Source organism: Cygnus atratus, chromosome 1, assembly GCF_013377495.2.
Source record: "Cygnus atratus isolate AKBS03 ecotype Queensland, Australia chromosome 1, CAtr_DNAZoo_HiC_assembly, whole genome shotgun sequence".
Classification (NCBI taxonomy): domain Eukaryota; kingdom Metazoa; phylum Chordata; class Aves; order Anseriformes; family Anatidae; genus Cygnus; species Cygnus atratus.
The window spans coordinates 176,356,630-176,417,577 of NC_066362.1; the positions used below are offsets into that span (position 1 = coordinate 176,356,630).

Consider the following 60,948-nt stretch of genomic DNA (forward strand, 5'->3'; position numbering starts at 1 on the left):
TTAGCCACTCTGGGTATACGCATGCATGGTGACCCATGTACACTGCTCCAAAATGCTCACTGGTTGATGTTGGAAAACTATTCCCATTTTTATACCGAACACACAAGCACACACTGTGTTAATAATTTTTTAAGTCACAGAAACATCCAATATCATTTCTAATTCTGATTTAGCAATAAATCCCAACAGAATCATAGAGCGACTTAGGCTGGACAGGACCTCTGGGGTCACCTCATCCAACCACCAGCTCAAAGCTTAATGCTGGAAATGAGCACCAGCTTCATGCCTCATTGCAGCTACCCTGTTCCACTTGACCTTGTGATGAAGAGTCACTAACTGCATTTCAGCTGCGAGGGTATGTTCTAACTCCACCACCCACAAATATGTAGCAATACTCAGCTATCTATTCTGAAGGAAAAAAAAAATCTTTTATTTTTTTCTTGTTGTCTTGAATTATCTGTAGAACCTCTCTTTGCTGTCTTTGCTTTACTAGCCAAAGAGTTGGGAACCATGACCTCAGAAATGGTTTGTTCTACAGTAGTGACACCAAATTCAACAGCAACACGCAAGGCTTATATCTGTGTTGGACCATCACTGACCACGACGTTGTCTTTTCAAGCTGCAGAAGGGAAATGTTGCAAACAACATAAAATAAAGTCGAAGATTTAGAATAGTCAGTTCAGAAAGTAAGAAATCGTTTTTAAAGAAGTGTGCATAGTACATAATGTAGTACATTATAATGAATTAAAAAATAGGGAAGAATAAAGATGAATAACAAACCCCATATGTACCAAGGAAAAAATTTACATATCCAATTATGACTGCTGTTGTCCTTGACCCTGAAAATTTAAATTCACTGCTGCAGTCCTTTGTCATGTTAGTCATTTGACTACCTTCTTGGGAAATATTTATGTGACTAAGGGTTTGCAGGATCAGGCCCAATATAAATAATAATAGGATCACTTAGGCAGAGTTTTACATCTGTGCAAACACTGTCTAATGAATTCCTGATGGAGTTCTGCTGTTGACTAAGGAAATCATGTGAGAACCTCCACAATAAATGAAGCAGCAACACATTTTGGATCAAAGGAAATCATACAGAAAAGCAAACTAATATACAAAGGGCTACAGTCTTTCTTGGCATAATTCCTCTCAAGTCTTTTAGACCCTCTTTAGGCACTGGCACTATTTATTTTACAGCAAAACCTCCTGGCCTTTGAGTTGAAAGGCCTTCAGTCTTTGTTATCAGAGCCTTCATATTTAACCAAGAGGACAGTCTTCAGGGGGAAGAGGCTGATATGTACAAACCTCAGGTTCATCCATTGTGAACTCTTTAATGCAGGGGTGACCTTTTCATTCTGCAATTGTATGGTGTGAGCACAGCAAGGTCCAAATCCATGCCAAAGACTGCGAGGCACTCAGGAACACAAACAAATAGCAACAGTCCAAATTTAACTGGGGTATGACCACACTGAAACTGACACCACATGCTGTAGCTGTGTACTCTTCTTGAAGAGAGTCTCTTTAGAAAGTCAACTCTTTTCTAGATGGTTTTAGCAATTGCAGCACTCCCTGCAATTGCAGAAGCTGTATGCTTTGGTAATCTCTTTAACCCAAGACATCACCAGACCTCCTTCTGTCTGTCTTCTCCCTCAAGCCACATGCACAAGGCCAGACAAAGACAGAAACAGTATTTTGAGACTCAGACCATAGAGGATGACTGTCATGGCCTTGTTCTATTGAACTGCCAGAGGTCACCAGAGGTTCCTCTTGATTTTTTACACCATCTCATGTTCTCTTACTCCAAAAGAGTAAGAGGTTGTTCAAACAACAACCTATTCATACTCTAAAAAAAAATAAAATAAAATAAAATAAAAAAATTACAAAAATGACCCATACTGTCCTCCTTTTTAATTTAGAAAAGATATCAGTCATCCCTGCTCTGCATGTGTGTGGTGTCTGTAGTGCCAGGATAAGGGACCACTGCTCATGTTAAAGAGCTTCCTAACTACACTACTTTCCAGAACTTTTTCTGTATTTATGAGATAGCTGTTGAATGTAAAGCACTTTTTTCAGAAGGTCTGTAGCCAGCACTCCTTGCTCCCCACTCTACACCTCTAAGTCATGCCTCATCCTCATGCTTTTTGCTGCACACCTTAGTAGGATGCAAAGAGACTGGGATAAGGATAAGGATCTGCAGAACAGTACACTGCAGAAAGTGGTAAGAAGGAAGAATGGAGATCTGTACAGCTTGATTCAACCTACACCAGAAGGCAGGTGAGACTAGAGAAGTGAGGGAGAAGTACTGTAGCTAAAGGAATCCAGCACCTCCAGTGATACAAAAATGTTGAGTGGTGAGATCCACACAGTAGAGACCATCTGATGCCAATCTTAGTCCATAAGGATATAAATATATGGATGAACTGTCAGCCTTGGATCAAGGAAAAGGAAAGGAGTGGATGTTGCAGTTACAGATCAAAGCAGCAGCAAACTTCTAACATTTTTTTAACAGAGAACTTGAACTGCTGTCCAGTAAACTGGTCAAACTGCCTGTGGGAAGAAAATTTTGAGAAATAATTTCTCGCCACTTTAATGCTCTAGAATTAGTGTTTCCAAGAAATAAGTGTGCAAAGAGATGAGATTACTCTTGGTACAGGGTTAAAAAGCAGCAGATAACATTAGGAAGTAATATTACCTGAATCATTTCTACTGACTGCAAAATAACTAAAATATGTCCGAGGGGTTAGCTGAGTACCTAAAAGGGACCTGCTAACACCACATTTGAAAAACAAAGGAGACGCCAACAAATGAGAGGGAAAATATCCTGAAGGTTTAAAGGAAGGAAATGAAATCCTGAGAGGTGGCAAGAATCCATCTATTCATGGAGTTGATAAGAAAATCTCCAAGGCATGTATACTGCTGAACATAAAAATACAATTACAAAAAAAAAAAATGAAACACGAAAGCAAAAACTAATGAACACACCTGCCTGCCTTGGCTCAAGGGCCTCTTTGAACCAGGTAGAAACCCTTCAGCATTTGGAAATCTGACCAAACCGATGCGAATAGTGAGAAGCATAAAATTCAGCAGGCAATAGGTAAAGGGGTGAATAAGAAGAGGCTGAAAGGCTCTCACAGGGAAGCAATACTTAAAAGTCACAGATGCTGCATATAAACAAGATGCTGGTCTGTGAGAGCACAATGTCCATTGGATTGTCAGGGATTAAAAGAAGTGGGTGCTGGGCAGAGTCAGAGAGAGCAGGAGCCATTCAGGGGATCTCTGAGTTATCACATGGCTGATTTCCTTCATGGGTGGAACATTTCAGGCAATGGTCTTTTATTATCACTTTTCCATCATGTTTTAAATGGTTTTATGGAATACGTGTCCACCTCCAAATTCTTGGGAAAAGTTTACAGAATCCAGTTATTAGTTATTATTGTTGATGTTGTTGTTACATGCAAATATTTCCAAGCCACTAAATAATTACCGTCATGTTTCAATGCCGAATATTTCTTTACAATCTGAAAACATAATGGCACCAGGCACACTGAATAGAGAAATGCATTTTTGATTATGTCATGGCAATAATTGCCTTCACTGCTTCATATGAATTGAATATTTAAAATATCATTGTAAAAATAGCAATCCTTTAATAGGCATTATCCTCTCTCATAATGGAAGCACAGGTCACAGAACACCTTCCCTTCCTCGTTATTGATGCCGCTAGAAACTAGGCTAATAACTTCATTGTCAATGCCGCATTTCTGCAAGGTTTTGCATGTGTCTAAAATGCAGATATTAACCCCTGTTTTAAACATTTGTTCACCAGCACACAACCATAAGCCCTCTCTAAGAACTCCAGATAAGGTGTCTGCCCCCAAATAAAAGAGCTTTTCCAGTTTCCTGGCAAGAGAGAAAAAAGGAGTTCTTTATCGAAAGCATATTAGCATATTTTGCCTCATTAATAACTTCACTGCAGCATTAATTTGCTTAATCATTGCACTTTGAATTCAGCATAGCAGCTAATTAATTCAAAGACTGAAAAAAAAATTGAAATTATAACACACATAAACATAACCCTGCTTGGTGAGCATGCTTTTTTTGGAAAATCATTCTTTTTTTATTCTATTCCATGAAACACAAAGTCTGTGGACACAGTAGGTCTAAAGTTATCTATTTAATGATTTATATTAATACATTTTCCCAGATTTCCCTTTTAGGTTTCTCTCCTGATGAATCTTCTTAGAATAAGTGGGGTTAATGCATCCCAACAGCCTGCTATCAGAACTTCCAGCTCCATTACCCACTATTAAGATCTTATTCTCTTTCCCGGCAAATCTTTCTCTCTATTTTACTGGCAATGGCCAACAGGCACACTAAATCCTTATCAGGTCATTTGAAAACAGGAGTTCACTTTTCTCAAAACAGCCCTGAAATTACCTCCTCATAGCTAAAAAAAAAAAAAAAAAAAACCACTCCATTTCATAAAGTCTTTCATTTTAACTGAGAAAGAAAATCTTGAGGTATTTTGGTCACCCCTAAAATTCTCACTGTCAGAATTGGGAATGATATTCTAACAAAGCATATTCTTATCTGCTTTCATACCTTCTTTACATCTTAACAAGACAAAACCATCATAAAATAATTAATGCTACAGGGCTACTCTGAGCTGACTCTCCCTCAAGCTGTACTACAAAGGCTGCCCAATATGGCAGGGGATGCCCACAGTGATGCTCCAGTGATGCTAAAAGAGCTCCATAGCTGTGTCAACAAAAAACTTTAACTGAATGCAGGCACAGCAACAAAACAAATATTTCTGCCCTGCTACTCCAGCTGAAAAAATAGTTACCATCGAGTTAAGAAGCCAGTATAGCTGGTACTGGTCACCACACTGGTACTTACTCACTTACCACTACAAGCACTTTGCTGGTTTAGTCTCTTGGTGTCCTCATCCATTTACACTTCAGTGTGTACCAGGCTGGTGAGACAAAGGACAATGGAGACTTCAGAGGTATTAGCCTCAGCTGTTCACAAATTTATTCTCTTGGGTGGTTTCCATTTACACAATGAGCTTAGATATCCTCAGCTGCACTGTTCAAAGAGAGATACCAGGAACAGGGATTGCCAGAATATGGTGCAGATAGCTTTAACATTTTAAAGCTCAGTGTTATTGTTCACATTAATTTGCAAGAGAGTTGTGTTTAATGTCTTTCTACTTGCACTGGTAATGTTTACACAAGGACCAGAGAAATCTATCAATGAAGTAGTCATTTTCTTTGGGTTCTGGGTATCTAAAATGGGACTTCAGTGAATCTGAAGGACCTAAATCCAAACCTCTTCACTGAACACCTATTTAGCCCTGGAAATACCTAAATTCAGTTGAAAACATTAGAAAACATTTTAAAGCACTAGAGTTCTGCTCTCTGGCAAGCCTAGATCTGCTCTAGTTTGGGAGCTCAGCCTTATATGCAATCAGAATCCAGAAAAAAATATGTACCAACAACAAACTTGTCTCAAGCCCTCTCCAAGAAGTATTCTCAGAGCAAAGCTGACACACTTCAAGTCTTCACAAAATGCACCCTGAGACCTCTTAGTTCTAAAACAGACTTGGAAAACAAGATGCTGGAGGGTGCCCTTCTGTTACGTCACAGCCTGAGGAGGCTGTTACAGAGGTTCACACACCCATCTTTCCTCTTCTGTTCCCTCTTCTGTCCCTTCTCCCTGAACTCATGAACAAGGCATTTTTTTCCTGCACAAGGTCTCTCCCCACCTCATAGCCCAATCACCTGGTAGCTGTGTCTTTTGTGACCTGCAGATTCAAACAGCAGAGCACAGAACAAACCTGAGTTTTTAACTTCTTGAGTAAATGCTCTAACCAGGAGGCTACAATGTAAGAGTCTTCCTCCCTTTCCAAATGTTTCTTGTAGCAACAGAATGAGTCTTGTTCCATTCTTTAAGAAAAATTAAGACTAACCCATGGAAAAGCCCATCCCAGGTGCAGAAAAGTCAAGCCCATAGGAGTGTCTGAGAGCTCCAGGTGGACAAGTGAAAGATGGGCCTTGAAGCTCCTGAATTTGAGAACTTCTAGGTCTTGCCTCTGGGTTTGGTGCACTGCAGTGCCACAGTCTGGAAGTTGTGTGGCAGCACCACATTCATTACAAAAATAAAGTATGTTTTTAAACTAACCATGAGGACAAACTATGAGAGCAATCCCTCTGTTATTTATCTGACTTTTAAAATCATTTTAGTGATTTTATATATCAGACCATTTCCAGAACAAGACATATATTTTTGTGCAGCTAACTCAGTGTCCACATCACCAGCACTGCCAGTGCACCTTGCTGTGGGATATCCTGGTATCCAGGAAAGAGTGGGGTAAATTTGGTACCGTATGGCTGTCTCTGCTAAGAAAACATCAAAAATAGACAATTTTGCCACATGAAATGTTAATTTCCACTTGCTATGTTAATCCACTCTGTGAATGAAGATGTTCAAATCCCTTTAAATGAAAGCCACGGCTTTAGGCTGTCTTCAATCTTGAGAAGACTTTACTCACCTAAAAGCAGTTCACTTTTTGGGGGCCTTTCCATTTTGGTTGTTTATAAGGAAAGCTAAAATCCTTGGACACCATTCTGGGCCATGTTGTAGCATCCCCAGCAAATTCTTTAGCAGGGGAGTTGCAGACTGAACATGCAGAACAAGCTTAGATACAACACTGAACTGAATTAGCAAAAGATCTATTTAAGGGAATATGTTAAGCATCTGTTTGATCAACCATATGTACCCTACCCATCGCTGTGCACCATTAAGATGAACACATTATTCATGCGGAGATCATAAGACACACACAAGCATTGCAGGAGCTAGGAGACTTTGATTTTTTTCCTTCTTTACTTTGCCTCATCAAGCCTTCATTAAAGACCACACTGTTGTCTAAAATCACACCAATAGTAACAACAACAACAACAACAACAACAAAAATAGAAGCAATCCCCATGTCAATGATCTGAAGGCCAAAAGGGCATCAAATACAGAGGGAATTTTCACAGTAATTAACAGACATCAGGGAAATGACCTTATTTCAGCCCTCTGCCCCATTCTCTTGATCCCATGCTCCCCAAGCCCTACTTTCCATGCCAAGGAGATAAAGGTGGCTTCAGATGGAAGGGAGGACCTGGTGAGGAGCCCCTCTCCAGGCCTTCTCCTGGTCCAAACCATCCCAGCTGCGGTATGTGGAGTCTGAACCAGGTGAAGATGCTGGGTAGGTGAATGTGCTGTGAGGGGAAAAATAACTGCTCAAACACCAGGCAGCCTCGCTGCCCACAGCCTCATTTCTGGTCTGCAGACCCCCAGAGGCACATGGGCCGGGAGGTTAATCTAAAATAACTAAAATATTCAGTAGCCATTGGCTGCATGTCTTCAGGGCTCACAAGGGACAGATCAGCTTCTCGTTGCTTTCATTATCTGGATTTTAATGAAAAGAAAGGATAGAGGGTAGAGACAGATGCTTCTCTGCAGACTCCTTGCCCAGATGTTAAACCAGCTGGCCACGAACCCCACACAGAGGCTTCACTGCCAAAGCCAGGGCTGATGGGAGGAGGAGATGGAGACAGAGACATGGCTTCTACCTTTCTCTGCCAAAATGGACTGAACGATCTGTAGGACGGCCCAGATTTCCCACAGCAAACATTGCCTGGGGTTCCACTCTGCAGCATCCTGTGCCCCTGTGTCCCTCGGGGTTTGAAGATCTTTTCCACCTGTGCTCGGCTCTTGCCAGCACCTTCTCTCAGATCAGCAGCTGGCATTTTCTATTGTTCCCCCATGTCCAAGAGTGAGTGAGGATACATCACCCCTGTGGCTCTTTACTCTTCTCCTCCTTCCTGGGTGCTGTCGGCTTTTTCCAGCCATTTCTACATTCACTGCAACCAGCCCTACGTTGGTTTGGTCCCCAGGTGAAAGACATGCATGGACCAAGAGGGGCAGCCCCATGGCCTGGCTGGAAGATCTCCCATGGGCCCACAAACCATGGGGCCATGGTGCCCATACCTGGCATCACCTCTGCCCTGAACCACTACAGCATCTTGCCCTGCCTGTCTCAATCCCCATCCTGATCTGCCCTGCACCATCCCCACATATGTCCCACAACTTCTGACTCCCCATGCTGCTGCTCCAAGCTGTGGCAGTAACCCTTCTCCAAATATTTTTCAACTTTATTCTGTGAAATCTTCTACAGCACTCACTTGTATTTCAAGATACACATCTCATCAGAAATGCCCTTAGTCCACCAGGCAGGGCAGGAGAGAGAGCTCAAATGGTCACCTGCTCTGTCTTCTGGCAATCCATCCTATTCCCGGCCACATTCAGTGAATTCAGGAAATTCTCCTTAGGAGAAGTCCCTAAATCCCTAAGGGAGAAGTCCCTTGTGTCTCTGAAGGGATAGCATTGCCCTAAGGTCTGCATTGCTGTCTGCACCCTGCTCATACACAACATATTGGCACTTTCAACAGGTAAATAGAAAGCATTGCGACCAAACACTTTTTCCTTCTTGTCTCCAAAAAAATATCAGTCTGGTGACAGAAAATTTGAATTGACATAACCAGCAACAAGCACAAGATAATAGGGAGCAGCCAAAGTTGATAAGCAGAAATGAGGACATTTACCCTGCTCCAGCATGCTTGAAATGCTGTGTTCTCTCTTTAAAAACAATGAAAAACCATTCTGGAAGTATTTCAGAATGTTTTATTTCCTCGAGAGAATGGATCTCTTTTCTTAATAAAAAAAAACTTGCTAATATTAAAATATACTCAACCTGATAGAACAGAATGTCTCCTTTGAAGTTGTTTCAATCTTTTTAAATATCTAAAGGACCTAAACCACACAGGGCTTGCACGTTTTCAGCTTGAAAAAAAAATCAAAGCCTTCTCCCCTTTTTTCCCCCATGTACAGCCGTTTGCCAATTATGGGAATTACAAAAAAATCAGTGTCTGAAAGAGGTAGTTTTTTTTTTTTTTAACACGTGTAATTATGCACAGGATTTAATCGTTTGGGGAGAGGGACTGCTTGGGGGAAGAAGAGAGCTTTCTTCCAAGAGTTACATGCGCACTTTAATCCCGGATCAAGTGTCAACCACCAGGTGATTTTTACCATGGACTGCAACACTCCTCAGCTAAACAGCGCACCTCCAGTTTGCTCAAACGACCAACAGATCCTCGCCTCCTTTATTAGTCTCTCTGTTTATCTGCCCAGCAATGAGCTCCAGCTCCTGCAGCCAGAGAACAAGCCAAGAACAACCCGATCCAGGGCCGGGAAAGATATTCTTCCAGCATCATCTGGCTCCTTGGCAGGGTCTGTGGGCAGCTGCACTAACAGCCCCCTGGCTGCCGCTGGGGATGTCATGTGGCCACGCTGTGGTGGTACTGGCGGAGCATCCCCGTCCTCCTGGATGAGATTTTCCTTTGATTCACCTTGAATCTGAGAAGCCCATTACATGACCATTTCCTCAGATTTGTTAAATAAGGGCTTTTGTTAATGACTGCCCATAAAAGGTAGCCAATGAGCCCTATTTCTGCTGTCATCATTTATAAATCTAGGTACTGCTGTTAAGGACTACTCGCTTTACTGTGAACTTTTCCACAACACAGGAGCAGGATCTCTCCTAGCTGATTTGTAGCACAAGGGCTGGGCTTCTTGATTGATGGATAAACAAAAAAAAAAAAAAAAAAAGGAAAAAAAAAAAAGGTATGGAGCAAAGGACTGGATGACTGCGTCAGTACTGCTCTGTATATTAGTCAGCTCTGTACATTAGTCAGTCCATAATTTCCAAAATATATGTCTTTTTTTTTCCTTAAAATACACACACACACACAATTAAATAGTCTCTGAGCAAAATATTATTATCGATTTAAGGATGCAATCATACATGGGCATTACCTTGTACTTTTGCCTTCTTTTTTTCTTTCTTTCTTCCTCCTTTCCTTTTTGTCACAGGAAAGACCAGTAAAATCTGTGTATATTCACTACAAGTGTAATCTATAAAAATCCTGCCTTGAAGTATTACTCATATCACCCTGTTGCACGGTCAAATTTCATAGGAAACAAAGCACTCAATGCAACATAAATTATATCAGCATTACATCGCGGGCATAAATTATCTGAACAAAACAAAATCTGACTTTGCTTCTTACTAGTTTGGCTACTGTTTCCATTTTAGATGCTGCAGGTCATCCTGAAATATAACTTTGTCCCTTCAGTTGTTTTTTACATTTACATTGGTTTAATAATTCCTGACATAAGAAGCATTAAAATACAAGCATTTTCTACCTAAGGAACTACCAGTTTGTCAGCTTCAGCGGGAGATGTGACACAGCTGAACAACTGAATCAGAAAAGAGAATATTTCTATGTACTGTGACTGATGTGGTTGTATACAGGCACTTATTTGTCTGCTCAAAGTTTTAACCCCCAAAATTTTTTCTTTCTTATTGTATTTGTCTAAACCCAACAGCAAGTTCTTCAGGGCAGCAACCTGTCCCCTCGCATGTTTGTAAAGTACCATGTGCACCTATGGCACTCTGTAATAAGTAATTTCCTATCTGCTTATGATTAAAGAGGGCTTTCAGATGAAATGTGAAAGGAAATGGACAAGCTAGGAGGGCAGCTTGCATTACCAGCATCATTACGTTGGACATAGTGCTTTGACACAGTACGTCAGCCAGCATGCTATGCACAGTCTGAGTCTGCCTAAAAATATTTTTGAGGGCCATCTTACAAATATTCCTTACGTCCTGACACCATGCCCCTAAATAACGCCTTGTGCAGCATAGCAGATCCCTCCATTAAATGCTCTGTACTGCAATATGCCCTTGCTTGTGAGAGTATCTGTTTCTTTTTTCAGGGTTATTCTCCATGAGCAAGCTAGACACACTGTGGGGAGACTGGAACAACACGAGTTCACAGACTCAACAGAAGGTGGAAAGAGAATGGGATAAGCCACAGAAGGGGGATCAGAGAGGAGGCAAGGATGTTATATTAATAGGATCGCCTGATGACTCGCTTGAGGCATGCACACATCAAGACAGGTCTGCTCCCTACTTAACAGACAATTTGTGGACAATTTACAATTACTGACAATTTGTGGAGGTGATATAGCAAACATGAGAGTCCAGCTGAATGATGGATAAAACTCCCCACATGCTTAGGATTAGCATATTTATGACAGCAAAAAGGCATGTAATATCCTTCTGGAAGTGGTCCCCAGCTCATGCTTTGCCTGCACCCCAGGAGATCCTACTGATCTACTGATCCTACTGGATCCTACTGATGGTCATCCAATCCTTGCTCTTCCAGCAACTCAGCAACTCAGCCTACACGTGCCCTTGCTGCCACCCAGAAAGCAAAGTGCCTTTCCCTCAGCCCTTCCAGGTGCCTCAGCTTCCCACAGAGGGACCTATTTCAGCTGTAAGACAAGGAGATGTCTGGCCTGCGAACATACAGAGAAGCCATGGCACAGTGGTACATACCTAGATCTTCAAACTCACAAGACACATGTTAACCAAATTGTGCCTGAGTATCATTTTTGGTTGTCTAAAATGAGTTCGTCATAGTTTCAGCTCAAGGTGAAAGCTGAACTGGGTCTTTGGCTTTTGATCACTTTAGAAGCCTGTTTTCCTTCTCCAAAAGCTGCAGTCCCCCTTTAATATAGAAGACTTCAGTGTTATTTATTCTCAAACACCACTTTACTGAGGCAGCCTGGTGAAGAGGTTTCTTCCTCATCAGGCAAAGAGCTGAGAAGTTTATGGCTGTGGGGAAAAGGAAGCCAAGAAGGTCACAGAGCACTTGGAGAACAACGAATGAAGCCGTCACCATCTGGGCAGCCCAAGTTTGTTGCTTAACAAGCAATCACAGCTCTAAACCCTCGCCACACCACAGGCAACACGGATGTTTACAGGGCATGCAGGAGAGGTTCTTTCCTCCACAGACATACATATTTCGATAGCTATGGCACCCAAGAGAACTTCCTTGGAAGCACGATGTTAAGACTGTAAAGTCAAGCACTTAACTGGGAAATATGGGGCCTAAGGTGGTGTTTGTAGCCCCAGTCATGCTGTGGTATGATCCTCGTTTCCACAGTGAAGTGTTATTTCTCCACTGGACTCCTGTGATGCTCTGTAGGCCTGAGAGCCTTCATCTCCTTTAGTATTTGTTCTGTTTCCTTGCCTCACGTCACAGTTTCCCAATACCACTCAAGTCCTGCTTGGGATAAAAGTAATAGTTTTTTCACAGCCTGTTCTTTGGCCTTCTCCACTCCTAAATTAGTGTGATTCACAGATGTTAATTATCTTATTTCCATAATGAACCTGTGAAAGAAGGGTGTATCATTAGCTCCATATTACAGCTGGTGAGCTGAAACACACAGAGATTCAGATTAATATCCACTAATTTTGCACACTTAAGCTGAAATACTCCAGGCCTGCTTTCTCCTCACTCTTTTTCTCCTGACATCACCATCTCAGTGACACTCTATGCATGTCCCCCGAGACTTTAAGGTACAATACGCTGGAAAAACAGAACTTCACCACCAGCTCTCCAGCAGTCGTCCCCAGGTGGCAAGCTTTAGACCCATCACACCATGGACCAAGACTTGTTAGTGGAGACACAGAGCCAAGACCAGCATCAGGTTATTACGTCCAACCTTTCTTGAAGCCAGTAGGAGACATTTGCTATTGGGTTTTGACATCTTTTTCCCCATAGCAGAGGAATTCATGCTTTTTCACAAATATCTGGAATAACAATCCAAGTTTCTGGCAGACCAAGAAGAAAGGCACTGTGACAGGAACAGTCTTCCGACTTCTCTTTCCCCAGACTCTAATCTCTGCTTCATTCATACCCAGAAGCTTCTTTGTCCACCTGGCTGAGGCCACAGAAAGATGATGACTGCTTTCAGGCCTCTGGATCTGCCCAGCCTGTGCTTAAAACAAAAGCCAGTCCCAGCTAAGCTCGCAATGCACTCACTACAGGTAAAATCTGGGGGTATTTATCTGCTAAATCTCTGTTTAACATCCACAGGACATAATGTTGGTTGAATGTTTGGTTGAATGTTCACAAAAATGAAACTCACGTGCTTTAGCGGGGAATCTTCTTGCAAAATTTCAAGTCCTCAAACCAAACCATGAAAATTGTATGGTTTAAAAGAAAAAAAAAAAAAAAGAAAAGAAAAATAGGACAGCTTGGATATTTATTCCACAAGCAAAACAACCATTAAAAGAGCCTAGGATAAACTTATCCTGGTGTCCTTTCCAGAGATAACCGAACAGCTTCAGCTGAAACTTTCTCTCAAAAAAGAACCAGCAGCCTGAAGCAGATATCCAGCACAGAAAATTTCAGCTTAAACAGTTAATACTTGGTGAAGTATAAGCTCCTGGAGACAGTCTTCCATACAAGATGAGTGTGGTTATTACAGGACTCCCTATAGGACATGCAGAACCTGGAGTGCCTTTCCCAGCACTCCCAGTACTGCTGCCCATTGCCAGACTGGCTCTACTGGAACCAGGCTCACGTTGCAACCATACATCCAGCCCAATATCAATTTCTCACCTGCTTTTTAGTGAAATACAGAATAGTAAACACAATACTGGAGAGCCACTAATCCAACACCTTGAATACAAGCTACCTCTCTCCTGTGCATACTTGCAGCCAGTGCCTTATGCCTTGTCCTTTAGCCCCTGTGGGTCTGCCACGAATTTTTTAACTGGTTCATGACTTTATCCTGGAGCTAAGTGCACAATCTCCAGTCATTAGTGAGCATCATGTCTTCATGTTGTCTTGTTTATATCTTCCTCTTTGCAATGCCAGGTGTGTCTTACACAAGCCTCCCTTACTCTTTTTGATGGACTGCAGACAGCTTGCTCATTAGTCTAGTATCTAATTGCTTATCAGTCACACTCTCAAGCTCCTTATTACTTCACTAACACAGCTACAGTAATTAGATTTCACATTGCTTTAGACTTTCATGGCATTGTTTAGCCTACTGAGGAGGCACTCGTATATGATACACACATATTATAAATTACCTCCTGTAATTATCATATTCATTATAATATATAACACATACATACACACACGTCTCAAACCTCTGCAGTTATAAGTGTTCAGCATGCTCCGCCAGCGTCTCTGAATGTTTATTTGTCGATTTTAACCTGCGCGAGGCTTCACCCGTCTGTGACCCTTGGCTCACAAACCATGCCCGATCGCATCATTTTCTGCCTCTCACACACCACCACCACTTGCCTCCACCGCAAAACAAACATCTCAGATCTGCTTGCTGCAGGGATGAAAATCCTTTTAGGCAGAAACGTGAATTTGATGTTCAGTACAGCAGCAAGCAGTAGAGTCGCTTGAGCAGTCAGCCCTTATTTTTGGGGATAACTTGGGTTTTATGCCTATTTTGTCTAATTTGATACATTTCTTTAACACCTATCCTCTAAGTCTTGAGCTTTTTTTTTAGGGAGATCATTCCCCACGTTTATTACTGCACTTAAAAAGTAACGACAATTCACTTAACATTTCAAAACAGAATTCTGTGGGTATTTGGGACAGATGACTTTTTTCCTGGGGATCACATGTGAAATGTTTGCTGGTTTCTGTATTTCTATTCAGTTCCAGAGGCAAAAAGCTGCATGCAAGGGTGGCATGCAAAATTGGCCACCTCTTTTTCAAGCAAATGAAATAAGTGATTGCACCAGACAGTTAAACTTAGCAAGACAAACAGGTAATTCCCACCAAATTGGAAGAGGGCCATATCACCACAGGCTCCATCTATGGAAGTAAACTAAGCAGAGCCAGGGGACAGAGCATTTTGTTCAGTGTTATGGATGTAGCCATAGAGACTGCATGTGGTTTCCAGATTGTGTCATCGCCCTGCTGTGGCGCACACTTACAGTTGCAGGTGGAGCTGGTGACATCTGGGGACTGACAAGCTATCTCCTAAAGGTGGGTGAGCACACCTGGGCTATGGCACAGATGCGTTCCTCAGCCATGAGAAACATGTCCTCTGTCCCAGGTCATCCCTGGGCTGCCACCAGCTCCTGGTCCAGGTCATGCCACCCAGATCCAGCATTGTGCTTTCTCAGCTGGACGTATTCAGCAAAGTGTACGTGGAGATGGAACAAATGGCACACATGAAAGAAGAGCAGTGAGTACAGGAACATTTTGTAGCTCTGGAGGTCAAAGTACTGCTGAGGTCAAAGAAGAGATATTAGGACAAAAAAAAAAAAAGTTTTCTCTTGGCCTCTACACCAAACTCATGAAGTAGAGCTACATGTGGTTACAGAAACCCTTAAAGCAGAAGTCCTGTGCAAAACACTCAAGAGTACCGCAATGACTTAAGAACCCAAACTTCTAAGTTGCCTTCTCATTCACCCTGTATGAATATTAATTCTTTCCAAATTTCTTATAAGAGGATGTGCTTGCTCTTTGACCAAAACAACCTCTTTGCTGTCGTGTGCCATTTCCCCACCTTGCTCTGCCTTACAGCGGGCTGCATTTTGGGCAGCAAGATGCTGGTAGTTCTCAAAGCTAAAAACCATCCCAATGAGAATGCCAGTGCATCAAAGGTAGAGACAGAGAGATGGGTCTCAGACCTATCTGCAGATAGACTGAAATCTTCACTGCTCCCGTCTTAACTGCCAGGCAGAGAATACTCCTTATCATGCAGAAATAAAGCCTCGGGCTTGGCAGCAGGGAAGAGGATCCATGCGTGAGGAGGCCAGCAAACCAAGCCAGCCTACGGGCTCCAGCATCTCCCAAGGGGACTGGGGGGCTCCTGGCAGCACCTAGGAGAGCCAGATGGCAGAAAACCACAGCTCCCTCATCTCCCTCAGCTTGGAGCGGGCAAACAGTGTCCTTCGCCCCGTGGTCCTACGTCGGCACTCAGTGTTGGACAGCATGAAGCACCAAGAGGCCTGTGTGGCGTGTCAGCCCCCAGGCAGGATGCTCAAGCCCCCAGAAAGCGTCCGGCAGAGCGAGGATGCTTGGTGTGAATAGAGACCATTCCCTGGCAGGCGGCCAAACGCAGCAGCCGCCGGCGCCCGGGCTCATCCCCCACGCTCGCGGGCTCTTGAAGAGAAGTGACACGCGGCACGTTCTTGCTCACAGCCTGCTGCCGCTCAGGAGGCTGGGAGAAGGAGAGACTTAGTCCTTCACAGCTGGGGGCTCTGACTTTGCAAGCCGATTGAGATGGAGGACAGGGGGGGGAGAAGGGGGAGAAGGAGAGGTGAGATGGAGGCAGAGATTTTCCTACAGCTTTCAGCACAAAGGCTGATCTCCTGCCTCCCCCTTGCATTTTTCCCCCCTCTCAGAAACAACCAGAAGTTCAGGGTACAAATGGGCAAAGCTGTGAAAAACAGCCCAAAAATCAGAAGCTATGGCACTGCACCCAAGCTCCTTAACCCTGCTGTGACAAGGGGCTAATTAGCTCAAACATACACAATGCTACTGTGATTTCTCCATCTCCAAGACCCCAAAGAAGAACACTTCACAGAGGCTCCCCCTGCCACATCTATCAGCAAAGGGGCCAAGGAATCAAGTGTGGGGGAATTTGAGAAATGTTGGGAAGGAGGCAGAGGGATGAGGATGTGCTTATTTGGTGTGGTACGGGGCAAGTGCAGCTGTCTGGCCAGGGGCAGAGGAAGGACATCCAGCAAGGGATTTTGCTCACAAAACAGCGAGTGAACTGCTTTCCTGAGAAGTCAATGGAGTCCATCCCAACAGCCACACGTAACTATTCACAGAGGGCTGTACATCTTCGTGGTAGCTGAAAGGTGGATTTCTTCCTCCCATTCATCATTCGTAAGAGTCTAAAATCCCAAACAGTCCTTCAAGGAGGAGAGCATGAATGAGGCCCAGGAGGAAACAAGAAGCTGCTGGAGGAAAGCCAAGTATACCAGCCTGGACACCTTCAAAGTGGTATGAAAGGCATCCCAGCCAGGTGTATGGGAGCAGCCATGGAGAGGGAGCTCCCATTCACAACATCCAGGGAGAGAAATTTTCTGGTTCCCCTATTTAATGTCCTACTGCTTTGACCCCTAAAATAAAGAGCAGCAAGGTAAAATAGACAGAAAGGACCTGTGTAATAAAGGTTGTTCCTCCTAAGGACGCCTCTGATCTAGTAACAGGCCTGGTGCTGGGCGAGTAGCAGGATTTGGGCTGTCATCACCTGGCATACCCACAGGTTGCAGTGTGCTGTCATTACAACTGCTCTGCGTGGTACCCAAGTGCTCTGTGGACATGAGGGGCTGAGTCTGAGAGAGCCTGAAGCCCTCATCTGTGCTAAAAGATGTCAAATCCCCATTGGACTCAATGACAGCTGAGTACCTAAATGCCCCAGACCTTGGTGGAGCTGGGCTTCATTAACTTGCTCCAGATCACAGAGCTGAGAACTGAGCCTGGGCACCTGTCTCGTGATTTAACAGTTGCGAAGCCTCATCTATTTCTTCTCGTGCAGAAAAAGTAGAGAGAGTGGGAAAAGAGGGGGGCAGAAGAGAGGAGGGACCAAAGTGCCAGCAGGTGCTTGACTCCTTTGCACCACGAGGTTAAGGATATGGGGGACCACAGCCTGGGTGCTGGGGTAGGAGGGAAAAACTCAGGCCTAGCTACCTCGAGGATTTTCCCAGTCCCCTGTCTTAACCTCAAAGGCAAGACAGACCAGGAAATACCCCAAAAATCCCCCAGAGGACCCTGGCTGCAGACCTCAAGGAATGCACTGCTCCAAGGATACCTCCAGGCAGCACACATGAGGCCCATGCTGTGTGGGGAATGCGAAGAACTGGTCTTTTGTTTCCCTCCCCTTTGTTTTAACCTCTCGAATCAAAGACCCCAGCTGCTACTCTGAGAGAGGCTAGAAATTAATCCAATTAAAAAATAAATTCCTTGTGGAATCAGAACTGCTTGCCAGGTGGGGGGTACGGGCACGCGATTTCTTTATTCTGGAAAACAAACTCTCATTTTATAGCTCACGTTTCACAGAAGGGAGACAGAGGCAGGGAAGCATTTGAAGCAAATATAACAAGCAGATGATCGGGGTGATTTATAACCCCGGTACCCAACTGCGGCTCACGGGAAGGATGGCAGCTCTCTCTTCTATAGCCTACAAGGCCAGAGACAATGCCGCGTGCTCCCCTCAAACACAAACAGCCATGGAGCAACAAAACCCTTTGCCACTTCGTTCCACTCCTTTGTTTTCCAGAGTTTTGGTCAGCCTGGGCTTGTGGAGCTTGACAGGTTAACCCACACTTCCTTGGTTGTGGCAGAAGTGATTAAACAGGGGGGGATTGTTTAGGCTGGGAAGCAGAAGGAGCTCCTTTGTTTTTGTAGATCACTCAAAGGCAGCCGAAGCATGGTGCTGGAGAAGAAAGAGGCAGGGGCTGAGAGAAAAGGGAGATGGGTTTCCAAGGAGGGACTTTGTGCCACCAGCTCTGCAGGCTCAGAGATGAGGGGTGGGGGGAAACACTGTGTCCCAGCTTTGGGGTTGGAGAGAAGTTGGACGGAACCTCACCCAAATACCAGACTCACACATATTCCTTTCCAGGCTCAGCAAAGCCTGGACAAAGTCAAGACATCCGTGGCATGCCCTTGTAGCATCCCAGCCCACCACCCTGAGGGCATGCAGTCATCGTGCAGCTTGTGTTGAGGGGGATTGGGGCCAAGGAGAGAGAGGGGTTTTCATACCCAGAGCCTGGTGCACCAAAGATCTCATGGGAAAGCACATGTAACACAGTCACCTCTATATAAAGCCTGGCTTGCTTCCATGGTCCCATGCATTAAGTTGCTCCCTCAAGGTGTATGTTGTGCTGAGGTACATGGTGGGCTCTATGGGAGTCCTGCCTTCCCTCACAGCCCCCAAATTCAACATCTTCTAGCTTATTGCCGTCATCAGAGATTGCTAGAGAGGAAATCCAGGCACCTGCTGCACTGGGAACACGTGCAGACTCACCGTGCTGTAGGTGCTGGTGGAAAAGGACTGGGCCCTAAGTGTCCATCTTCAGGTGGAGGTGTGGAGGGAAGAAGAGGAGGAGATCTTGACTTTTTGTCACCCTCTGTAAGGCCATGACTGTTTGGAGAGAGGAGCAGAGCACCCACAAGCTTTACTGGATCAGAACTGAGGGGAAAGCAAAATTAAAACTAGAAAAAGGAACCTACAGTTGGCCATTGCTCCAACTTGGTTGCTGTTGGCATTGGGCTGGTGGGCTGGGAATGCTTTCAGTCCTCGGGAGCAATGCATTACCCTGAGATTCAGGCTCGCATGGATGGGTGGGGAGTCTTTTGCTTTTTCCTTGGCCTGACACCCACCTCTCAGAGCAGCTTTGCTTTCTGCGTCAAAGAGGTACAGGAAGGAGCTTGGCAGTGGAGATCAGAACTCCGGACACCACAAAATGCCTCCTTCTTAGCAGGCTCCAAGTCTCCGCAACAACACTAAGTGCAAGAGGGCTGGTGAATTATTAAAACAACCTCTCAACAACTCCGGATAAACCTCCAGTGCCTCCGATTCAAAAGAAGGCTGTGGTGTGAGAATCCCCATTAGTAACAATACACACAGTTTGCAAGAACATATGTCCCTGCATGGAGCAATCAACCAATCTGGGCTGTTTAACCATAATATTTCAAAGAAGCGCTTTTAACGCAGCTGATCCGTATGTTTATTTTTTGAGCTGTAAAACAGGATTCTTCACTAATCTTTCTGAACATTTCTGTAATGGACTTTATCCAAACTATTGGGGAGAAGGCTTTGCTCCAGCAGAGCGACTGATGTGCACTTTTTTTTTTTTTTAAACTCAGAGTCACGATTGTGGAAAAATAATAACCCAAGCAGACAGAAAGTGCATTTTGCCCTCTGAAAAAAGGCAGGAGGAGCAAGACCCCACTGGGACCCTTTTAAGAAAGGGTTTGGATCGAGAGAGTCTGTGAGATGGGAAATGAGTAGATGGGAAGGGGGAAGGCTTTCTAAGCCCATCCTGATGCAGATATTTGAGTACACATGGAAGATACATTTCTTTGCACTCTTTTCTCCTGCAAAATGAAGTGAGGTGAATGCGAGCCTTGTTGTATTGATTGATTGATTTTATATAAAGAATACGAGCTCCTCTTGGAATAGCCATGCCTTTACGGGGACGGGGGGTGGAGGGGTGGGGTGAAGGGGGGGATAGGGGGCACGGTCTGGTCTCCTTCCCTGCTCGATCTAATCCTAATTAAAAATAAATTACATGCTGTATGGAACTTGAAATGGCAAAGATAATCCTGTTACACACGAGGGGCCGCCCCGCTGCCGCTGCCTGCTCCCGGCCAGCGGCCCCGTTCCCAGGCGCGCAGCCCCCGGCCCAACACGACCCGGTCCAATACATCCCGGTCCAACACAACCCCGTCCCACGCATCCCGTTCCAACATGACCCGGTCCAACACGACCCGGTCCAACACTACCCGGCACCGCGTCTCCCCTCCCTCCCGCGGAGCTCCTAGGGGCAGGAGAAAAGAGCTCGGCGGAGCCTTTTGGTATGGAAAGAAGGCGTTTGGGGAGCTTTTGTCGGCGGCGGTGCGTGTCCCCCCATCCCTGCTCCCCCCTCGTCCCCGCAGCGAGCGCTGCTGCGCTCCTTAAATCCCATTTCCATAAGCCGGCGCTGCGGGCCCGCCGCGCTCGCGTGCCGCCCCGCGCAACCCCCGCGCAACCCCCGCGCAGCGCAACGCCGCGGCCAGAGGGGACCCCGGGGAGCCCCCTGGGGCGGGGAGGGAGCCGGGAGGGGGGAAGGAACCGGGGCTGGAGACCCCCATCCGTCCCCCGGCCCCGCTGGTCCGTCCCGTTCGAGGAAGAGGAGAGGATGGAGGGGAGGAGGAGGAAGAGGAGGAGGAGGAGGATGGAGGAAGGACACGCGGCTTTCGGGGACCCCGGTGCAGCGGCGGGCAGATGGCTTCGTTCCCCCGGTCCGTGCCAGGTTTCAGCCTCATGCTGTTATTTTGTTCTGCTGGAACGAGGCTGGTGTTGCTTCCCAGAGAGGCCCTATTAGGACAAAAAAGAAAATCCCGTGAATAGGCGTAACAGGGCACCAGGAGGGATAGGTCTTAAATGTATTTTAATATGAGCTGGGCATTGTGTGTAATTCAGCGCTCATCATCGTTTAGTCAAAGAGTTATGGCAGTGATTGGGAATGAATAGGGGGACATAATGGATACATGTGGCGTTTGCTCATTATATTCAACTTAGTCCAACTCCTCTGTGGAAACTGTTCAACTTTCTCTCCCTTTAGCCTGTCATAGTGAAATAATACAGACGTTGGTTCCTCAAATGGGATAGCCTGCCATGCTATTATATTTCTGCAGCTAACGAGGGCTTCATAAGCCTTTGATACAGCCTGATCTTTGAAACCTTTCCAAATCTCCTCAAGCTTATGCTAAATCCTATTTGGAACTTTTTTTCTGTCTTTCTTTCTCTCTTTCTTTCTTTTTTTTTTTTTTTTTTCCCCTTTCGCCTGCTAGTGCCCCAGGCTTAAGAAACGCGGGCGGTGACATGCATACTAAAGCATGCGGGGACATCTCCTGAAAGGCGACTTACAGCGCGGATCACAGGCTCTCACGCGAGGAACACACCACCGCGGGCGCGGATGAGAAAACGACCGAAACCCCCCCGGCCGCGCCCCGCTGAGCCGGCCGGCGCCCGCCCGCACCCTCCCGCGGACCGGCACGGCACGGCACGGCACGGGATGGGATGGGATGTCACGGGATGCCACGGCACGGGATGTCACGGCACGGGATGCCATGGCACGGTATGGGACGGGATGTCACGGCACGGGATGAGATGTGACGGCACGGGATGTTACGGCACGGCACGGCACAGCCCACGGCAGCACCTGTCCGCCGCCGGGAGCCTCCGGAGGGAAAGGAGGGAAAAGGAGGGGGAGGAAAGAAAGAAAGGGGGGAAAGAGAGAGAGAAAATAAAATTAAAAAAAAAAAAAAGCAGAAAAAAGAAATAGAAAAGCAGAAAAAGAAATAAAAAATAGGGGGGGGGGGAAGAGAAAATACATAGAAAATAAAAAGCGGAAAAAAAATGGGAGGGGGGGAAAAAAAGAAAAAAAATGCCGAAATCAGCCCCCCGCCCCGCAGAGTTATCGCGAACAAAGGCGGGCGCCCCGCGCAGCCCGCCGCCCCGGCCGCCGCAGCCGCCCCGCGGAGGGGGTGTCCGGGCGGCGCCCCCCGCGCCGCTCCCATTGGCTCCTCCGGGCCGCCATTTGCATAGCGCCGTCTATTAAAGGCGGCGCCGGGGCGCGGAGGGGCGCAGACGGCGGTGGTGGGTGAGCGGATCCGCGTCCATCTCTGCGCCCCGCGGGTGCCATGGGCCCGCTGCGGTTGCTGGCCGCCAGCTGCTTGCTGGCCGTGTCCCGCTGCAAGACGGTGAGGTATCGCACCGACGAAGAAGGGGCTCCGGGCACGGTGATCGGCACGCTGGCCGATGAGATGCCGGTGAAGGCTCCCGGGGAGATGAGCTTCCGACTGATGCGGCAGTTCAGCAACAGCTCGCTGGTGCGGGTGCGGGAGGAGGACGGGCAGCTGAGCATCGGCGAAGCGGGGCTGGACCGGGAGCGGCTGTGTGGGCAGGCCCCGCAGTGCGTGCTGGCCTTCGACGTGGTGAGCTGCTGGCGGGAGCGCTACCGCCTGGTGCACGTGGAGCTGGAGGTGCGCGACATCAATGACAATGCGCCCCGCTTCCCCCGGGCGCAGATGACACTGGAGGTGTCGGAGAGCGCCGCGCCTGGCACGCGCCTCCCACTGGAGGTGGCAGTGGACGAGGATGTGGGCTCCAATTCCATCCAGAGCTTCCAGGTCTCCCTCAACAGCCACTTCGGCGTGGAGGCGCAGACACGGGCGGACGGGGCACGCTGTGCTGACCTGGTGCTGCTCCAGGAACTGGACCGTGAGCGCCAGCCCTCCTACACCCTGGAGCTGGTGGCCAAGGATGGTGGCAGCCCAGCACGCTCGGGCACAGCCACCGTGCATGTCCGTGTGCTCGACGCCAATGACAACAGCCCCACCTTCGCCCGGGGCTCGGTCACGGTGGAGCTGCCCGAGGATGCACCACCTGGCTCCCTGCTGCTCGACCTGGATGCCGATGACCCTGATGAGGGCCCCAATGGGGAGGTGGTCTACGCTTTCGGCAGCCAGGTGCCCCCTGAGGCACGGCGGCTCTTCCGCCTCGACCCACGCTCTGGCCGCCTGACACTGGAGGCCGCTGTGGACTATGAGCGCACCCGCACCTACGAGCTGGACGTGCGTGCCCAGGACCGTGGTGCCAGCCCCCGTGCTGCCACCTGCACTGTCATCGTGCGCCTCGCCGATGTCAACGACAACGCGCCACGTATCAGCATCAGTGCCCTCCGTGGTGCCGGCAGCGCCGCAGGCGTGGCCTACGTCAGCGAGGCAGCGGCCAGCGAGAGCTTCGTGGCCCTGGTCAGTGCCTCCGACCGTGACTCAGGCGCCAATGGGCAGGTGCGCTGCAGCCTCCGTGGCCATGACCACTTCGCCCTGCAGCGTGCCTATGAGGACAGCTACATGATCGTCACCACAGCAGCGCTGGACCGTGAGCGCATCCCTGAGTATAACCTCACCGTGGTGGCTGAGGACCTGGGCTCACCGCCCTTCAAGACCGTCCGCCAGTACACAGTGCGGGTAAGCGATGAGAATGACAACGCACCAGTCTTTGCCAAGCCCCTCTACGAGGTGGCCGTGCCAGAGAACAACCCCCCAGGTGCCTACATCACCACTGTGGTGGCCCGAGACCCCGATCTTGGCCACAATGGTAAGGTCACCTACCGACTACTGGAGACCCAAGTCATGGGGGCACCCATCTCCACCTATGTCTCAGTGGATCCCGCTACTGGGGCCATCTACGCCCTTAGGACGTTCAACTATGAGATACTCAAGCAGCTGGACCTGAGGATCCAGGCCACTGATGGAGGCTCCCCGCAGCTCTCCAGCAGCACTCTTGTCAAGGTGAGGATGGTGGACCAGAACGACAACCCTCCGGTCATCATCCACCCAGTGCTCACCAATGGGTCAGTGGAAATCGGTGTGTCCAGCAAGACCTCCCGTGACTCCCTGGTGGCCCAGATCAAAGCTCGAGATGCGGATGATGGGGCCAATGCTGAGCTCACCTTTGCCTTCCTGGAAGAGCCCCGGCAGGACCTTTTCACCATCAACCCAAGCACTGGGGACATTATGCTGAGGGGCGACCTCTCTGAAGACCTGGGACAGCTGTTCAAGGTCATCCTCACTGTGACAGACAATGGCAGACCCCCTCTGGCCACGACTGCCACGGTCAACTTCCTGGTGACTGCCACTGCTCCTTCCAGTATTCAGGAGGTAGCCAAGCCCAGCTCCTGGGAAGGAAAGGCTTTGCAGTGGGACATCCCTCTGATCGTGATCATCGTCCTGGCAGGCAGCTGCACCCTCCTCCTGGTGGCTATCATCACCATCGCCACCACCTGCAACAGGCGCAAGAAGGGGAACGAGATCAAAAACAGCACCTCCTTGAAGGAGCAGATAGACATCTCCCACCTGGAGAAGGGCCGGCAGGAGGACAGCAGCCCGAGGGGAAATATGTTTGAGGTACGAACCTTTCCCAGCAAAACCTCTTTCACCAGCCCCGACCCTTCCCCGGCAGCCGAAGAGATCTCTGCTGCCGAGAGCAGCAGCGACAGCGCTGGCCTCTACGAGGGTCAGAAGAGGCTCAGAGGACCCAGCGGGGAGGTAAGATCCTGCCGTGTCCTGGGAAGGGGAGGGTAGAAGGAGGGGTTTGTGGATGGAGGGGGGGAGGATGTAAATCTCAGAGATAAAGTTCTGATGTCAATTTACCCTATACTTCTTCCCTCTCCTTTGACCACCCCCCACCCCAGCAGGGTTTTGCTGCTGCTCCGAGCTTTGGCAAAGAGACCGCTCCCCCCGTGGCCATCTGGAAGGGGCACTCCTTCAACACCATCTCCGGCCGAGAGGCAGAGAAGTTCAGTGGCAAAGACAGTGGCAAAGGCGACAGCGATTTCAATGACAGTGACTCGGACATCAGCGGAGATGCCCTGAAGAAGGAGCTCATCACGCACATGCAGAATGGTAAGGAGTCAGCCCCCGCTCCCATCCGTCCGGACGGACGGACAGGGAGGTGCATGGAGGGACCTGTTAGGGTGCTGCAAATAGCTGGGGCTGGTGGGGAAGGGAACCTGATACTTCCCTCCAGAGCTGCCTGACTCAAACTGCCTGCCTCTTCCAAGCAGGCTGCTAAATGCTGGTTTCTCTCTGCACCGAGCATCCAGCGTAAATTAGCAGAGCTGGAAGTGCTTTAGAACTGTGTGCTCTTTTTTTTTTTTTTTCCCTTCCCCAAAAATTTTCCCTGAAAGTTAAACTGTGAGAAGCGCACGTAGCAAAATGACGTAGCCCTACCTTCCCCAGTGTGCCTTTTCATTGTGCCGTAGAGCATCGCTTCCCAACTCCTGCTGTCAGCACAGCGCGTTGAGTCATCCCGTGATTGATAACTCTGAGGATTACGGATGGCACGGGTTTGTTCCTGCAGTAACCACAGGTTTCTCGCTCCCTCTAGGTCTGTGGGCTTGTACAGCTGAGTGCAAGATTCTGGGTCACTCGGACCGCTGCTGGAGCCCATCCTGTGGCCGAGCCAACCCCCACCCCTCTCCCCACCCGTCGGCACCCCTCTCCACCTTCTGCAAAAGCACGTCCTTGCCCAGGGACCCCCTCCGCAGGGACAACTTTTACCAGGCCCAGCTGCCGAAGACAGTGGGGCTCCAGAGTGTCTACGAGAAGGTGCTGCATAGGGACTTTGACCGGACGATCACGCTGCTCTCCCCACCGCGTCCTGCACGGCTCCCTGACCTCCAGGAGATCGGGGTGCCCCTCTACCCAGCCCCCTCGACTAGATACCTGGGTCCCCAGACTGACACAACTGAGAAAGTGTAGCCCTACCCGTCCCCCAGCCCCATACACGTCCCCACACGCACACAACTCGGTTGCTCCTGGGAGCCTTTAAGTTATTGACCAGATCCAGTGTTGTACATGTAAATATGCAAGATGTGCCTTAAAACATGAAGTTGTTGGGAAAGATTTCCAATCACGTCGGTACTGTTTGGTATTTGCAAACAAACAAAAAAAAAAATTGTTTGTAGTTAATGTAATTTTTATGAAATGTGCAGTATTTAATTTTTCTTTCTTTTGATGTTTTCTACATTATTTTCTTTTCAATTTTGGTTTGCCCATGGCCTGCCATTTTTGTAGTGTTTTTAACCTGTACAGTGTGTAATGTAATGTTTGTACATAATGAAAAATTGGTTATATTTTTATATAATAAAAGCTTAAAAATGGGAATTCTTGCCAAAGGAACTGTCTGAAAGACACAATAATTAATAATATCCTGAATATGTAGAATCTTGTAAGGGAAATTCCTCTTTCACAGTATAATAACCTAAGCAACCCAGTGTACTGAGAAGTTTGACTTGCCAAATGTGACTTGTATTTCCTGAGTCTGTGGTCAGTTTAAATGTTATTTAATTGACTTTGGTTCCTGTAATCTGTGTCACTGATAAACACTAATAAAGGTTTTGTGATGAGTTGGAGGGATCTGTCCATGGATTTTTGTGCTTCAAACCTTATATGTCTTTGCAGCTCAACAAAACTGTTTTATGCAGAAAAATGTGGGGGGGGAGGAGTGTGAAGGATGCTTCCTCTGGTCTCACCTGTTCCTCATCTCCAGCACCACCTCACTGGAGATGTAGTTCTAGAGTTTGTAAAGATGGGGTGCAGAGAAAGGAAAGCTACATGCTAGAGCTGGCCTTTGCTTTTTGCTGCCTGGGCTGAGCTCTTCCAGCCTGATCCTCTGCTGGTGGTAATCAGTGTAACTTGAATGAAACTACGTCAGTCAGCTGAAGCGTTCATGATGCGAAAAACCTCTTTGCATCAGCAACCACTTGAGCGCCTTGCTTTTTCATATGGCTAAGACTGCTTTGGGTAAAGCTGCACAGATACTGTGCTTATAGGTTTACACATGGTTAAAGCGGCTGTACCAAAACAGAGTAACTTATGTTTGAGTTACATACACCTGTCTATATACCAAGAGAAAAAGTTTTATATTTGTGCATACAATAGAAAAAATAGATGTTGATTACGTTGAGATTCTCTGATATATATTTTGCCTCTTTCCAGTAATGACAAAGGTCTGAACAAAAATAATAATAATAATAATACCTAGTTTAGAAATTCCCTCTCCTCAAAACTTTCAAGCAAAGAGCAGACATCAAATCCTTCTGCAGAAATCATGAGTGGAATAGCATTTAACGAAGCAAACTGAAGCATGTGTTCAAAACTGCTTATACCAGTGATAATACTTATTTTAGAGTTTTAATATTAACATAGAGATTTCTGAAAGGAAGAATTGCTCCTCACTTTGAGTATATAACTTCACATTTTATATATGTCAATAATCTAGAAAATTGTACGTGACAAAGCTTTGTTTTTTATCATTAATTTTTCAATTAGATGCCCAATTAGCATGGTGCATATATATATAGAAGATGACTCACAAAGAAAATATAAAGCCTTCTTAGACATAAACAAGGCCTTATTAGACTTTGTAAGCAGAAAACAATATCCTGCCTGCGTGTCACTTAACAGAGAGAAATTTCCTTTCTCCCCTGACTTCAGCTTTCTCAAGCATGGCAAGGGTGGCAGAGCCTGACCAAGTTTTCATGCACGCTCTCTGAGTTTTAGCAGGGACTTCATAAAAGACTCTGCATGAAGAGTTGTGGTGGGCAGAGAGCATCAGAGGCTCTGTTGTCGTGCACGTATCTGAAGGGGATTGATATCAAGCTGCTGCAAGACGAGACTGGGAAGCAATGCCTGTGATAGAGTTTTTACGATCAGGAGAATGGACGAGACTGGTGATTTATCGAAATGTGGTAGTAAAAACCAGGATGCATCTAATTAACTAAGAGGGTCGTCTTGGTTAAATTTAGAGCTGAAGTCGGGCTGAAGGGTTGGTGCTGAGAAGGAAGGCTCGGAGCCTCTCTGCCAGCTAATCATCAGTGATTCAGAGCAGCAAGCCCGCATGAGGAGTAATTAGTCATAACTCTGAAAGCAGAGAGGAAAAGGCTCTCTGCCAAAAAAGGAGGGCAGTCTGATAAGCTAGTTCTTCATGATCCAGTTGGAATGCCTGGGATACATACCGCAACACCTTCAAAGCAAGTCCCTAGGCTCTCCTGGCTTGGAGGTAACTGCCGCTGTAGAGTGGTTGCGTTGAGGTGCCCAGCTCACGCTCTGTGTCTGCAGCACAGCCTCTGCACTTCTACAGCATGCTGTAATATTCCTCTTTGTCTGACAAGGAATTTGGGCCACCTGAAAGTGAGGTAGTCACAGAGTGGGGCAAAAAAAACACCTATTCCTGCTCTCAAAGCAGCCTTTTGGCATCTAGTCTCATCAGAGTATGGGTTTGTCTGGTCTGGGGTCCTGGGTGCGGCCAGTAAAATGTGGGGTTCATCTGCCAAGGTTGAAGTTCAGCATTTCAGTCTGAGCCACCCCCTTTGTGGTGACTCTCTAGTTAGTGGGAATTCATGGACCTCTTCCCAAGAGCTTCATGTCATGTCTTGGAGAGGAGCAATGGGGACAACTTAGGTGAACCACTGAAGCTCCTGTTCTTCACTTTGCCTGCCCAAGCTCCTTTAACATTCAGATGCCTAAATTAGGTAAGAGAAATCCCCAGGCTCCCCCAAGTAACAGCATAAATCATCCAAAGTGCAGATGAGTGGAGATGGGGATCCAAGGCTTAGCTCCCAGGCAGGGTCCTTGAATCAAGTGTTTGATTTGTTGATGCTATTTCACCGTGTATGTTGTAGGTTTTTTTCCTTTTATTTGTTAATTAACATAACTGATATTTTTGCTCTCATACTTCAGAAGTTTATGCAGGCCTGTCAATTAAACTCCATTTATTCACCAAGCATGGTGTGGCATCGGCCCTATCACTGAACCCAAGCCCGCTCCCACAGAAGTCTCCGGTAGCCACCTACCAGAGGTGTAGAGATCTCCAGAGAGTGGAGATACCTACTGGTAGCATCAAGCCTGGCTACACGAGACCAGCAGACTCACAACTAGAGGCCAATGTCCAATTTCTTTAGCAACAAGGGAGAGGACTAAAACAGCACAAACACAGAAGTGTTTTCAGTAGTATCTACACAGCTATGACGATGCAGGTACAATACCCTGGAGACCTCAGGCAAGGCACAGCAGGGGCAGCACTGCCTGCTTTTGGCACTAAGAGAGGGTTGTCAAGGGAACTTGACTGAAGACTGACCGTATCAGCCTTGATCTGGTACAGCAGGAGAGATCTCCTGCATGGTTTCTTATTCTAGCTAAAGACAAGCAATGCTAAAACATGTAAACACACCAAGGAAACAAGATCTGAGATGCCTCCTGTAGTATTTAAAAAAAAAAAAAAAAAAAAAAAGTCAAGTTCCCTCTGACCTGCTTTCTCTCCTATGACTCCTGAATGCTTTCAAGAGGATGTTGTGTCTTTACCGGTGTGCGATGGATTCAAACACCACCCACGAGGTGCCTAATTCTGGTTTCTGCAGCACAATCTCCAGCTGCAGGACCAACAGTAAAATGGGGTGGCAGCACTCGTGCTTGTGAGAGGATATGCCTGTGACCTCCAGGACGGAAGATTTAATCCCATCATCTCAGATAAGACATATTCATGTTTCCATGACTCGTTTGCCACCAGCACCCAGGCAATTCTCCTGCCCGAGGGCTCAGAAGCACCATACAAAAGCACCAAAACTGGGTTGACTTGTGCGCATTTAGCTCACCCAATGGTCAGGCAAATGTCAGATGCAGTCAGGGAGGGGGCGAACTGTGGGAGGACCCCTGTGGAAGAAGGCAGGACTGTGCTTTTGGGCAGCAGCCAACAATTAGATCAGCCTATATGTAATGTAAAACCTCTGGAGGTTTCCAGGCAATTTCAAGGTTGGCCAAGGAGGAACCTAATGCTTTTGGATGTGTTAAATGCATAGTAGCACTAGTGATACAGCCAGCTCACTCCCCAAATGTTACCTAAGCCCAAATCTAGGTTGAAGAATGTGGACTGGTAACTGGAGAGAGGAAAGTGATACTTCCCTCCATATATACCAAATATAGGTGTTCCTTATTTAAGAGGAAGCTTTGGAGAAGCTCCCTGGAGGTGGGTTTCCCCCTCCTTAAGGATCCTTCCATGCACCCATCCTTGCTGATAGGTGCAAGAGGCCGGTTTGGCACTCCCTGCCCTGTCTGTGGTGCCTGTGGCGCCTGTGGCAGTGGGATCCCCACTGCTCTCAGGGCTCCTGGGGCATGCTGCCCATCTGATATTCGTAGCAAGAAAGAGCACTTCCAAAGAGCTCACAAGCAAAGCAGAGAGATGGAGACAATGTCTTGGGGAGGTAGGGATGCAGCGACTGGGAGGGGACTGGTTTCAGTGGTTTGCTCCATGCTGTGGGGAAGGTGACAGTCCTGGGAGCTGAAATAGAAAGGGGGCAGATGGCCACTGAATTGAGAAAAGCAGCTTTTTAGCCTGCAACAGGCAAAAGCCACTCATGAGTCAGCTGCTGCTCTGTCCTGCTGGTACTTTTGGAGCAAGGAGGACCTGTCGGCCTCCTTGCAAGGTAGGGAAGTAACCACGTATGGTGCCATAGTCAAACACATATAAAAGATGTGGATGTTTTTTTTGGCAACTCCATCATGCAGATTTGAAAACAGATCTCTATTCCAAGCCTGGTTTTCCTTCGTTGCCTTCACCCATGCCGCATAACCAGGGTGAATGTGCTGGAGGCCAGAGGTGGACTCCCCTTCTGGGTGACTTCTTCAGATCTCTACATTATCTCTCCAGCTACCTTCAGCCATGAAACAGCTGGCTTACAGCTTACATGTGCTTCTTAAACCATCATATTGGTCCTCAGCAATAAGATTTTCCATTCACATTTGTCCTCTGGGTTACTTGAGTGCCATGGGATTTTGGCATTTCAGTCAAGGCATGAGCTCACAGGTGGTTTCAGAGGCCGCAGTTCTCACCATAGCAAAGCCATGTCCTGGTTTTCTTCCAGATCTATAACAGGCACATAGCAGGAACAGCCTTTCTGCCCACCACAAATGGCTGGGCACCAAAACCTTTTCAGCTTGCCAGGGTCTTGGGGTGGATGGCCTTAAGATGAGTGCTAGAAATGACATTTGGCCCTGTAGGTCTCTGCCAAGCTGCCCCTGCCCGCCTCCACCGTCCTGATCCTGGGACCATAAGCTCTGTGGGCAGCTGCTATAACCCCAGCCGTGTGCTCCATCCCAAGGGTGTGGAGGGCCCCAGGGGCAGAACCTCCTTCTCTGTGTAGAAATGCTCCCCATGGCTGAAGCAAAATGCTTCAGGGCTAGCGTGAATTTGCTTCTGCAGAAAGAGGGGAACTCTGTGGGAGGTTGGCAGAGGTTGTGATGATGGACAACCCTGTAAAACTTTGACAGAGTGAAGAAAGGACAACAGCTTCCTCCCTTCATGTGGACAACTCTTCTCCCTCCCACTCACTGTGAAAGGAAAAGAGTTTGGTGGGACAGGAGAGAGGGGCCCATGTGATATGGAACTAAGCTGTCTGGAGGCTGTTGTTTTTGAAGGACTCTCCCCAGTGAAATAACCAATTCTATCTGTGCACAAAACATAACAAAGGCTCCTCAGCTTACTTCATCCTTTCTGTTCATTCAAAACATGTCCACTGGATTTGGAAGAAATTCAAGACTCTCGACCTTCCAAAAGCCGTACAGCGGACACTACAAGCAGAGAGACTGGACAACTAGAGAACAGCACAATGAGGCACCTCCACAGATCAAGATCTTAAAATTGCGTTTCCCTACAAACTTGTTACTGCCTGAATCACTGCATGTGGGAGAACGGTTCATTTGTTGTGTCCCTCTGCCCCAGCAGCCCCTGGGCAGGACATCCCACCCCAGCTCTTTGCTGCAGCTCCTGGGCAATAACTCACTGAGGTCTCCTCCCTCCCCAGAGCTCAGTTTCACTGCTCTACCACAGATGTTTCTCCTCCTTCCCTTGGGGGCTAGACCACTACAGAAATGGCATTCAGCCAGGGCTGGTGGCCCGCTGTGACCTTTGCCTGTTCGAGTAAGGCACGATAACAAGAGATCCGAGATACCCCTGAACGCACAGCAGGGCGGGATGCTAATTAAAACAGAGTTGCACTATCCCTACCATTTGCAGGTTCGTATCTCAGAGCACTTTATGGAGGCCCTGGAGGGAAAGGAACATGTTCAAGGCAACACAACGCATCTGTGAGAGAGCTGGGACTAAATCCAAACGCTTTTTGTCTAAGCATCAGCACACAGCCTGGCATAGACGGTGAATCCAGGACGAGACCAGCAGGATGCACCACTGGCAGAAGAAGGCCAAAAAACACACTTTCAAACACTTCACTTGAAAGGAAAAGAGGATCCTGCCTCCATCCTCGCTCACCCATGCTGGCAGCAAACCACCACTGTCCAAACTGCCTTTATAAGGGTCCCTGTGGTCCCTCGCTTTGCCATCAGGTGGTCACAAAGAGGTTCAGTTCACAGCTTCCGAATTCTTGGATGTGTTGGACCCAGGGTGGCCAGGGCTCTGCTTTTTTTTTACCACCCTCCCATGACCTGGGTTTTATTAGCAGTTATTTATTTTTATTTATTTAACTACCTAAACTGATTATCCATGTAACAACTTTAATCAATTATCTGTGGCAAAGAACTTCTCTGCAACTTAATTAGCAAAGTTCTTCCCTGACCTAGCGATATCTGATTGCATCATATAAGAGCTTAACTTTGAAATGGCAACACAGTTCATTAAAAATAACTAATAGCTGCAGGGTTTAAAGATGTAAATGTTCATTTTCTTAATGAGAAAAAAAAGGGCACGCAGACTCTACCTGTCTATATTCATTATACTGTGTCCACATGGGATGACTCACATTTGCAAAACTCAAGTTTAATTAACATGCTTATTTTTACAATGATATTTCTCATTATAATAAATTAAATGTTTAAACAGCCAGTGCAAACATTTTGATCCAAGACAAAAATGCTTGCACAGTGCTAGTTTAAGCATTTAATTTATTATAATCCTTTCCATAACAAACGCCTTAGAAGTTGATTTTTTTCACAGTGAAAGGCTATTAGTATTATTTCCTCTGGTAATGTTTAATCCAAGACAATCAAAAACATAAGGCGTGAACAAAATCGGACTGGAAGCAGCGATGATAAATGAGATAGCGAAGGAAGCTGCCTCCGTCGGTAGCTGTGCCGGAGCCTGCAGCTGGTGCCAGCTCTGCGGCGAAGCTGCGCCCTGGCAGGCCTCCTTGTCATTAGGAGCTCATACACAAATTAATCAAAGCACATCGACTGATCCGAAGCATGCCTGGTCCCCAAAAGCTCCATCACCTCCGTACACACCCCCAAAAACAAAGAATATATATATACATTATTATTGAGTGTACACGGAGGGGCTTCTTTCTGAAGGGCTCCTCCAAGTCGGGGGTTGCTTTCTTCTAAACCAGTCCCCCAAAATCGCCCGGGGAGGGGGGATAGATGTGGATGCTGATGGGGAGGAGCGCCGGAGCCGCTCTGCCCCCCGGCCCCCCCCTCCGCCCGGGTCCCTGCCCCCGGCTGCGGCCGCTAGGTGGGGATGGAGGGACGGCAATCCCTGCCCTGCCCTGCCGGGGGCACGGGGCTCTAAAATCCCCCCCGATTTTAACCCAAACACAGCGGTAAGAGGTGGACGCCACGAATCCAGCGTCCTCTGCTAAGCTGTGATTTCTTGCAAGATTTAGAAGCTCTCTGGTTAACGCGGCTCCTGATTTTTACGGGGTTTCCATCCCGGGTACGGGATGTGAGGCTTCACACCCACCACAGCAGGGTCCAGCTGCTTCTTTTTTAAAAGTTTCTGGCTTGGCTTCTGTGTGGCCAGCTTCCTCGGGGCAGGGCGGTTGTTCTTTCCCCTTTGGCATAAACTCACTGAAAGCTGCGTTGGTCCCCGAAAAGGTCCCCAGCTGAAGCAGCTGGCAAGCTCAGGAGAGCCACGGTGCTCCCAGCCCTCCCAGCCCAGAGGTGGTGGAAGCGGTGGAGATGTTCCAGTGGTTTCCTTCCTGCCACAGGACACAGTTTGCACTGGGATACCCACACAGGACACGCTGCAGCATGGGGGCACTTTGGGGAAGGAGCCTGTGGATGCTGCAAGGCAGCCACATGGCCCCACCGGGACAGGGACATGAGGTCCTCAAGCAGGGGAAGAGGCTGGGACAGCTGAAGGTCAGACTGGTCCCACCAGCACCAGGACCGCCCCCCCCCAGGGGAACAGGGAGAGCAGGAAAGGAGGATGGCAGCATCAGGACATCTTCCTGACCCCAAAGAAAGGCCCCATCAGTTGTCCTGCCACCACCTCTGCCAACCTCCATCTGACATTCCCTGGGGTCTGTACCCCTAGGAGATACCTCCCACACCCCCTCCTGGAGCTGGGCAGAAGGGTCAGGGTGGGGAAAACCATCCTCACCCAGGCTCTGAACTGCACCCAGGGGCGATTCCCACCTTTGGGGACAGGCACACAAGGACCTGGGTCCCCAGCATAAAGCCACCAGTGCCCAGAGAAGCTCCCACACTGCCCCCATGGCCTGGAGCTGATGGCAGCTGTATGGGATATTTTGGTGATGCTGAAGAGTTAGTCTGTAAGCCACTCCAATTTAGTACATAATTAAAAAGTATATGATTTGAATTAATAAAAATAAAGCCCTTCAGGGAGTCTAATTAGGCTGCGAAGAGCATTCCCAAAACACAGCTTGTCAATCAGCTTGGCCAGTTGACCAGCTGAAAGTTGACTGGCCAGGAAACCAGCTGATAATCCAAGCAGAGCCAAATCAGCAATGGAGAAGAGAAATCTCCTCTGGACTTACCTAGGATGAAGGATCGCAGCAGTGATTTTGAAAGTAATGGGCAATAAAATATTCATGGACCAGTTGCCAAGTCTCCCCAAACCACCGAATTAAATTCAGGGGTTGCACAAGGGGTGACAAATATTCTGCCAGAAGACGCCCATTTATTTTTCACTGCTTGCTGCTTTACAAATCACTGCTTTCACAAAAAATAAATAAATAAATAAAAAAGCTCAGCAGATTAATAAAGTGATACCACTCTTTAACTAATTGTGAAATGCAAAAAGGAAAGTGATTTAAATCGTACAATGGCCATTACTAAAATATCCACTGAGTCTGGAAAATTGAGGGCGCAACATTCTTGCCCAGGAAACTCGAAGAGCATCTTTAAGTAGGCCACAAATTGCCTCGGGTATTTCTTGGAGTCCTCAAGTTTATTCATGTATTATTTCCTCCGTTGGATATTCAGTATATTTTTCCAGCAGGCAAGAAACCGGGGCTTCTGTGTATGAGTTTCATCTGCTCAAAATGTGAAAAAATATAGATCCCCTTAGCACATCCTGCTACAGTAGAAGCGAAGTGTAAAGGAAAAATTCCAAATATGTAGATTTAAAAATAAAAACACAGAACTTTTTCCTCCCTAAAAGGGATTTGAAGAAAAAATTGGGCTACAGATAGGTCTAGACTTTAATTGTCGAGCTGCCTGAGAAGAATTGTTGGCCTGAGGTCATTTTAATCAGGTTGCATGTCAGCTTGCAAAATCTCCAAATTAGCTTACAGCTCCAGGAGAGAAAGATGTTTTTATTTCCTGAAGAATGCAAACAGATTGTTGTGACATGTTCTCAGTCATCATGACAGATCAGATCCCTGCTTTGTGCTGCGAGCCGAGGGAGAAGTCAGCCACTTCTCTGGCTTCTTCTGAGATTTGGGCATCTCCCAGTTTGTCAGAGACGGTGATGGAGTTTATAGAAATCCCTCTGAAAGTGAGGTTTATATGCAAAGACTCTGATAAAAGAGATTGACCTTAATTGGGAAGCAAGTTTCTTTCACAATTTTAACAACCTCCGGGCCTTCCTAGCAGTTTGATGAAAGGGAAGTTGTGAAAAGAAACAATCTGTATTTATGCAGAAGGAACTATCATATCCTGAGCTGTGCAGAGAGTGACAAGAAACCGACTCATCCTTTTAAAAAAAGGATTAATTTGCCATTTTCTTCCCGAGTTTGTAAAAAGTAAGTCTGTGGGTGGATTTCAAAACAGGCTGAGTACTTTAGTTGGGTTTAAGGCAGCCTCTGAACCTGTATCAGGCTCTGCACATTGCTGGGGAGCAGCTGTCCTGGGATGGCGTCCCTCCAGCCTGCATGGTGCCAGTCTAATTCAGTCCCTTGGCACCAGCATGTTTGAAGGCTTTTTTTTTTTTTTTACTTCTTCATTTTCAGCTCTTCGTCTGCATCAGCAAATGGCTCCAGTGGGGCCACAGAGGGAAGGTGAGGCAGGGGGACAGGAGCAAGGAGGTGACTACCAGGGAGACAGGTAACGAGCTGGAGGTGGGATGCAGCTCACCCATCTGGTGAACACCCAAGGTTACAGGTCTACATCTGAACCAGTGACCAGTACCTTCTAGAGTGAAAGAAACAGGTCTCTCCGAATGGCAATTCCTCTTGCCTCTAGCTGCTGTCTCTTTTATATACCTCTTTTAGGAAAAATGAATCTATGCTGGGCTGTCCTTGGTAAGGTAGCCAAGGGTTCGGTGCTGCCAGGCCTTTGAAACTGGCTAGAACAAGATATCCAGGAATGTCTCTTGGAGACAATGCCTTGGTGGCAGGAGAAGACTGCATTTCCCTGTCCCCACTTTTCCTTCTGTGGTTCTGCAAGTCAGAAGTCACCAGTGTACCTCTCTGGGTAGGAGCTGCCAACTTCTTTCTCCCAAAGGCCTCCACATGGACAGCAGAAAATCTTCATCTTCCCTTTTGCGCAAGTTTTAGAATTTTTTGTTGCTGTTGTTGTTGTTCTCTGGCTCCCTGCCATCAGCTCTGGTGGGACCCAGGGCAAGGCAGCAGTGCCACGCAACCCAGACATCGGCAGACCGCTAATCCCAAGGGACAGATCCCTGGGGTGAGATTCCTGCTGAAAATTCTCCAATTAGGCAGCTTACCTCCCGCCTTGCCTCCGCTTAGCCACTTCAGACCTAACATATTTTATTGTTCAGCCTTCCAGTTAAATTGCTGGGAAGCTCTGGATGGAAGAACGCCCAGATTGCAGATTCAACAACAGAGTCCAGTGCAGTGGCTTTTGCTTGGTTTTGCTAATAAACCTGCAAAATGAAGCTGTTGACTCTTCTTTCATCAGCGTCAACCCCACGAGGTACAGCCATGCCTGGTGATCAGAGCAAAGGGCTGGGCAAACAGGTCTGGAGATCAGCTCTTAATGAGCCGCACGGCCAGCGTGTTTCACTCGGGGCTCTTGACCTCTCTGCACCTCAGCCAACTCGGCTGTAAAAGTGGCCGAAGGGTGGGCTTGTGGAGACTGGCTGCAGTTGAGCCTCGAGTCCAGATTTTGTCAGTAAACACGAACTAAAAAAAAAAAAAAAAAAAAATAACAATTTGAATCTGTGGCAACCCAGCTCAAATGTCACTGGGATGTCAGGCCCTGCCACTGTCAATAGTGCCGGTCTCTGGGGTCCTCCCATTACAATGTCAGAGCAAATCTAAGCAACACCACTGAGATTTACTCTATGGTTAAAAAAATGTGCTGCAGACAACCGCACAGATGAGGGGATAATGAAGAGAAGTCGTGCCCAACACACACACATTTGTCTGCTCCCATGAGATGCTGTGGCTGCTCTCATAATTTAGAACAACCAAAACCTTTTTCCCCTTAAAATGGGACTCAGAAACAGCACAGATGAGCCAGAGCTGCTAAGCTGGTGCTTCATGGGGGCGGTAGTGAGGAAGAGGAGAGGCACAGAGGAAGAGGAGAGGCATCATCCACTTGTATTTACATGAAGAGAGGTCAGCCTTGCACATGCTGTTGACCACAGCAAGCTTAGTAAGACAGAACAAGAGACTGTTTTCAAGCAGAGCCAGAGGAGCACATGGGATGCAACCATGCTCCTGCCATGGCAGAGCCGTTTGCTTCCATACCTTCTCAGCAACTCATCATCAACTCTTCCACCAGACAGCCATGTAGAGATAAGACTCCTGAACCAGAAAGCTCTTCCCTGGGCATCAACAACAGTCCCAGCAGTCCCTCTCCAGGTATCTCAACAATATCCTGCCCTGTACCATGTAGATATACCCAGCCAACCATGGGTTGAGAAAGGCCTGAGGTTGACAAGTGTCTTATAAAGCCTTCTCCATACCAACAACCTACTGCTCATAACCCCAGATGCCCTACAAAGTGTCCCTTAGTGACTGGCATCTTGTAGCTCTGGAGGAGAGGTTGTCGTGAGGCACCTTCTGGGGTCAGGGAGGTGGGTATTTGTACAGCTTTTCCACCATACAACATGCTGGGGTCACTGCGGGTGACTGGGTGTGGGCCCAGACCTTCAGAGTACAACAGAGATCTCTGTTCTGTTGTAAGGATCTTTTCGCCAAGGATATTCCATCCCCCGAGGAAAATATGCTAACAGGCTTTAAATAATTAAACAAATCACATCGCAGGCAAACCCAAGATGATCTTTAAAACGCATTATCCTAAGAAGTCGAGAGAAATGCTCAGCACTTTACACCTTCCTCCAATCTCTTCGCACATTAACTAATTCATTGCACAAGGGACCACCCAGTTGCATCTTGACCATGGAGTGACAGCTATACCAGCAACCTCCGTCTCTAAAACCAGCATTACCACAGCTGGGGGCCAGGTTTCTTCAGAGCAAACAAGTACAGGCAGCGGGGAACAAAGCTCTTTTCATCGAGCCAAGCTTGCAAGGCACACACCATCCCCACAGAGCCACCGGCTGCTCCCAGGCAGAAAGGGCAGACTTCGCTTATGGCAATGAAGCTCTGGGGTGGCTGCAGCCAGCTTACTGCAGAAGCAGGGAGACACATCTAGTCATGACTGGGGACAAATCTGGCTTTCCATTTCCAAGGAAATCAGTTTGAGCATCTCCTCTTGGACACCAAGGCCATGTGTGGAGCCATTTGTTCCTCAGGGAGGGCAAGACAGAGGAGTAGTGAGGTGGTCCTGTCCACCTCCAGTAGCATAATACTGCAGAAAATTTACCTAAACAAGACCTCTCTGCAAATTAAATATTTTTTTTTCTACCAAACAGCCCCCAGATTTCCCAGAAATAAGCCATTGCTGTCTCTCTAACACCATGCAAGGACAGGTAAGTTCCTTAGGGCAGCAAGAGCAACATACGCCAGCAAGAAAACCTTGCTGGCAAGGACATGGAGGCCACCTCCACCCCCTCTCCAATTAGTCTGGTTTCACACTCCTCAGCTCTGCCCCAGGCAGTGCCACAGCCCCATATAGGCAGGCTATAAAGCGTGGAGCTTAAATTATTTGACAGTTCCCCTTTTAACAATTAGGGAAAATTGTTCACTATCCATGGAGCCAAGGAAAAAAATCCCTGGGAAATAGGGCAGTACAGGGAGTTGCAGGGAATAAGGTCCCCAGCTTTTGACATGCTGTTCCTCAAACATTTTCTCCCCTTAGCCATCCAGGACGTGCTGCTCCTGACTTATCAAATACATTCACATCTTCAGGAAAGGAGATTATGCCCTAAATGGGCCAAAATCATTATTATTGCTCCTGCTGCTGCTGCTGCTGTTCGTGGTGGTATGGTGGCAACAACAACCATTCTGCTAAATTTTCCAGCAAGACCTTACCCAGCTCCTCCATGGTGTCCCAACTAAGCACAGAGTTCCTTGCAAGTACCTCCAAAGGTGCCTCATTGTCTCCCCTCAGACCTTTTCTATACGACTCTCCTTGGCTATGTGGCTGACAAGAAATCTGTTGCTGATGAAGCAGGTGAGTTTCCCTCCTGGCCAGGAATTTTCACCTCCCTATGCCTCTTGCTTCAGAGTGGGTTTGAAGCATTTTGGAAGACAAACTCTCTCTGGCATGGTTGCACAGTGTGATCAAGTGCAGAGCTGGGCCCAGGGCTACTGAACAGGGAGCAGAAGCAGCATCCCCGAGGACGTACACCTTCCCAGGTGGCATGGGGGCAAAGCCCTGCTCTGACATGCACGGCAGCTGGCTAGACAAAGGCCAAATTTGCCAAAGTTACCTCTACTTTTGAGTAAGTGATTTTTTTGCTGCCCAGCTTCACGTGCAAAGGGTGCAGTTTTGAAAGGTTCTCAGAGAGAATGCAGCTCTCACAGTCTTCAGTGGGGAGCAGAGAGGCTGTGGACCACCTAAATTCACCCTATTTGTCAGTGGCACAAAGTCTAGTTGGAGGCCAGTAGCTAGTGGAATATCCCAGTGATCAGTACTGGGCCCAGTCCCGTTCCACATCTCCATTAATGATCTGGATGTTGGGACAGAGTGTGTCTTCTGCCAGGCTGTGGGCAACACAAAACTGGGAGGAGTGGCGGAGTCACCAGCAGGTGGTACTGCCATCCAGGGGGGATCTCAGCAGGCCACAGAAGTGGGCTGCCCAAAACGCCATGAAGTTCAACAATGAGAAATGCACCAGGACATGCTGGGGGCACCCAGCTGGGAAGCAGCTCTGCAGCAAAGGACCTGGGGATTCTGTCGGACACCAGGCTCAATGTGAGCCAGTAATGTGGCCTTGCTGCTATGGAGGCTGATGGTATTCTGGGATACAACAGGTAAAGCATGGCCAGCAGGCCAAGAGAGGCGATCCTTCCCCTCTGCTCAGTACCGCACCTGGAGTGCTGGGTCAAGTTCTGGGCCCCCAGCACAGGAGAGACCTGGACATGCTGGAGCGAGTCCTGAGAAGGGGCACCCAGGTGAGGAAGGGCCTGGAGCACCTCTCCTGTGAGCAGAGGCCGGGAGAGCTGGGACTGCTCAGCCTGGAGAAGGGGAGGCTCAGGGGGATCTCACCCAGGGCTGTGAATCCCCGCAGGCAGGGGGCAAAGAGGCCGCAGCCAGGCTCTTTTCAGGGGTGCGCAGCGCCAGGCCAGGGGCAGTGGGCACCAAGGGGCAGGCAGGAGGCTCCCTCTGAGCACCAGGCAGCACTTGTGTGCTGGGCGGGCGGCTGAGCACTGGCCCAGGCTGCCCAGAGAGGCTGTGGGGCCTCCTCCTGGGAGAGCGGCACAAGGCGCCTGGACGGGGTCCTGGGCACCCTGCGCTGGGGGGCCCTGCTGGAGCGGGGCTTGGGGCCGGGGGCCTCCAGAGCTCCCTGACAGCCTCAGCCATGCTGTGGTGCTGTGAAACAAACATGTCATGGTCTCCATGGTCATTCCTGAGGACAAACCATCTCAAGAGAAAGGAAGCTGTTTGTTCTTTTTCACTCCTGAGTTTAGTTTCTTAAATCTGATGCGTTTCTCCCAAAATAAACTCTTTTTAAATAAGTATCCGAATGCAGGTGAAGAAGTATTATAGACAGGATCAGAAAAGCCTGATGTAACAGATAAATGAAGGAACAGGGAGTAGGTGAATAGGGACTGAACTCACTGAAATCAACCCACACAAATGTCTCACAAAGGTAATGAAGGACAAAAAAAACAATGGCGTTTAAAGTGTTTTCAGAAGGGTGAGTAAAATACGTGTCTCAGGAGACCATATTTGTGAAAAACATCCTGGTTCTGGAGATGCCTCTGGGACAATCTCACTGGAAATGTTCTCTCAAGTCAGGTCATGAAATTATTAGAGGAATGGTGCATAGATCGAAAAATAGAAATACAGTTAATTTGTGGGTGCACTTGGATAAGAAAAAGTCACAAGTTTTTGCTACGAAATGGAAAGGAACCTATCAGATTTCCCATAAAAGTGGAAAGAAGCCTCTGGGAAAGAAAGAGATTGATGCTACTAAGTTGTTTAAGATACTAACTACCTCCAAAGCACCAAGCCATGGTTTGAGGTTAAGAAAGAAAGTAGTCTATGAGCAATTTACACAGGATAGCTACAAAAGAGACCACATCGTGAAATGTAGGAATGAAAGCATGTAATGACAGCTAGTTATTTTATTTTATTTCTTTAATTCAAGGAAAACAGAAGGCACAGCCACAAGCTAAATTAGGAAGAATAAGATGAAGACATATGGGTGGATGAGACTCAGCCCTGGGGAAAAACAAATCTGCCTTCCATGTCCTGGGGTGAGGAAGAGCAAACCGTGAGGGGCCGTATGTCCTCACCCTCCCGCAGGAGAGAAGAGGAAGGATTCGGGCTGAGAGTGGTCCCTCCCCAGTGCATCTCAGGCCATCCTTTCAAGCGGGGCCAGCTCGGCTGCTCAGTGTGGTACTTGGTGTGGCTGCTGGGGAGGTACCCCAAGAACAGCAAAGGGGGATGCCCAGCTTCTCCTGAAGTACCAGAGCAAAGGACCTCACTGGGCTTTCCAGGGAGCATTTCACAGAAAAAAACAGTGGGTTTGGTGTTTGAAATTTCATGTGTTGCCAGCAGCTCACTGGTCAAGGAAGGGAGCAGTGTGTTGGCACACCCTGTGCATGGGCAAGGGGGAGAAGGGGAAAAGCAAACCCCTGAGGAACACCACAATGTCCAGGCTAGCACACATAAGTATTAGTTTATCCTTTGGCCTAACTGCAGGCAAGAATCCTTAGATTTTCTCCAAAACCTAAGGCTGTCATGGGTTAAATATCAAAGCCAACATTTCTTTTCTCTTTCTATAGGACTGCTTTTTACTTTCCCCCAGAGGACTCTGGTTATTTAGAAGAGACATCAAGACCTGAATCACCACCAGGTTGCAGCTGTGCTGGTGTGAAAGCATGGGACAGTGCCCAGTCTCAGTAGCTCTCATGAATTTCAGTTCAGGCCTTCGTGAAGTTCAAATAACTATTTGGGACACTTAGAAAATGGAGATAAAACACATAAGGAACCAGAAGAGGCTTACAGCAAGGCAGGGTGCACAGCTTCACCAAATAGTTCTCATTTTTAATATTTCCATTTCCCCTTCTAAACTTTTTCAGAGCTGTGAAAAAATAATGAGAAAATGTGCTTCCTTGAGACAAGCCCGTGCTATCAGCTAAGCAACCTCACATTCATTGTAGTGCTCCAAGTACTCTGGAATGCTTTTCAGCCCAGAGGATAATGGTATCAGACGACCAGAAAGGCTGTCCTGTAAAAGACTGTTATTATGATTTCCAGCCTCAGAAGTTGGCTTAATCCAGCTGAGCACACACACGTTATTTAGAGAGGAGACAGCGCTCAGACACCAGTATCGTCGTCACCTTTATTGCAAATGAAGAATTCAGCCGGTGAAAGGCAAGTCACGTTTTTGTCCTAAGCCCTGCAAACACTGGCTGTTGCGCTCGCCTTTTTGCGCTCCGCAGCGAGTGCCCGGAGCCACTGAATGCGAGGCTGTTTGCAGGGATTTGCATCTGCCCAAAGCCCTCTTTTCCCCGCGGCCACCTCATCAATCACGGTGGCAAGGGATGTGCTCCCCACACCCCCAAGAAAACAGATATATGATCACGTATAGGGTAAGGCACGAACAGAGGGGTTAACGGGAGGTGGCAAAGTGTGTAAGAAACCTCCCCGGCACGTTTTCGCACGGGAGATGAGCACGGGGGGCCTTAAAATAAATCTGTCTTTTTAAAGCAGCAGTGCTAAACGGGGGTTTGAGATCAAAGGCTGGGATTCGCACATTTTGCCAAGACAGACATATCCATTCACAAGATTTTGGTGCAACAAAATACTTGCTAATGAAGAGGATCATAATCTTATTATTAGCCCCAACCTACAACAGTGTGTCATTCAAGTGCAGGCTAGAAAGTGCCCTACTTTAGGAAGTTGCACAGTATGCTCTGCTTTTGATTTAATGAGCCGTGATTATGTTTATTTTCAGCGGCAGCCCTGCCTGTTAATTTTTGGCTAAGATCTGATTGTTAATGGCAGAAATCAAGGGGAAGGATGAAGCTGGGTTTCAGGACAGAAAATGCGGATGGGCTTCTCCGGGATTTGTTCCCCAGCCCCGTGGCAGCAAGGCGTGAGGCTCAAAGGGCACAAGCCTCCAATTTTTTAATTTTTGCTTTTTTTTTTTTTTTTTTTCACTTTTCAAGGTAGCGGTTGAACCTGCCTCTGCAGGAGATGTGGCACTCGGTGGGACAAGCAGGCATGGGACAGGCTCACTGCCATAGCGGTCCATGGGTTTAAGAAGTGGGACACACGTTCAGTAACTGAAGGGCTTGTCAGATAAGTAATGCGGGGAAGAGTGGGACAGAGAAATGCAAAGAAAGTTGTATAGTTTGGGGAAAAAAAAATAATTTTACAGCAGATGTGTTTAACCCCACTGCTCGAGGGTGAGCAGGCACCCATATGCTTACAAAGCAAACACACTGAGCTGTGCGAGTGATGAGGAGTCAGAAGACACCCTGGGGACACGTCCCCCACAGAGGTCAATTTGCATGGTGTCCGTGACCTTGTAGGAGAAGATGAAATTTTGCCGGGCTGGGCAGCTCGGCATCCCAGCCGGGACGCGTGTCGCAAATTCCTGCAGCCAGCTCGTAAAAGCAGTGAAAGTTTTATTTTACAAGACATTTTTTTTTTTTTTTTAACATCTTGTAATGTCAGCCCGCGGTGTTCGGCGTGTGCGTGCCCCCAGCGCCCCCCCTTCACTCCCCGCTCTCCAAAGCTGGCCCAGGGGCCCCAGATCCCCTCCAGCTCCGGCCCAGCCCCTCGAGGGGGGGTGATTGGGGTTGGGAAGGGGGGGGCCCGGCCCCAGGGGGCTCCAGGGGCGGTGCGTGGGGCCGGGCCGGGGCGGTGCTGCCCCGCCGGGGCCAGGAGCAGGGGAGCCCAGGGCAGCTTCAGCCATGGCAGAGGGGTCGGAGAAGGTGCCCATCGCCCGAGCGGGGCCCGAGGACGTGGAGCAGTGCCTGCCGCCCGTGAGTGCGGGACGGGACGGGACGGGACGGGTGGGTCGCGACGGGGTGGGATGGGGTGGGATGCGTTGGGTCGGGAGAGGACGGGTCGGGATGGGAGGCACTGGATCAGGATCGGAGGAGTTGGGTGGGTCAGGACCGGGCTGTGGCAGAATGGGAGGGTCGGGACGGGATGGAAGGGTCAGGATGGCTCCGGTTGTATTGGGACGGGATGCGACGGGATGGGGTGGGGTGGGATCGGGATTGAATGCGACGTGTTGGGTCGGGACTCGTCACATCAGGAGCAAACGGGTCAGATCAGGACAGGATGGGTCAGGATGGGATGCACTGGATCAGGACGAAACGGTTCAGGTGGGTCAGGACCAGGATACGGCAGAAGGGGGGGGGTGGGAGGGATTGGATTGGGATGGGACACAATGGGGTGGGGTGACACGGGATGGGTCAGAATGAGATACACGGGATCAGGACCAAATGGGTCGGGTGGATTATGACCAGCATGCAGCAGAACAAGCAGGTCGGGATGGGTCCAGTCAGATCAGGATGGGAAGCAGTGGTGTGGGGTGGCACGGGATGGGACTGGGATTGAAAGTGATGGGTGTGGACGGGACTTACCGCATCAGGAGCAAACGGGTCGGATCGGGACAGGACAGGTCAGGATGGGATGCACTGGATCAGAACCAGATGGGTCGGGTGGGTCAGGACTGGGATGCAGCAGAACAGACGGGTCGGGTCAGGATGGGACAAGGGTCCAAACCAACACCCAAAGCTGGGGGACCCTCGCTGGGCTGGGGTCCCTGCCCCACTCCCAGCACTTCACTCCCCACAGGCGTACACGGCAGCAGTGCCCCCTCCAGGGCCAGGGCGGCTGCTGAAGGCAGGGGCTGCGGTGCTCATTGCTGGGGCCCTCCTGCTCCTGGCCGGGGCCATCGGCGCATTCTACTTCTGGAAAGCCACCGAGCGGCAGGTGAGCACGGAAACACACCGGTACAGCAAGCCCCCTTCCTGTGCACTGTTTGCATATAAGTAGAGGCATGGGGTAGAAACTTTCCTTGCGAAGTCGGTAAAGAGGTCTGTAAGCAGATCTTTATTTTTTTCCATGCCTTAAAAAACACATACACACACCATAGTCATTATCTTTACTGGCTGTTTGGATGGAGCCTCCTGAAGCACATTTGTTACTGAACATGAAGCATATCTCCAAGAGCACAGGCACTACATTGATTTCTGCTCACAAATTCCCAGCAAACTCAAACCCAACTCCTCCCCAGGGATTCACATCCCAGGCAAACCCCAGCTCTCAGGACAAAAAAAGCATTGAAAGGCGTGCATTCCTTCTTCACATCAGCTGCATTCTTGGGCGGGATCCTACCTGGACCCTCAGACATGTAATGCTATATTTAACCCATTAATTGGCATGATCAGTCCTCTCATTGGTGGCTGGTATGGCTGTGCATACACACAGGCATGTGTGGTTAACAGCTGTGGAACAATTTTTAAAGTCATGATACATTCTCTTATTTACATTTTCTGGGGTACATGAAAGAGCCTGTATGCAAAGGACAAAACTGAGAAGCTGCTGATCAGTGTAAGGATCAACCTTCAGAGACATTACAAGCATTGGACTGTATTTATATATTAATTTTACTTTCTATTTACCTAAGATTTTGGTTTAGAACACATTAAAGATGCTTGTGCACATTTGAATTTAACTTGCTCCATAGGTGCAGGATTTGCTTTGGAAGCAGTTCTGTGCTGCTGCCAGCCCCGCGCCAGTTCCCATCAAGGAGAGCCTTGTGCAAGCCCCAGCAGACAGAGCAGAAGTCCCCTGTGAAATACATGCATACACGTAGGAATAATTCCAATAATCACGGAGAAAGTGCAAGGTTTTAGACAAAAAAAAAAAGACATTGCTGACCTTCTGGAACAGCTGCAAGTGCTATCTGCTGCTCTGGGTTTTTGAAAGGAGAGAGGGATGTGAGCAGGTACAGAGCCAGGAATGGGGTGCAATGCATATATGGATTTGGGGATAAAGTTTGCCTTTATTTATTGCTCCAACCATCCGAATTCTGGTTTGCAAAGTCTGTCACATGCACGGTTGTCATTAAGGTTCGGAGTCAATCTCCAGGTGAAGACACTGGGAAAGCCTGGAGCCCTTTCTCCAAGCTGCCTTCAAGCTCAAAAAACTACATGGGACTTACAAGCATTTAGGAAGCAATGCTAAAAAAATAGGTAATTTTAATTAGGTAAATAAGGTAGACTTATTTTAAATCTTCACATTCTCCCATAACTGACAGTGGTAACAAAAGCCCTCAGCTCTGGCTCAGCCCCCAGGAGGGAACACCATGTACAAAGGTCTGGGTTTATGGTACCACGTTCAGTAGGAGTCCAGGACAGCAGAGAATACGGGACTGAATGTATCTGACTGAGGAACCATAAATCTTTAGCACCTCAGATTTTCCTGAGAGAAGGTGAGAGAAGAAGAAATTTGTCTCTAGCTGTCAGTGTAAATTTTTCATTAAAATGCTGTGAGGCTTTTTTTTTTTTTTTTTTTTTTTAAGAACAAAAGCAAACCGCTTGCATAGCACTTTTAGCAAGGCTGCACAAGAGGGACAAAATCCCCTCCCCACCGATTGCGATCATCCAGAAAATATAAGCCAGGCTGTTGCTTTCCTCACTGAATAACAGGGTAACAGCAAATATGCTGACAAACCTATATACCTCTATACCCAATTTAAACAAAGCTCACGTCCATTACAAGCTGAGAAGCGTGTTTGTATTCAAGGGAAACCTGTCTTGCTGCACCCCAGCAGGACATCCTAAGGAATAAATAGGGGTTGGTCTCCTGCAGAGTAGGACATTCACTCACATTGGGAATCATGCCAATATACGAAACGATTCCTCAACTATAAACTAGAAGGCTTTTAAGTTGGAGTCAGCCTGGATGCGGACTCACCCCACATTGGTTTTGAAGGAAACCAGGCAGTAGGAGGAGGTCCAAGTCCCCCAGGGGGGCTGTAGCCCAGCATGGTGCTCAGCGCTTTATCTGTTCTAGCCTTGAAAGCCTCAAGAGATGGGGACTGCATAACTTCTCTGGGCGACCTACTCCACGGGGGGACTGCGCTGATGGTGAAGTGCAGTGTATTAATGTGGTCCTCGTTGCTGGAGGATTATCAAATGCCTACAGAGCTAAAAGTTCAGAGCTGAAGGCTGAACCAGGCTCTTGTCAGGGGTGCCCAGCGCCAGGCCAGGGGCAGTGGGCACCAAGGGGCAGGCAGGAGGCTCCCTCTGAGCACCAGGCAGCGCTTGTGTGCTGGGCGGGCGGCTGAGCACTGGCCCAGGCTGCCCAGAGAGGCTGTGGGGTCTCCTCCTGGGAGAGCGGCACAAGGCACCTGGACGGGGTCCTGGGCACCCTGCGCTGGGGGGCCCTGCTGGAGCAGGGCTTGGGGCTGGGGGCCTCCTCCAGAGCTCCCTGACAGCCTCAGCTGTGCTGTGATCCCCTGAATAGGGATATGATGGCCAGACTGACCATCACCTGATTTAGGAAGAAGGCAATGCACAATTATTGAAGTGTTACTGCTCTGTTATCAATCCCAGGTGTACAATGTTCACTATACCATGAGCATTAATGGAAAAGTACAAGATGGATCAATGGAAATAGATGCTGGAAACAACTTGGAGACATTCAAAACAGGAAGCGGGAGTGAGGAGGCTGTTGAAGTCCATGATTTTCAGATTGTAAGTACCTCCACTCTGGTCTTCCACATAACATGCTCCAGCACTGGCCTCTGCACTGCCCTGTCCCAATTTCTCTGCTCTGGTTGATCTGAGGTCCCTGTCCCCCAGCTGCCCACACAAATATCCATGCCCTCCTGGCTTGCTTTCACAGAAAGCCAAAGAGTTTCTTCCAAAACAAAGTCCAAATGCCTTTTGGAGATAGCTCCTGCCAGGGTCCATCCCCGTATGGATTAGGCTGCAACAGGTTTGGCTCCGTGCAACACTTCGCATTTCCAAACCACTGAAATAGGGTTGCAACATGTGCCCTCGGGATTGTGCTAGAAAAACCCTCTGGCAGGCTGTGACACAGGGAGTTGAACTGGAAAAGCACCACCACCCACCCAAAACATCACCATTTAAGGGTCAACCCCGTAAGGCAAGCAGACACCGAGGACAGACCACCACAAGATGCTCAAGGATGGGAGCTCTTCTCCACTGCTTGGCCTGGGTTCAGCCCCAGAACAGAGGCATTTATAGCACAGCTGATGCATCCATGTGCCAAACGCACTGTGCTTAGACAGGTGGTCCAGCAGCAAACGCTTTTGGGTAGCCCCAGCAGCTCAGCACCCAGCCTGGGCTAGTGGATGCCAAATCCCAAAGCTAAACAGCTCTTTGAGCTGTACCGCACCCAAGGAACCAAAGGTCAGGCAGATGTAGGAGAAGGTGCCCCTGCCCAAGCAACTAGATGAGCTTTAAAGGCCCATTCCATCCCCTCATTGCATGGAAGGTCTGCCCACACAGTGCTGCAGAAACACATTTTCAGGGCTCAGGTCCTGCGATTAACGACCTCAGGTGCAAAACTCTCCACTTCAAAGTCCTAAGCCAAAGCAGCACCCCAAACAAAGGGCACCAGCAGGACTTGCTCAGGGCTTCTGGAGCAGCCAGTCCCCACCTGCTGAGCCTAGAAAGGAGAAATTTGGCTCCTTGGTTCCTCCAAAAGCACAAGCAAATCCATGCCAGGAGACCCAGGACCCAGACGTACCCGACAGCTGTGGTTCAGCCTCGATGAAGCCCTCACAAACATCGCCATAGCAACATTAATTAGCAGCTGAGTAAGAGCACTTGTGACGAGCTCTTACGATTTCCCTTTGCTGCTCACATCTGCACAAAAGCACCGTGCCACTGGATCGATGCCAAATTCACATCACCTCCACACGTGCTGCCGGTTAAGATAACACCCAGCACAACCCAAATCAGCCCCAACACCACCAGAGCCACCTGCCAGGGGTGGTGCCTGCCTGTAACTGCAGGGATGGGCTCAGCAAGAGCAAAGGGATGCTGCCAGTTGGGGTTGGGGCCAAGAATGCACACGAAGGAGAAAGAAAGCAAAGGCAGGCACTGCCAAAGGCCAAGTGCTTCCATTAGCAGCTTGGGATGGACTGGCACAGCTCCATTGGCTGCATGGTCAGCAAAGACTTGGATTTGGCAACACCGAGATGCTCCTAGCGTGCTCAGTGCACCGCGAAGTCTCCTTCCTTTGTGCATCTAGCCCTGCACAGCCATCCCCTCTCTTGCTGCTCCGGCATTGGTCATTTTATTTTGATGGCTGTCCACGTGCAGGAGAGAGAGCTCTTTTACAGGTACCCCAAAACCTACGGCAGAAACACTGCAAGGACAGACAGGGTTCACCTGCACAAATGCAGTGCTCCTGGTACTGGCAGATGCGACCCAGGACTTGCAGGAGACCTGCAGCCTCTGGAGGTGCTGGGATGCCCTCCTCTCGCTCAAAACTCAACACCCATGTTTAGGGAACTGCATTTCACCCCTGTAGCCCAGCCGAAGGAAGCCCCACAAACAGATTCCTGCTCCCAAGGCCCCACCACAAGCTTCCCCTCGCTGTCACAGCCGTTCCAAGCGCACACATCGGACCCAGCTGCCCACGTATTTCCACGGATCCGTGTCAAGGTGCTGGGGGCAGCCAGCTAGCACGACTTCAAGGCTGCCCACGTTGGGTGCTAAGGCACAGTTCAAATCGCGTTAACTAATTCCTTGGCAAAGCTGCTCCAGGTTGCCCGGAGCTGGCACGGAGGCACTTACATAAAACTCCTCCGTTTGTCAGAAACGGAGCGAAAACTCCCAGACCCTGTTTCACCAAAACTACAACGCTAAAATTATGAGAACAGCATCTCATCTGTTTTTTAATTAAGATTCAACTTTCCGGCTAAAAAAAAAAAATAAAAATAAATCGGTGGCAATTTTAGCCCAGCTCGAGTGCTCTATTCGGGGCGGCCGGGAGGCGGAGGGCTGTGCCCAACCACGTGCGTCCTGTTTTTGTAGGGCATAACCGGCATCCGCTTCGCTGAAGGAGAGAAGTGTTACATCAAAGCCCAGCCGAAAGCTCACGTCCCTGAGGTGGATGCTATGACCAAGGCGAGCCTCTCCTCTGACCTGGTAAGGGCTAACCCTTTTGTTTTCAAAGGCAAAGCTTTGTGTAGAGAGGGACTTAGAGGGATGTTAAACGCAAATAAAGATGGTATGAACACCACTGAACAAGTCATCTTTGGACAGTTGAGGGGTCTGTGGCTGATCTTTAGGGGTCCTTGAAAGGTAAGGACAGCCAGAGCGGTGTCAGAGGGGCGTTTATCACCCCGCGGTCAGGGGCATGGCAGGAGGGGAGCGGGGCCAGCCCTAGTCCTGTTCGCAAAGGATGCAAGGAGACATCAGTGCTACAAGGATCTGCCCGACATCAGGCCGTGCACAAGGCTGTGATGGGAAAGCACAGAGGAAGCAGTGGCTTTAGTCAGTACAAGAGGGTTAGGGACAGATCCCAACAGATTAATTACCAACACTTACCCACTATCAGCACAAGCAGCAACTCCAGCAGACAAGTCTTTGGAAATAATCAATACGGGGAAAACATTATTGCAAAAATTCATTTCAGAAGTAGTAACGGTAAAAAATTATTAATAATTTACCTTCTTAGCCTACATCTGACTTCGCTTTAGGACATCACGTCAACTACATTTCATGGAATTGACATCAGATATCACAAGAGCTGTAACTCTCACCCAGACACCAGCCCAAACCTCTCACCATCTCACTCATATGAAGCCTCTTGCTTTAGGTGCACAAAACCTGAGTTTCCCACTCCAGTTATTCAGGTACAGCCGAGTGGCTCGTGGCTCAGACCCTGGCAGGAGCACACGGGAGACACGAGACCCACAGCCCACTCCTCCATGTTTGCTCCGCTCCTAGTAAAACAGCTGACAACCCGCTGGAAGAGAGGCACCATTAAGGCAAAAGCAGAAAGCTAATCAATGCTTGTCCACAAGCTTACAGCGCAGGGTTCAATAGCTTTCACTTGACAAAGAGCAACAAGACACGGCTACGTGGGGATGGAGGAGGTCAGAGCCTCCCTTGGGACGCGTTCCCCAGGCAAAGGGAGAGGATTTAGCTCTGGGTCGTGCTGCAGGTGGCTCACACACCCCGTCCCTTGCAGGCACGAGCCCCACTGCCCTGTGTCCCCCATTACACACCAGTCCCTAGCTCTGTGGGGCGAGAATATGGGCCCAGGATAGAAAACACGGCTTCAAGCTGGCGCAGCCGGTCCTGAGCATGCCTTCGGCGTGCTCCCACGATACGAGGAGCAGAAGCTATTTTAAAATAAAGAGCGCTGCCAGCAGCGCAGAGCGGGCTTTGCCATGACAGCAATTTTAATATAGATTGATAAATCCTGACTTCACAGCAGCGACTGAAGTTAAAATATCCTATATGGATATCCAGGCACATTATTTTTTTTTTCATATGTATTTTTTTAAACCAAAGGCAGTCCCAGCTAATCCAGCTTTATAAAGAGCACTCGGGGCCCTTTGAATTAAATCTGCCAGCTACATCAGCCCAGCACGCTTCCAGGCTGAAATACTTGGTACAGGGCAACCCTGCTCACCTGGGCTATCGTTCTCCTTGCATGGGAAACGCAGGACAGGATTAGGAATTGTTGTCATCACTGCGAGGCCATGGCTGAGATAACCTCACCGCCGTGTCTCAGGGACTTTTGCAGCCTGCTGCAAGTGAACTTGCTGCACAGCCCCAGCTCCCACACCAGCATCCCCTTACACAACTGGGGAGAAGACATGGAAACACTTTCTTTGTTGGCATCTTCCTCTTGCCCTTCCTGATGCACCTACATGCTGTGATTGCTGAACATTTACTTAAAAATGAAGAAAAAATTCCCTCTAAACACAAATCAGCAAAGCATCAGGAGACCATATCAAACCCTCCCTGATTTTGGTGGGATTTTCCCTACGATGGCAAAAAGATCCCACCCCGATTCCAGGTGGTTGGAGACCCAGATCCTTTCCACCTTACCTTAAAGGAAGACTAGGGCTCTTGACTTAATTAGCACTAAACCCCACATTTCAGTTTTTCATTAAAGAATAAGGTTGCAGTCCTGAAGAGATCACCTTAACGCAGAGCAAAGTTACTTCTAGTCTTCCACCTGGCTACAACAAACTTCCTTCCTGCCTTGTTTTCTGGGCATTTCCTGTGAAGATGCACCACATCTCACTGCATACAACTCACGGTAGCGGACAAACCAAGAGGTGGCATTGTTGGAATATTAACCACTCTCTGCTGCTTGACCTTCCTGGCTAGATGTATGACTGGAATAGCAAAGCAGTATTTATTTTTCTACTTAGAGTCAGTTCTCCCTCTGATAAACATGTACTTGTGAGTACTCATGCTGTTTTCTAACAATACATATAACCAGCGTTACCTATAAAAACGGTCAATTAAAATAAATTTGCATCAATACCCAAACTCTGAAGTCATCCTGGCTTGTAAGCAGGCAAACAGGAACAAAGGATATTTTTATTTCAGAAAGCTAGATTCAGTTATTTCTGATGCTAATAAAAACGAAACTGGAAGGAAATAAATAAAGAGCAGTTCTCACTACACAGATTGGATAGTGAACTTAAATGACTCGAGACCTACAAAGAAATCAATAAACACATTAAAGGAACAACAACTTGACAGAATAAATTGATCTAGTCAGTTATGTAACAAGTTTTGATGACTTTTATGGAAGCAATTTGGAATTTTAACTTTGAAATCATACTGGTTTCCATGATTCACTAGTTGGTTTTAATATTTCACTGTTGCTGTAAAATACTTACACATTTTATGTAAAATAATACTTTGAACTAACAACTTTAAAGAATCAATCACTGGCATTTTCCTACATTACTTTGAAGATAGAAACCAAAAACCTGCAGGGTACACTTCAAAAAGGCAGGCTCCTTTAACTTGCACTTCAAGCTTTTGGTCAATTGAATTTTACTTTTACTGAACAAGACCTTTAATCGGGCCGATCGTACCGACTTAAAACTGGAAGCTGGAACCATTCTCCAACTACAATCCACTCCAACACTTCTGAACAAGGTGTTGGGTTTTTTTCTTCTCTTGTAAACAGTTATATCTCAGGAGGATGCCGAATGAGACCAGGACGCGACGGAAGATCAGGGTTTCATTTTCAGCTGGCCTATTGAAAGTGGTAGAGCTTCAGTTTTTACCACTTGAAAATCTGGCACTTTGGACTGAGAGATCTCTAGTAAACAGGGAAAAAGTCTAAGAGAGGTGAAATCTCAGCCCCAGCAAAACCCAACAGCAGCTCTGCCACTCGTTTCAGTGGTGGCAGCCGTTGCTCCTGATTTGTCTCAGTACAATCAGTTCATACAAAATAAAAGGATGTGTGGTACAAGTTGCAGCTGACGGTTACGCAGTTTGATGCTCAGGAATTAACAGCAGGTAGGCCTATGACTGTTCACTCAACTAGCAAAGGCTTTGTGCTCTTCTATCCGCAGGAAGATGAAATCATGCCCGTTAGATTTGATGAAAACTCCCTTATCTGGGTGGCTGCAGATGAACCTATCAAGCATAACGGCTTCCTTAGCCCCAAGATTTTAGAGCTGTGTGGGGATCTTCCAATTTTCTGGCTTCGACCTACATATCCCAAAGGTAAAAATTCTCACTTTTTCAAAAGTATGTTATACTTCCCTTCGCTTAAATGCCTTTCCCAATGAGGTTTGCCCCAGGATTTACCCATACAGGACAGCAGTATCCTTTCATCAGCTCCTACCCATCTTCCTACACCCTTCATTGGTGCCAAGACTGTGTGGAGATCAACCACACTTACCTAGACATTTGGTCTTCAATACCTGCCTTTACTCTATTTATGTAGTCCATTTGGGGATTTCCAAGACAAATCACTCCCACAGAGGTCAGATTCCTACTACAGAAGGATAAGACAACAGCTCTAACCAGCTCCCTACAATTTTCAGGCAGCTGACACCAGGCAGCAGGAACACCATACCTGGCCAAGAGCTGGATTGGGGACCACTGAGGTCCTGATTGAGGACCATACCATGTCTCCTTTCCCAACCTGCTTCTAAGGAGGATTTCATTGGAGTGCAAGGACAATATGCTTTAGCTTGGTGACTGGTAGATGAAGTTTGTGAGGTCCTGGAGGCAGTCCCAGGGCTAAAGTACTGCTGTCACACGCAGCCAAGCCTAGCAAAGGTGTTCAGGAGTTACCAGGGAGATGGCAGCTCCTCCAGGTAACTTCCAGGCCTGGAAGGAGAGGAGAGGGCTTGGAAAGATTTACACCTTCTTAGTCCAGTGATTAAAACCCTCCATGAGAGAAGAAAAAAAAAAAAAGATAAAAATTGAGAGCACCAGTGGATCCAAGTTGCCAATGTTTTGTTTTTCTCATGACCTTGCACACCCTACTGGGCAGCAAAAGAGAAGTGTCAAGGCAGCCCAGAAGCTGTTCCCACCAGGTCCACCAGCTGAACCTGGGAGCAGGGCACAAGTCTGTCACAAAAGTACTTCACAAAAATGAGACTCACATACGACTGCTCTTGGTAGCGCTGGCAAGTGCTGCTGAGGTAACATCAGTGACCATACAGTGAGTCAAAAAGCATCTCCTCACTCCTGCTGAGCTTCAAGGGGAGAAGAGGCAATCTCACACCCCTCTGGACTGATATTGGCTGCTTAGAAAGTACAAGGAAAGCGAGGAGTTCCCGAATTGGGATGCTTATCCAGTTTTCCACTAAGCTGTTTGGCCTTCACTCTGACTGCCCCTGCTTTTCTTTAAAAAAAATAATCTGTGGGTAAATACAAGGACATATTCATTCAAAATATGATTATTTTCCTGATTATTTTTTTCAGATAAGCAACGGGAAAGGAGAGAAATGAAGAGAAACAAACGCCAGTCAGAACCAACCTTTAATACAGAAGACTTGGAAGCTGCTACTGAAGAGGTCAACACCAAGCCACCCACCACCCAGCTGACTCGAGAGCTCAATCAGCAGTCTAATGAAACCAGGCCAGTTGGACAAGAAACCGATGTCGGACAAGAGAGCGACCAAACGCTTAATCCAGACAACCCGTACAATGTAAGTACTCACACCACAGTTTTAAAATCTGCACTGTCTCTGCCTGTTCAGTTCTCCTCCAGAAAGCACAGGCTAGTAGAGTAGAATCACTGAATCATTTGGGTTGGAAAAGATCTCCAAGATCATCTAGTCCAACCTTTACCTAGTAAAACACGCCCACTTCTAAGTGCAGGCCCCCTGGCAAGCAGTTCACAGAGGATAACCTGTTCAGAGACAGCAGCAGCGGGTGGAAGATGCCTATCAGGGAATTTTCTTGCTCTTTGAGATGAAGCAGCCCCCAGGAGCTGCCCCCGCATCCCTGCAGCGCTGCAGGAGAACCGAGTGTACAGGAGGCAGCTTCCAGTCTGCTGCACCAGCGCCAGACAATTTACACCCCCCATTTGGTGCAGCAGGAGTAAGTCACTTTAATACAACACTGTCACAAGATAAATGCCTCCTGCCTTGGAAATAAGTTCCAGCTTTGACTTGACATTTATGCAACAGCGGGAGATCATTATACTGTGACAGCGTTCAGCAGAGTTGACATCCCTTAATTAAACTCAAATTAATCACTCCAAATAAAGCGGATCTAAATTGACTCTCTCATGAGGTCAGTAAAGTAGCAGTGGCGCTGGAATTCAGCTTCTCCTCACATCTACCAACGTGAAGTCCAAAAGGCCTGAGTCACCTTTTCCCTGTGGAGCAGAGGCAAAGCAATTGCTGCAGCCCCAGAGGGACCCTGTGCCAGATGCAGAGCTTCCAGTCCCCCACACCTGTAGGGTGGGATTCACCTCCATCAGCAGGTATTGCCTGTAGCCAGGCTTTCTCTAGAGGCAGATTCATTTACTTCAAAAGGACCGTTCATTACATTGTAGGTCCTTCCTTCAGGGTGGAGTAAATCATGCCTAGAACTCTCTCTCTTCACCCACCTCAAAGGGAGTCAGGATGATGAGCTCAGCTGCAGAAGTTCACACTGCAGGCATCTGAACTCAAGGAAGATGAATCCTACCCAAGGGGGGAAAAAAAGGACCCTCAATTGCTATCAGGGTAAGGAACTGGTCACCGACGGCCTGAGCTCTGTACTTTTCTGAGGCCCTTCTGTGCCTCACCTTTGACGTGCACTGCCAGTTTTCTGACCCGAGTGTTTTTGTTCAAAGTTAGATGCCAGCACTTATTCTTTGCCGCTTTTCTCAAAGTGTTCTTGAAAAAGAACCAATTATCTTCAGAAAGCAGAATATTCAGTTTGTCTTCCCCCTCCCCTCCAGAAATGAGGAAAATAACTTTGAAGAGAGAAAGCAGAAGCAAGAGCCTGCTTTTAAATATTTCATACGCGCTGTGCTCCATGTAACTGCTTAATGTCAGGTACAGAACAGGCAGAAATCTCGCTGTCCACAAGGCAACCCAGTGTGGCACAGGGGGAAAAAAAGCTGAATGAAAGACAAGGGAGAAATATTATGAATTTAAAAAAAATAAACAACAAAACCCACACCTGCCAGGTTAGAGCTTACTGGAGAGTTTCCTTGGAACACCATAAAAAAGCATTAAAAAAACATTAAAAACGCATCATAAGCTTCAGACATGGTCATCTACCTTAAAGACCCATATGACTATCTTCAAATCTTTCCCTTCACTAATATTTATACCTTAGAGTTTTATAACATTTAATAATAGGGATAACATTTACCATTTTAAATTTCAGCAACTGGAAGGTGAAGGGATGGCTTTTGACCCCATGCTGGATCACCTCGGCGTGTGCTGCATCGAATGCAGACGGAGTTACACGCAGTGCCAGAGGATCTGCGAGCCTCTCCTGGGCTACTACCCGTGGCCCTACAACTACCAAGGCTGTCGTACCGCCTGCCGAATCATCATGCCCTGCAGCTGGTGGGTCGCTCGCATCATGGGTGTTGTGTGAGAAAAAGCTTTCAGTTCCTTGTCAAAATAAGCAGAAACATTACAACAATAAACTGATAAAAGACTACGACCAAAGGGGCATCACCAATCCTGGCTTTTATATCAAAGTGTGTGTTATTGTACCAAAAGAGAGGTCAGTTATTCAGTGTAAATAAAATCTTAAATTAATAGTCCATTAGCTTTGCCAATGGCAAGCGCATACTAGCATTTACTGAATTCAAAAACTAAGTATCGTCTGTTTTGGGACACCTAACTTTGCTCACAAACTGGTTTAGCAGTCTAGAAGCTTGCTCATAAATCCAAATTCAGCCTTTCGTAACAAAACCCTCTGAGCTAGATGTGAAAATTTATGTCCAATTAGGCAACTGGCTAAACTTGTACACTCGGGAGTACCTTTCATCCATGTAGCTTAGTTAAATAAATCACAAGTTAAGTTGCTCCCTGTTGCTATTCATACAGAGCTGCCAGGTCATTATGAATGGTTATAAACCAATTACAGCATACCTTTCCCACAAAGCTGCTCCAGGGGACGCGGGAAAGCGCACATTGTGTTAGATCGGAAACAAACGGCAGGAAAAGGGGCCGCGGAACAGAATGTGCGTGGCCGCAGAATCAAAACCCCTCGCACATCCCGACATCAAAGCCGCCCTGGCAGCAAGAATCTTGTATCCACGATACCACGGCGGTGTCTAACAACTATCTGCTCTCCAGCTACTATAGCGCAAGTATTTACACGCAGTTGCAGGCCAAAGAGTCTCAAGACCCTTCAGAGCCTACAACAGGCCCTGTATTTATAAATCCTTGAACTAGACACTTCTGACACAAGATTACAACCCCTTTTATTCCACTTAGATAACAGCCATTCATGCCAGCTCTGCTGAAGCTAACCCTGTTCCCCACAAGAGAAACTGCTTACCAGTAATCAAGAAAGAAAAAAAGCTTTCTAACTTCACCCTTATTGCTCAGGCAAACCCTGTAATTATTGGGATTGATCCTATTATATATTAAATCTTTAAGGAAGGTACTAAGCTGAAACACTCGTGAAGACAGTACGACTTAGGATTCCCAGTCTTTGAAAACAGAAATAGAGGCATTATACTGCTTTCATCTCTATTACACGTCTTGAACTCTACCACTGAGTTTACGGAGCCATCTACATGGGCTTCACAAACAGAACGGTCCCGTTTTCTTTAAATTTGCCTTCTGGAGCATTCATTTTTTGACTAAACAGCTCTCGAAATGTTGCAAGCCTAGTAATGGTATTAACACTGCATGACACAGAAAAGAGGAATTAATTTGACATAATCGTGGCTTAAAGAAAATAAAGACAACCTCATGCAGAATGCTAAACAGCGTATCTAAAAAGCAAAGTGTTAAATGAGAAAAGATGAGAATAGAATTCAGTATTTTGTTCTATTGTAACTTCTTTTTTTCATATAAGCTTCACCTTAATCTCAAGAAAAGACTTGCTTTGAAATATTTAAATTTTAAAAACTTCTTAGAGTGGGATTTCAAGGCCTGTTAAATTTGTTTTTTTGCTTTTTAAAATGAAAATGACCTTGATCATTGTGTTTTTTTAGAAGTACATCATTCAGTATGCTTAGATTTTTTTTTACCACAAATTAAACTGATACATTAAAAACAGCAATTGCTTTCTGTGCTCTTTTGAATGTAGAAAGTGTAGCAGTACCATCGAGTACACGTTCAAGAACTGTCTGGAGAGAAAAAGCAAGGTGAAAACACTTAAAAAGAGAAGGAAATGTTTATACATATGTGAACTAGACTGTCACTGTATTTTGCACGTTAGGCCATCTTGAGGCAAATCATGACTTGTTTCTTCCTGTGCCCCCACTCTGAAAAGTCTTTTTCTGCAGACAGGGGAAAAAAAAAACACAATATTGTAGGTGATTTTCACGTCTATACAGGCTTAACAAAAATAATTCTTCCTAAACAGAAGGCTCCTATCAGTTATTTTCTTAGGCAGACACAAAGCAAGTAAAAAGGAAGAAAAGCATCTTTCTCATGGATGCTTTAAACACTGGCACATACGTCTTCAACTCTTCTGTATGCAAGAACACCAAGAAAGCTCCAGTAGCCACAGGAGAAGCAGACAGACCAGTAACACAGCTTGTGACTGGTAAAATTGCCAGAACTACAATACCAAGTACATATTACATAGACTGTGTATCTTACCCATTTCCAAACACAACAAAGCCCTCTCCCCAACTCACGCTTCAAGTAAGCAAACATATTTACCTATGTAGCATATTGAAAGAAAAGAATTAATGGTCTTGCTGCAGCAAGATTGAAAAAAAAAGTCTTATTTAAGCACAGCTATTTTTTAAGGAGATGTTTTGAGGCAACATAACAATAGCAGTTAAGACCAATGATCCAACAGTATGAAAAGATGCAGCACTGTTCCCCACAGTGGATGCTCAGACTACTGTGCAGCATTTACTACCGTTGCAGAAGATGAGTTTCCCCTTGACACCACAAAAATAGTTCCTTGCATGACAGAGTTACAGCATGCACAAGTAAGAACACTTACCAGATTTCTAACCTGCCTGTATTTATTTGGGGGTGGTGGAAGGGGACAGTGTTCCCTGAATCTGAGCCTGCGCTAGTAGACACCAGTGCAAATCCTTTCTTTGGCCAAAGTTTAGAGGAGGAAAGAAAGATGGATGTTTGTCACCAAAGGTGGGTAAATGTCAGAGCACTGCAATCCTACTATCTTCAAAATTTAATTACCCATGTGAATGTGTACTAGGAGGATTAGGATGGCAAAGCAGATTAGAGGAAACAAGTGGAATAAACTTAGACTGGTGGAAAAGAAGGAAAACAGGCAACAAAACCATAGGGTTAAAAAAAGACGAAGTATTGGGAAGGCAGGAGTGTTAGGGCTTAACCCAGCAGGCAGCTAAGCAC

General features: G+C 47.5%; 2 protein-coding genes across 3 annotated transcripts; both read left to right on the plus strand.

Moving 5' to 3' along the window:
• Positions 1-22,370: 22,370 nt before the first annotated feature.
• On the plus strand, positions 22,371-26,446 carry PCDH8 (protocadherin 8). 2 transcript variants are annotated; one of them, XM_035553350.1, is made up of 3 exons: positions 22,371-24,782; positions 24,929-25,139; positions 25,624-26,446. In XM_035553350.1, the coding sequence occupies exons 1-3, from the start codon at positions 22,371-22,373 to the stop codon at positions 25,995-25,997; spliced, it is 2,997 nt and encodes a 998-aa protein (XP_035409243.1). In that variant the 3' UTR covers positions 25,998-26,446. The 2 variants fall into 2 exon arrangements, with proteins under 2 accessions (XP_035409243.1, XP_035409244.1); XM_035553351.1 differs by having other exon boundaries at positions 22,371-24,641; positions 24,932-25,139.
• Positions 26,447-44,886: 18,440 nt separating this feature from the next.
• On the plus strand, positions 44,887-58,823 carry CNMD (chondromodulin). Its single transcript, XM_035553346.2, has 7 exons — positions 44,887-44,965; positions 45,789-45,926; positions 48,557-48,697; positions 51,014-51,127; positions 54,538-54,691; positions 55,904-56,130; positions 57,809-58,823. The coding sequence occupies exons 1-7, from the start codon at positions 44,894-44,896 to the stop codon at positions 58,022-58,024; spliced, it is 1,062 nt and encodes a 353-aa protein (XP_035409239.1). The 5' UTR covers positions 44,887-44,893; the 3' UTR covers positions 58,025-58,823.
• Positions 58,824-60,948: the final 2,125 nt, after the last annotated feature.

Excerpts from the sequence above, each read along its gene's own strand:
- CNMD (XM_035553346.2), top strand. The coding sequence starts at position 44,894 with ATGGCAGAGGGGTCGGAGAAGGTGCCCATCGCCCGAGCGGGGCCCGAG. Across the intron at positions 51,128-54,537 it reads CGAGCCTCTCCTCTGACCTG|GAAGATGAAATCATGCCCGT; the intron begins GTAAGGGCTAAC and ends TTCTATCCGCAG. Across the intron at positions 56,131-57,808 it reads ATCCAGACAACCCGTACAAT|CAACTGGAAGGTGAAGGGAT; the intron begins GTAAGTACTCAC and ends TTTAAATTTCAG.
- PCDH8 (XM_035553350.1), top strand. The coding sequence starts at position 22,371 with ATGGGCCCGCTGCGGTTGCTGGCCGCCAGCTGCTTGCTGGCCGTGTCC. Across the intron at positions 24,783-24,928 it reads TCAGAGGACCCAGCGGGGAG|CAGGGTTTTGCTGCTGCTCC; the intron begins GTAAGATCCTGC and ends CCCCCACCCCAG. Across the intron at positions 25,140-25,623 it reads CATCACGCACATGCAGAATG|GTCTGTGGGCTTGTACAGCT; the intron begins GTAAGGAGTCAG and ends CGCTCCCTCTAG.